This window comes from Hylobates moloch, unplaced genomic scaffold (genome assembly GCF_009828535.3).
Source record: "Hylobates moloch isolate HMO894 unplaced genomic scaffold, HMol_V3 SCAFFOLD_10, whole genome shotgun sequence".
In the NCBI taxonomy this organism is placed as follows: domain Eukaryota; kingdom Metazoa; phylum Chordata; class Mammalia; order Primates; family Hylobatidae; genus Hylobates; species Hylobates moloch.
This window is the reverse complement of record NW_026652285.1, coordinates 9,219,535-9,290,219: the sequence shown is the minus strand read 5'-3', so window position 1 is coordinate 9,290,219 and position 70,685 is coordinate 9,219,535. Positions and strand designations below refer to the sequence as shown.

The 70,685-nt window shown below is 47.3% G+C and overlaps 3 protein-coding genes across 7 annotated transcripts in view; 1 reads left to right on the top strand and 2 right to left on the bottom strand.

Moving 5' to 3' along the window:
* Nucleotides 1-19,121, top strand: part of MYO1D (myosin ID) — a 386,481-nt gene extending 367,360 nt beyond the window's left edge. For both annotated transcript variants that reach the window (XM_032162950.2, XM_058445327.1), the window contains exon 22: nt 16,876-19,121. In XM_032162950.2, the coding sequence (XP_032018841.1) occupies nt 16,876-17,032 (157 nt within the window). In that variant the 3' untranslated portion in view covers nt 17,033-19,121. The remainder of the gene's footprint in view (nt 1-16,875) is intronic.
* A 1,390-nt stretch (nt 19,122-20,511) lies between these two features.
* CDK5R1 (cyclin dependent kinase 5 regulatory subunit 1) lies at nt 20,512-24,763 on the bottom strand. Of its 2 annotated transcripts, none has more exons than XM_032162948.3 (2): nt 24,600-24,763; nt 20,512-24,298 (listed from the first exon to the last, which is right to left on the bottom strand). In XM_032162948.3, exon 2 carries the CDS (start codon nt 24,151-24,153, stop codon nt 23,230-23,232), a length of 924 nt encoding a protein of 307 aa, XP_032018839.1. In that variant the 5' UTR covers nt 24,154-24,298; nt 24,600-24,763; the 3' UTR covers nt 20,512-23,229. The 2 variants fall into 2 exon arrangements, with proteins under 2 accessions (XP_032018839.1, XP_032018840.1); XM_032162949.3 differs by having other exon boundaries at nt 20,512-24,294.
* Nucleotides 24,764-29,427: 4,664 nt separating this feature from the next.
* PSMD11 (proteasome 26S subunit, non-ATPase 11) lies at nt 29,428-68,450 on the bottom strand. 3 transcript variants are annotated; one of them, XM_058445456.1, is made up of 14 exons: nt 68,218-68,450; nt 65,775-65,876; nt 58,171-58,295; nt 48,389-48,460; nt 47,919-47,976; nt 42,967-43,161; nt 37,837-37,981; nt 36,967-37,027; nt 34,117-34,179; nt 32,340-32,465; nt 31,830-31,865; nt 31,519-31,570; nt 31,085-31,227; nt 29,428-30,473 (listed from the first exon to the last, which is right to left on the bottom strand). In XM_058445456.1, exons 1-13 carry the CDS (start codon nt 68,306-68,308, stop codon nt 31,085-31,087), a joined length of 1,269 nt encoding a protein of 422 aa, XP_058301439.1. In that variant the 5' UTR covers nt 68,309-68,450; the 3' UTR covers nt 29,428-30,473. The 3 variants fall into 3 exon arrangements, with proteins under 3 accessions (XP_058301439.1, XP_058301440.1, XP_032018838.1); XM_058445457.1 differs by having other exon boundaries at nt 29,428-30,405; XM_032162947.2 differs by having other exon boundaries at nt 29,428-30,963; nt 68,218-68,435.
* Nucleotides 68,451-70,685: the final 2,235 nt, after the last annotated feature.

Sequence of the window (70,685 nt, the reverse complement as noted above, 5' to 3'; positions counted from 1 at the left end):
TGGGTTCAAGTGATTCTCCTGCCTCAGCCTCCCAAGTAGCTGGGATTACAGGCATGCACCACCCCACCTGGCTAATTTTGTATTTTTAGTAGAGATGGGGTTTCACCATGTTGGTCCGTCTGGTCTCGAACACCTGACCTCAGGTGATCCACTCACCTCGGCCTCCCAAAGTTCTGAGATTACAGACATGAGCTGCCACACCCAGCCAGCTCTCTTTTTAATACATATGTCCCCAGTGTGTTTGTGTGTAGGTGCTAAGTGCTTTCAATGTTCGATTCTCAGGTGGCAGGGACTGGGATCCTGTTAACTCCTCTATCCAGTGACCCACAGCTACACACAAATACAAATTTAAGTGCTTCTTGATAATGGTGAGCTGAATAAGCAAATATATAATGGCGTTCCTGACAAACCACTAAAAATTGTCTGTTCAGAGGAAGGTGTGGGTGCTGGTGCATGTTCAGTCCAGTCTTATTTAGCACCTTCATTAATGATGTGAATAGAAAATAAACATTGGTGTTCACAGACGGTGCTAACTTTGGAAATGCTGTTAATGGAAGTGTCAAGAGAGGAGAACAGAAATATAAGCAGGAAATAGCAAAGATGTCCAAAAAAAAAAAAATAGCTCAATAGAGCAAAGGCGAAAACCTCTTTCAAATATGTAAAATAAAGCCCTACAGACATTAGAGCAAGAGCGTCAAGAGATGAGAAGTTAGCCGGGGGACCTGGACACGGTTGCTCTGGCCTGTAATCTCAGCACTTTGGGAGGCTAAACCAGCCTGGGCAAGACCAGGCTGGGCAACCTAGTGAGACCCCATCTCTACAGGAAATTTAAAAAATTAGCCAGGCATGGTAGCACACACCTGTAGTCCCAGCATCTCAGGTGGCTGAAGTGGAAGGATTGCTTGAGCTCGGGCGTTTGAGGCTGCAGTGAACTATGATCACGCCACTGCACTCCAGCCTGAGCAACAGAGCAGCAAGACCCTGTTTCCAAAAAAAAACACAGTGACCGAGAGAAGTTTAAGGAGAGTAGGGGAGGTAGAAGAAGGAAGAGACGTGAAGAGGAAGGGGAGGAAAGGACAGATGTCCTCTGATTGTTGATGTGGGAGGGTCTCAAGGCTCCAGGGCCCACTTCCCTCTTGAGGGTCAGATGCTGGCCCAGGCGTCCCACTGAGGTGGCCCCAGCCCTCTGCTCACAACTACTGTCTCATTTGTTTTGTGATGGGGCTTTGGTTTGGTTTGGTGGTATTCTGTTTCTTTTTTTATTATTATTATTCCCTCATATTTGAGGGAGCTGTGGGTATAGTTTTGTTCTTTAACTCTGGTTTTGAAAGGTTTCATTATGCCTGGCATAAAGTATTAATTTGGGCATTTTGGCAGGGTCAGAGGAATGCAGCCTTTAAAGAGTACAGATTCCAAATAGACAAAGCAAAATGGAGCTTCCTCAACACCTCCAAGTCTGATGTTGGTGGAGGGGAAGCAAAAGAGAGAACCGACGCAGGGGTCGCCAGGCCTCTCCCGGGAGCTCCATCAGGCCACCTCCAGTGCACGGAGGCCCTGCCTGGCCCACCTTGCCAGGGGAAGCCTGCTGAGACACAAAGCATAGGAAGCTTTTGGTTGACAAAAACAGAAACCAGGAGTCTCCATGGAGTACTCCTCAGGGACTGCAGCTGGAAAGTCAAGACAAAGATGTGCGCTGGAGAATAGTAAAAAATGCATACAAATTCTCCGAGCACCAGGAGAGTGCCTCTTTCTTTAGCAGCCTGGAATCATCTATGCCTGGAAACATCAATGTCTTCTGGCCAGACAAAGGCCAAGGAGTGAAAGGTGCTATGCCCAGCAAGAAAAGCATACAAGTGGTGAAAGTGCCTGTGCAGGGGGTCAGGGTCTGGGTCAGAATGTCCAAACCTCAGCATCGTTACAGCAGGTTCAGAGTGCCTTTTCCTCTGACTCAGAAGCGCCTGGTATTCAAGAATTCCATGCTGCACAGGCTATGCTCCACACAAGAGCTAAAACAGCATTTTAGTGTGGAAACTAAATGGAATGGAGGCGCAAATGCTGTTGAGGAGACAGTTGCCCTGGGCCAGGTCCCAGCCTCACCACTTTCCAGCTGCAAGAAGTTGCTTGAGCTTTCTACACTTCTGCACCCTCATCTATAAAGTGAGCAGAATGACAGTGCCCCATAATGACAGCTTTGATAAGGATTAAATGAAATTACATATGTAAAATGTTTAATACAGTGCCTAGTAAATTCTTAATAAATAAATGGATGACAGTGAATTTCAACCTTCTCCCCCCAATCTAAGACCCCTTTACAACTCTGCAGGCATGCTGCTGAGGAGCTCCAGGCCCAGATATTTCACTAGAAATATCTGCCCACACACTTTGGGAGGCCGAGGCGGGCGGATCATGAGGTCAGGAGGTCGAGACCATCCTGGCCAACATGGTGAAACCCCGTCTCTACTAAAAATACAAAAATTAGCTGAGTGTGGTGGCACATGCCTCCAGCTACTCAGGAGGCTGAGGCAGGGGAATTGCTTGAACCCGGGGGGTGGAGGTTGCAGTGAGCCAGAATCGATCACACCACTGCACTCCAGCCTGGTGACAGAGCAAGACTCTGTCTCAAAAAAAAAAAAAGAAAGAAATATCTGCCCACATTTCTGAAGCTATTACTGAGAAATCTGCATGGAGCCAGTGCAGTGTCTGCTCGTCTCCATTAAACCTCAGGACATAAAAATGACAACATGTTCATTGATACAATTCCCGGAGCTTCTCTAACCTTGCATATGTGCTTCCAAAGCCCATCAGTCCAAATGTTTTCCATCCTACCAAATGTTTTTATTTCACTGAGAACTTCATTAGCAGTGGGGAGGCAGCAGCTAATACAGGGATGTTTGGGTTTACAAAGCAAAGTAATGACTCACTTTGCAAGAGGGTTCTTCACTTCCCAAAGGCACCCCTTGAACAGTGAGTGTCCCTAATGCCTCTCCATGTGTTTTCATCACACTTGACACATAAACAACCCCTTACACAGAGCAGGATACCAGGCCGGGATATGTACCCCACCTGACCCTTTGTGTTCAACCCCAACCCACTGATGGCTCCTCCTCACTTGCCTCACTTCTCAACAACCCTGCTGTGAAGATGCGTGAGCACAGCTTCATGTCTCCCAGTTGAAGACATGTCTTGTGTTGACATTAGCCCCAGCTGCTTTCTTAATCATGTCATTTTGTAAAAATTCATTCTTTCTATAGACATTTATGGAACTCCTGTTTTGTATCAGACACTGCACGAGGAGCTGTTGATAGGGACATGAAAGTGCTCAGCTAATCACTGTGCTCAGAAGCACACAGCAAACAGGGACCACGGCTAATGATGTGCTATTTTAGGGGCAGGATGCATAAGGTTAAGACGTGGACTGTGGCAGGTTCAAATCCTGCCTCTACTCTATCACTTGGGCAGGCAGGTCCTTAGGTTCTTTGGGCCTTCTCATTTCCTCTTCTGAAAAGGAAATTCGCCTCGTGCTGTAGTAAGTCCATGAATTGATATCTGTAAGGCACTTAGTAAGCACCGTATACTGTTTTGACTATTTGTCTTAGTCTGCTCAGGCTGCCATCACAAGATACCGTAGACTGGCCAGGGGAGGTGGCTCACACCTGTAATCCTAGTACTTTGGGAGGCCAAGGCAGGTGGACCACTGGAGGTCATGAGTGCAAGAGCAGCCTGGCCAACATACCGAAATCCCGTCTCTAGTAAAAATACAAAAATTAGCCGGGCATGGTGGTGTGCGCCTGTTAATTCCAGCTACTCAGGAGGCTGAGGCAGGGGAATTGCTTGAACCAGGGAGGCGGAGGTTGCAGTGAGCAGAGATGGCGCCGTTGCCCTCTAGCCTGGGTGACAGAGCAAGACTCTGCCTCAAAAAAAAAGATACCATAGACTGGGTGGCTTGAACAACAGAAATGTATTTTCTCACAGTTCTGGAGACTAGAAGTCCCAGATAAAAGTCCAGCATGGAGCTGGGTGCAGCGGCTCACACCTGGAATCCCAGCACTTTGGGAGGCCAAGGCGGGCAGATTATGAGGTCAGGAGTTCGAGACCAGCCTGGCCAACATGATGACACCCCGTCTCTACTAAAAATACAAAAATTGCAATTGCCCGGGCATGGTGGTGTGTGCCTGTAATCCCAGCTACTCAGGAGGCTGAGGCAGGAGAATCACTTGAACCCAGGAGGCAGAGGATGCAGTGAGCCAAGATCGTGCCATTGCCCTCCAGCCTGGGCGACAGAGCAAGACTCCGTCTCAAAAAAAAAAAAAAAAAAAAGTCCAGCATGGTTGGGTTCTGGTGAGGGCTCTCTTCAAGGGTTGCAGACTGCCACCTTCTTTCTGAGTCCTCACATGGTGGGGAGAGAGAGAGCAAGCACCCTGGTTTCTCTTCTTTCTGTCAGATCAAGGCCCTGCTCCTATGACCTCGTTTAACCTTAATGACCTCTGTAAAGCCCAGATCTCACAATACTGTGGTGTCGAAGGCTAGGGCTTCCATATAAGGAATTGGACGGGACACAATTCAGTCCATAGTACTATTGTTATATTATTATTTTATTCTCCTTTTATTTGATTTCTAATTTTACTGCACCGTAGACACAGAAGATGGTTTCTATGTGATGCTAATTCATAGGTTGTTATTGAACTTTCTTCTGTGGTCTAGTATGTGTTCTGTGTGTACTTTAGAAGAATATGTGTTCTCTAATTGTTGAATGTAATGAATACACACACATACACCCAAGTTTTTTGGTTTTGGGGGAGTTTTTTTGAGATAGGGTCTCGCCCTGTCACCCAGATCGTTGTGCAGTGGCACAATCACAGCTCACTGCAGCCTCAACCCCCCAGGCTCAAACAGTCTTCCCGCCTCAGCCTCCCGAGTAGCTGGGACTGTAGGCGTCTGCCACCACACCTGGCTAGTTTCTTTTTTATTTTTGTAAAGACACTGTCTCACCCTGTTACCCAAGTGGGTCTTGAACTTATGGGCTCAAGCAGTCCGTATCTGCCTCAGCCTCCCAAATTGCTGGGATTATAGGAATGAGCTACCACACCCAGCCTATTTTTACTTTTACTATGATTGTGGACTTGTTATTTTATCTTTGTAAATCATATATATGAGAGCATCTTCTTGGTAAACTATTCCTTAATAAATAAACAAAACAATTATCTAATGAGCTTTTTTTTTTTATTTTCCTGAGACAGAGTCTCAGTCTGTTGCTCGGCCTGGAGTGCAGCGGCACAATCATAACCCATTACAGCCTCAAACTCCTGGGCTCAAGTGACCCTCCCACCTCACCCTCCCAAAGTGCTGGGATTACAGGCATGAGCCACCGCACCTGGTCTCTAATGAGCTTTTTCTCCAGCAATGCTTTTCACCAGCTTTCTTTTGATTAGTATTTGATTAATATATCATATTCCCTACCTAAACTGTCATCATGATTTAAACGGCATCTGTTACAAGTAGCATATAACTGCATTTTTAAATTAAATCTGAGAAATCCCTTTTACCCAGAGGTTTGCACATCTAGGTTTATTGTGCTCATTTATATATTTAAATGTATTTATTCCAATATTAGTTCGTGCCTTCTTGTTCCCGTGTTTCTTCTTTGCTACTTTTGCTCCCCTTTCCTGCCTTCTATCTGATGGATCAGATTTGTTTTATACCCTCCCTTCTACTGCTCTGAGAGTTGTACATCACAGTCTACTGTATCTGTTTCCCATTATTATTATTTTTTTGCATCTGTGCTTGCCTGAAGGGAGCCTCAAGTTCATCAGTCTCCCTACCCTCCTCCCAAATGAGACATGGACCTTTGAATGCTTTCCTGGGACCACCACCCCACCTTTCATGTTGCTGTTATCCAGGATTTTAGTTCAACAGTGTTTTAACCCCCCCAAATGAGTCATTTTTATTGTTTCGTATAGTGAATGTGTATTTGGGTTTGCTTATATGGTGACCTGTTTATTTGCTCCTCATTGTGCCTCATGCTCTGCTCTTTCCTTCTAGATTCAGTCTCTTTCCTAATGAGGTGTCCCGCAGCAATTCTTTACAAGACAGCCAAGATAGGTCAGCTCTCAGAGCGCTTGTTGTCTGAAAAAGTCTTTTCTTATTTAATTTTTTTTTTCTTAGAGATGGGGTCTCACTATGTTACCCACACTGGTCTCAAACTTCTGGCTTAAAGCAGTCCTCCCACCTTGGCCTCCCAAAGTGCTAGGATTACAGGCGTGAGCGACCTCGTCCAGCCTGTCTGAGAAAGACTTTGTTTTGCCCCCGCTCTCAGATGACAGTTTGGGGATAGAATTCTAGGTGGACCGTTTTTTTCCTTCAGCCCTTTGAAGAGTCTGTATTTTCATTATCTCCCTGCATTAGATGTTCTTTTGCAAGTAATGTGTCTTTTCTCTCTGGGTATTCTTAAGGTTTTCTCTTTGCCTTTGGTGAGCTGCAGTGGATTTGCTTTTCAAGAGGTCAAGAGAAAGGAAAGTGTGAGGTTTCTGTGTTTTACTGAAAATTTGTTTGTTGATTTGTTTTCCCACCCAGAGGTTCCTTGCCACTTTGCCAGGCTGGAAGGCAGACTTCTTCTGGTGTCCTGTTCACAGACAGGGCAGCCTGCGGAAGGCCCTGCCACATGCAGGACCTCGGTCCTCGTTCCCTTGCATGTGTACCTGGGTGTGACTCCTGTTCAGGCTGGAGCTCACTTCCCAGAGCTGAGCCCCAGCCTGACCTTCCTCCCATACTGGCTTCACACTCCCTCCTTTCTTCTGATATCTGGAGGTTTTCCTTTCTTTCCTGTCACTCCACTTGGATTTTAAATCTTCTGTCTGTGGAATTGTGTTCGGCACAGGAAGATGCTTGCAAGGGCGAGGCTCATCAGCCCTGTCCCTGCTGCTGGAAGCAGCACAGCAGAATCTCATGCTCGGGCTGAGATGGAGCAGAGGCCTGCAGACGAGCACCCAGCTCAGCTGGGGTTGGCACTGGTGGTGGAGGGTCCTCGAAAGCTCTGGGGATGATGGCAGAACTATTGGCAGGGGAGCTGCAGGGTCTTTTTGAGCCCTTAAAAGATCTCTCTGATGACTGTGTGGAGGACATCACACAGTCTGCCCCTGTGCTGGGGCAGACCCAAGGCAGAGAAGCCAGTCAGGGCTATGGCAGTAACCAGGAAGGAGAGAAAAGGGTCTGGGCCGAGGCCTCGGCAGGGGACACAGACAAAAAGTGCAATCAGTAGAACTCAGAGACTGTCAGCAGTGGAGAAGGAGCAGGAGCGGGGCTGCCTGCCAGCTCTCTGGCCTCAGTGACGGAGAAGACGACACCTCTCACTGCACAGGCTTGATGGGAGGAGGGAAGCACTCTGAGGGAGGGGGCCAAGAGGATGATCTCAGCATTGGCCGTGTGAAGACTCAGCTGTCGGCAGAGCATTCCGGGGATTTGTCTGGGAAGTGGCTGAAAAGACATGCATGGACCTCATGCTAAGAGAGGGGACACTGACTGGGTCATTGTCATTGAAACTACAGGCATGAGTGATGCCACTGTGAAATAATGCATAAAATGAAAGGAGCTGAAGATGAAGCAATATTTAAGGAGTGAGAAAGCAAAGCCAAAACAGCTCCTGCAGGAGTCCCACTTATTCTTGCGGTATCAGTCTGTGTGTCACCTCCTCTGGGAAGCCCACCCCAGCCACCCAGGTTCAGTGACCCTCCTCCATGCAGCAGGTGCTTCCTACAGAGCACTAGCATCCACGAGCTTGGGCCCGGGTCATCCTCACCGCATTTGTCCTCTGGACAGTGCCCCTTCCACCCTGGGCACTCCATGAGTCACTGCAAAGAGAACGTGGGCAGGGAAGGGAGGAATGGGTGTTGGCAGCATGAGGAGAGTGCCATGGGGGAGGGGCAGCCCAGGCTGGGAGGGTGGTGGCAGTCCTGTTGGGGACACAAGCAGGGTGAGTGTGGATCATGCTCCCGGGCCTGGGAGCCAGGTCAGTTCAGTGCTGTGGAGAGGCAGACAGCAGGCTTGGGTGAGGTCTCAGGGCATGCTGGCTGCTGACAACACCCAGATGTGACCCAGTTGGTTCATGACAAGAGAAAGGTTTTATTTTCCAAATACAAATGGTTTTGCCCCATTCCTCACCAGCTGCAGACCCAGAAAGGACTCAGTATGCCAGGAAGCACGACGCCACCACTCCTGGACTTGCCTGGTTGCTGAAATCATAGCCTCACCTTATAGGTGACTGTGGTAAAAGTGTCCATTCGACCCTGACAAAAACAGAAGCAGCATTTCCTAAAGCAAGATTTTGAAAGAGATTCCTTGTGTGGTTTGACATCAGCGGGGGGATTTACTTCTTGAAGGAACTGAAACGCAGAGTAAACAGCTGCAGTCATGAGCTCCTGATGCCCCAGTCAGTAGCTGTTGTCCTCAGTGTGAGCCAGAGAGCATGCATTTATGTCCTAGTGACATCCAGATGGAGGATGGCCTGTCTCTGTGACTCTAGAGTTTCTCATGAAGCACTTAATGCACTTACTATCACTTTGAAAAGCACCTGTCTGTGCTTGGTGCAAGGCTGTGTTCCTCCTACCACATCCTGTTACCAAACATGAGAGAACATTGCATTAGCCTCACAATATTCTCAGGCACTCCTTGCTGCACCCAGAAAAATATTCTCACCAAGTTACTGCACTGCACCCCACTTCCACTGCATTTTCCCTTGAAGTGCATTCGTTAGAACCTGGATCACCCCCACTCTCATAGGGAATGCCATTGAGAGGAAAAGTCACTCACTGATTTCCTCAAGTCCTGCCTGGCTTCTGTAGGGGCAGGGCAGGCCGGCGAATGAGAGTCTCCTAATCCCAGCTAAGCCAGGGCTGCCTGCAACCTCCCGGGACCCGCTTTCCTGGTTGGCTTTGACCTAAAACCCTGCACTGCCCAGCTGACCAGGGGCCTGGATGGGAGGGGATGTTTTCTGGGCTGATTCACCTTCTGGATAGGAGTGGCCCGTCCCACTTTGTGCAGGGCCTGCAAAGGCACAGGTAGTGCAGGGAACATGTTTGTTCATCCCATAGATCAAGTCTTGCATTTACTCACGGGTTTCTCTAAGAGCAGAAGACAAGAGCCTACATGAAGAATGAAGGAAAGTAATTCGATAAAGGCCATTTGCCTGCATTGATGGCTTGGAACAGATGAAACGAGATGAAAGTCCCCGAATTCCACAGTTTGCTGAGCCATTAAATCCTGTAACAGAAGATGGGGAGGGAAAAAAATATCCCTCCCCGATGCAGCCAGCCTCCCTCGGCAGCTGTCCTTTGGCTTGGCGCACCCTCAGAGGGAGACGCCCTGCCTCCATCTGTGCGATGTTTCCTTTTCTTCAAAAAATAAGGAAAGAATTGTGGCTCTAGTTGGGTTTCCAGAGTGTGGCGAAGTTCAAACAAGAAAGAAGTCACTGACCCCAGGCGTCCACTCCGTCTCCTGCCCAGGCCTTGCTCCGCTCTGTCTCCGGGATCAGCACAAGAAATCTCTTATTAGTCTTAAAATTATTTTGGCTAAACTTGAGATGAGGAGAGAAAACATGGTTTGAAGGCAAATTCTAATTTTTCATTTAGGTCAATCCACATTTTTTTAAAATTGTGGTAAAATACACATAACATAAAATATATCATTAGTCACATTTAGTACATTCACGATGTTGTACAACCATCACCTCTACCTAGTTCTGGAATATTTTCATCACCCCAAAAGGAGACCCCGTGCCCTCTAAGCAGTCCCTCCACACCCCCACTCCCTGCAGCCCTTGGCAACCACTAACTGGTTTCTGTCTCCGTGGCTTTGCCTCCTCTGGCTATTTCATATAAATGTAGTTATACGATATGTAGCCTGTTGTCTGCCACCTTTCACTTAGCATCATGTTTCAAGGTTCAAGGTTCGTCTTGTAACATGTGCTAATACTTTATTCCGTCTTATTGCTGAATAATATTTCATTGAATGGATGTACCACATTTTGTTTATTCATTCATCCACTGATGCACATTTGGGTTTATGTGGGAAAAATCTCTATCAAACTGTGTTTCCTCTGCTCCCACACCACCACCACAGTCATCGACACAGAAGAAGACTTATGTGACCAAAGGTATGGAGGTTTTCACCACACACCTGCCCGTGGTCACCAGCTGGGTGTCCTCCAATTCAGTTCCGACATCATCTACCTGGAGACGGTGTCAGATCCCACAGGTTGAGGGCTCAGACCAGCCCCCACACCACCCCCAGACACCAGTTGCAAGTCAAGGTCTCTGGAACTTCTGACCAACCAGCTTCCAGTTGGAGTTCCCAGGGTCTCCTCTTTGGGTTCGAGTAATTTGCTTACAGAACTCAGGGAAACAGTTCCTTACATTTACCAATTTATTAAGAAGGATATTCTAAAGGATGCAGATAAACAGCAGATAAAGAGATAGACGGGGCAAGGTGTGGAAGGGTCCCAAGAAGCAGAGGCTCGTCTGTCCTCGCGGACTGGGATGACTCCCGGTACGTGGTGGATTCTTCTTCACCTTCCCATCAGCCTCCATGTGTCCAGCTCTCCAGAAGCTCCAAACCCATCCTTCTTGAGTTTTTTACGGAGACTCCATTGGCTGTCCATGATTGAAGCATGGACAACTGTGTTGAAATGAGATTGGCCAAAAAGGGACTGATCTAAACCCACCAAGGCCTGTCCATTCAGATCCTTCCTGGCCTCTCTGTGCAGCATTCCTTCCTCCAAGATGTGGGGCAGGACCCCCTCGGGAATGAGGGTGTTAGGGCTCACCATCAGATTAGAGAACTGATTTGGGCAGGAGAAGGTCAGCGAGAGAGATTTTGTTTCCTGAGGCCTGCTTCTGAGGCCTAAAGCACCCCAGCGTTGTACCAAAAGACTAACAATGGTTATGGGAGTTACCAGCTAGGAACTGTGGATGACACCTCATCACCATCATCATCATCATCACCACATCACAGGGCTGTTGCTACCTTTTGTAAACATTCATGTATAAGCTTTTGTCTGTTCTCAGCTCTTTTGGGTATATGCCCAGGAGTGGAATCGCTGGGTGATGTGGCAGTTCAATGTTTAGCTTTCTGAGGAGCCGCCAACCTCAATCCACATTTTCTGGGTTACAGGCATGAGCCCCCCCCAGTCCCTCAACACATTTTCTGACTTGTTTCTGCTGATGGCATGTTTGATGGTGTCCACTGGCACCAGAAGGCTGGTTCTTCTTGCCCTCGTTGTTCGGTGGTGAACTCAACACACGTAGTCACTCAACCCCCTCTTCTGCCCAAAGGTCACAGCAGCACCATGCAAACAGGCTGGGAGTCAGGCAGGCCAGGGCTGCCCGGGGCTGTGCCAAGGAAAAAAGTAGTAACCCAGACAACTGTCACTTAAGGTGGCAAAACAGAGTATCTCTCTGCTAAGGAGGAGACCTCCTTCCCAGGTCTGGTTCACAGGTATCTGGCCACTTTCCGTTTAGAAGGAACTTCATGGACTGGGTGAGTCTCCATCCCAGGAGGATCTTGACCAGTTGTGCCCATTGTCTTCCTCATTCATGAGGCTGCAGTGAGTGTGCGAAGTTGAAGTGAGCAGATGAAGTTGTGTTACTGGGAGAGAGCCATTTACATAGCAGATGGACTGAGGCCTGCAGCCTTACGCGGCCCCAGCAGGTCCAGAACCTGTGGCCCGGCCAGTGTTGCCCATCAGCACCTGGGAGCATCCCCTGTGTGCAGGGCAGCACCACGTATGCAGCTGTGTAAGACGCCTCCCCTCCCCGCCAGGACCTTGCGTTCTGAAAGTGGAGACCAGTACATGTGGCGTGAATGCTCCATTAAACATGTAGGGTTGTTTATTTTTTTATTTTTCAGGCTGGAGTGTGGTGGCTCAATCTCTGCTCACTGCAGCCTCCGCTTCCCAGGCTCCAGCAATTCTTCCACCTCAGTCTCTCAAGTAGCTAGGACTACACGCCCATGCCACCACACCCAGCTACTTTTTAAATTTTTTTTTGTAGAGACAGTATTTCACCATGTTGCCCAGGCTGATCTCGAACCTCTGAGCTCAAGCAATCTGCTGGCCTCTGCCTCCCGAAGTGCTGGGATTACAGGTGTAAGCCACCATACTTGGCTTTTTATTTTTATTTATTTATTTATTTATTTTTATTTTTTTATTTTTGGAGACAGAGTCTTGCTCTGTCACCCAGGCTGGAGTGCAGTGGCATGATCTTGGCTCACTACAACCTCAGCCTCCCAGGTTCAAGCGATTCTCCTGCCTCAGCCTCCTGAGTAGCTGGGATTACAGGCGTGCACCACCACACCCAGCTAATTTTTGTATTTTTAGTAGAGACTGGGTTTCACCATGTTGGCCAGGCTGGTCTCAATCTCCTGACAATCATGATCCACCTGCCTCTGCCTCCCAAATTGCTGGGATTACAGGCGTGAGCAACTGCACCCGGCCGCCTTTTTAATTTTATTTTTAGAGACAGGGTCTCACTATGTTGCCCAGGCTGGTCTGGAACTGGGCTCAAGTGATCATCCTACCTCAGCCTCCAGAGTAGCTGGGACTACAGGTGTGCACCACCATGCTTGACACTTGTAGGATGTTTTTTGTGGCGTTTTGTTTTGTTTTGTTTTGTTTTGTTTTGTTTTGAGAGGGAGTCTCGCTCTGTTGCCCAGGCTGGAGTGCAGTGGCACTGCAATCTCCGACTCTCTGGTTCAAGCGATTCTCCTGCCTCAGCCTCCCTAGTAGCTGGAACTACAGGCACCCGCCACCACACCCGGCTAATTTTTGTATTTTCAATAGAGACGGGGTTTCACTATGTTGGTCAGGCTGGTCTCAAACTCCTGACCTCATGATCTGCCCGCCTCAGCCTCCCAAAGTGCTGGGATTACAGGTGTGAGCCATGCGCCCGGCCTGCTTGTGGGATTTAAACACAGAATCAGAATCCAAGCCCCTCTCCACAGGATGTAAAACATTTAGGAAGAGAATATTCAAAACAGAAACATTCATATGGTTTTGTGAGCTATGCTAAAATGTGTAAAGAACATAATCTGATTCAATAATAATAGCTCTCTTGAACCATCTCTTTTGGAGGTTCTTGACACTTAACTGAGAAAGCAGTGAAAATCCTTCTGTGAAGCAAGAAATTGGCACATGTTTTACACACAGTGCTTCACATCTTTCAAAGTGCCTCATGTGCGTCACTCCTCAGACCGTAAATTCCACGAGGGCAGGCGGCTTCCCAGGCTCTCAGGAAGACCCCGTGTCTGGCTCCCAGCTCGGGTGTCAGGTTTCCAGTGCCGACACAGTGCCTGGGGTGGAGTCAGTCCTTGTGGAGCACCTGGAGGGTAGATGGTTTGATGGTTGTAAAAGCCAGACAGAGGTTTAAGTGACTTGAACAAGGTCATGAAGCCAGGAAGTTTGGCAAGGCCAGGACAGAATGCAGACTCTCCCACCTGTAGGCCTGGCTCTTGTATTAAGACCTCAAAGGGATCAGGAGAGATCTCAGGTGGGCTTAGAAAACAAAGTCCTGGGAGGGGCAGTGTGGGGACCGCCACTAAATACCACCTTTTCTTTCCTAAAATGTCACTGATTCTTGTTCAGTTGGGGGATGTTCTGGGGAAGTGGGAATTAGATGTTCGCCTCAGATCAATATCCGTGGTCCAGGAGAGGGACAGGTCCCAAGAGGGGACGGAGACAGGCCCTGCCACCCTCAGCACTCAGGCGAGTCTCTGCACTGCCTCCTGTCTCCTGTGGCGCTGGGGCTCCTCCACCCAAAGAGAAGAGCTGGCAGGAACACTCCCTCCGCCAAGCCCCATGGGCTGGGCCCGTGGTGTGGAATGCTGGAAAGCCAGAATTGCCAACGGGAAGGAGAGGACCAACTGGCCGTCCCGGGTCAGTACCCACCACCGGGGAGGGGACTGAGCAGCTGTGGGGCTGGCACAGCAGAAGTAGGACAGGGAGAGGGAAAGGGGCCCACAGCTCATCCACATCCACAGCCCGGAAGGATCCAGTGTCCAACTTCTGCCTTCCTTCTTGCTATTCAAGAACCTTCATTTCAGCAGAGTGGTGGCCTTGGGTGGGGGAGAGGAGCTGGCCCGACAGTGGGAGCTCTGTTGACTCGTGCATGATTGGCTGGGACCTTCCAGAGCGTGGTCTGCTCTTCCCTCTGCTGGACACTCCCTGAGGACGGGCCTCCCCCAGGCAGCAAGTACTCCACGGGACCTACTGACAGGGACAACAGAGGGCAGGAGGAAAGGGTTTCAGCCCAGCCGTGTGGGAAGCAGCAATCTGGAGCAGTGGTTCTCTGCTGCAGGTGTCATCCCACAACTCCCTGAGAATGGTATCCTGGCTGCCGACTTATTTATTTATTTAGAGACAAGGTCTCACTCTGTTGCCCAGGCTGGAGTGCAGTGGCATCATCACAGCTCATCGCAGCCTTGAATTCCTGGGCTCGGGCGATCCTCCTGCCTCAGCCTCCCAGGGAACTAGGATCACAAGCACAGGCCACCACACCCGGCTCGTTGGTTTGTTTTTTATTTCTTGTAGAGAGGAGTGATGGGCTCCTGGGCTATAGGCTATGTTGCCCAGGCTGGTCTTGAACTGCTGGCCTCAATCGATCCTCCCTCCTCTGCCTCCCAGAGTATTGGGATTACAAGCATAAGCCACTGCACCTGTGCCATTTTATAGCAGTCATTTGCTGCTCCCCATTTTCCCACCAGCCTGAACCCCTGCATCAAGGCTGTAGAGCAGATCCTGGAGATACGCAGAGCCCAGAGGAGGCAGGGAGGGTGGAGGCAGGGGCCACCCTGCTGAGCGGGAGTCAGGAGAGCCCTGCACGGAGGAGCATGCCCCGATTGTCTGAATGCGAGAGGGTGAGGGTGAACTAATGGTTCCCATTTTCTGTCTCTTAGTCTTTTTGAGCTGACATGGAGTGTGGCCTGTTTAGAGCCCATTCCCTCAGACTCAGTCACCAGGTGATTCTGGAACCCACTGTGTACATGCAGTTCCTCAGGGAAGGGTGAGGGCAGAGCCTGGACTCCCTGCACAGGGAAGGGCACAGGCCCTCCAGGAGGGCGAGCAGGGGGAGGCCGCTGCCAGGGTCAGGAGGGAGGCTCCCAGAGGACAAGCGTCCAGTGAGAGGGACCCAACGCCATACCAGGTTGACAGAGGAGAGGCAGGGAGGCCACCCCAGCTCAGGGACCAGCCTGGTCCTGGAGGCATCTGGTCCAGCACGAGGGCTGCAGGGGCCCCACCTGGACCCCGCCGCCAAGGGCTGCACATGAGCCCTGCAGAGCAGCCCTGGTGCCCACAAGAGTGGAAGAGGGCCTGAGTCACGGCCTCTGCTGGGCTCTATTTTTATGTCCAAGTCTGGTTAAAAATAACTGTCTAAGCCAAGGTTTTAGCTGCAGCTGACAAGACATTAAGTATTAGATACGTAATGCCGACAAGTGACAACCGGGGTCTCCGTGAGAAAGCGGGGGGAGACAGCCATGAGGAGAGCCCCTGAGCAGCCCGCACTTACCTCTGAAACTTTGGGGCCTGCTGTGGGGCGTGCCCACCAGGTGTCCTCAGAAAGCGTGTGCTGGGCCGGGTGTTCTAGTGACACCCATGACTCTGGGCACGCTGACCCCGTGGAGCCACTGCACATCGGAGCCCTTTGAGCTGCCTCGGCCTCTGAGCAGTTGTGCCTCCTGGGCAGCCCGTGCTTAGAAAGTGCCTCACGTGCTCACGGCCTGGTGAAGGCGACTCCAGGCTGGGCAGAAGCTCAGCGCGTGCTGGCCTTGGCCCTGGCCTTCCCCTGGCTGTGTGGACACGACAGCTCGGCATTCACTGCCCAGCACTAAGTCCAGCAGAGCGTTCAACGCGGGACCAACCTGTCCACGCCCCAGACGCCATCCCGAGAGCAGTGAAAAATTCCCAGGGCTTTCGGCATACGGAGCAGAGCCAGCCGGTCCTGACTGGAGGCTTCCTCCTTTCTCCTCTACCCTCCCGGCTCAGAGCCGACAAGGCACAAGCTGAGGTACGGCGTGGGATTGTGCTGTCTTGTGTGAGCAAACATCCGGGTGCCAGCCTATTGCGACAAGTGTCTCTGCTTTTAAAACCAGCAACAGCTTATTAGCATGTTCAGCGCCGTGTGAGGAGCTGGAGGAAGGGCTCGGGCTCTGGCTCTGTCCAGCAGGAAGAGCACAGCTTCCGCCTCTGCACCCGACCTGGAGCCCGGCCGCCGGGCTGAAGCCGCCTTCATGTGCTCCCAGGCCAGCGGGGCTTCCTGCTGCACAGGGTTCCCTGCAACCCCCAGTGGGGCGCCGGCTGCACTGTTCTGCGGCCACCAGGGTGGCAACCAGCCAAACGGCCCAGCTCCAGATGAGAGCAGCCTCTGGCTTGGGGAAACCCGAGTCAGGCCCACTTCCACCAGCCGGGCTGTGACAGGCAGGGACCAGCCAGGAGCAGGAGACACCTTTCTCTCTCACCGGGGCGTGTGGCACAGGTCTCCCGCAGGATGGATTAGTGTCAGAGTCAGAACCCCAGCCCTGGTACACCGAAGGCCCCGGGGGCTTGGTCCTCAGCCCCAGCCAGAGACCTGGTGGCGTCTGTTCAACCACATGGCCCTCCACTGTCCAGTCCCATGCGCTGGTATGGGAGACAAGGGCCCTGCCATGGTGCCGAGGCTCTGGTTGGAGGCCCAGCCAGTGCCACACTCGCGTTGCCTCGGCCTCTCTGGGGCCCTTCAGGCATCCTCCGGGCACTTGTGGAGGAAGCAGGCCGCGCCGGAGCCAGTGGTGGCCGGGGAGGTGCCCTGTTCTCATGCCGCCTGCTAACTGCCCATCTGGTGTTTTGGGTTCCTGCAGTGAGAAGCGCCACCTTCAAGTGAACGTCACCAACCCAGTACAGTGCAGCCTGCACGGGAAGAAGTGCACCGTCTCCGTGGAGACGCGGCTCAACCAGCCCCAGCCCGACTTCACCAAGAACCGCTCCGGCTTCATCCTCAGCGTGCCCGGGAACTGACGCCCCACGGAGGCCTGGCCCGGAGCCCGGCCACACTCTGAGTCCTGGGTCCCAGTCCAGCTGCTGCCTCCCAACCCATGCCTGCTAGAAACCTGCTGCGAGGGCCCCTCCCGGAGGAGCCCCGCCCCTGTGAGGTTTCCTTCCTGGCTTTCTGCGTTTGGTATCATCTTCCTCTGTCCTGACTGTCCACGGTCCCTGTTCAGTAAACCAAAGACACTGGTGCCCCGCCCAGACCCCTGGGCTGACCATCCAGACCAATCTCACCCCAGAGGCAACTGGATGGTGCCTTTAGTTGGTGCGGATGCCCCTTGGCCAGGTCAAGTCAGAGCACCCGGGCAGGTGTCCTCCCTGCTGCTGACCCTGCAGAGGGAAGGGGTGGGGATGCAGGACCCCCGCTCTCCGGGAGCCCCATAGCCACCTCTCTTGCCCAAGGTGAGCCAGCCCTGGGGACCCAGCTCAGGGAGGCTGTGCTCAGAGTTCGGCAGACCCACCCCAACCCAACTCCCAGCCGCCAGCCAAAGCCACCGGGTGAGCAGAGCCATCCGCAGGGCCAGCCCCTCAGCCAGGAGCCAGTGGCAGGAGCGGAACAGCCCATCCAGCAGAGTGAGTCCATCCTTCCCAGGTTCCCCCCTGGGAGACTCCCTTTGCCACCAAGGCCCCCACCAGGGCCTCTGACCACCACTCTGGAGAGGACAGCGTGGCATGCTCCAAGGATCATCTTACTTAACTCGCAGCCTGTGGCCGTGGTCCTCTTATAGATACTTTCACCATTTGCAGGGTTGCTAATCAGATACCTGCTGTCACCACACTTGGATCAGGAACCCTAATGAGAATGGGGAGCTGCCAGGGTGAGGGCAGCCCTCAGGGTCGGCCGCTTTCCCTCTGGACCACCTCCTGCTGCGTTTCCTACTCAGAGAAACAGCAAGGGCGGGGTCAAGGCATGGGATGATGGGAAGCGGGGCAGCAGCACAGTGTGGGGTCCTGGCACTGCAGGCCAGGCCAGGACGCCCACCCTGCCCCCTACACGGCCCCTTAGGGCCTGCGCCCGTGAACCTGGTGCCAGGGAGCACTGCCAGCTTGCCAGTTTCTGCCCAGCAAAAGCACGTATGCTTCAGGGGCCTTCTGAGACCACTCTCCCCGCTGAGCCCCAGCTGCTGAGAAGGCCTTGAGGGAAGTAGAAGCTCGGAGCAAATGCCCCATGTGGTGAGAGGATGAGGGGAGCCCACGCCTCAGGTGGAGTGGGCAGGGGTGCAAGAGAGGGACGTACTAAAGCTTCTTCCCGTCCTGCCACAGACACTGCCCCACCATGCTCCCGCCTTCCCACCCTGACCCAGCAGAACGCACCAAGTGCCTGTGTGCGGCCTCCTGTGCCTCACCCAGGGCCTGACCCCAGAGTGGTCCCAACAACCCGGTCTCATGCCCACTCCCCATCCCTGCTTCCCAAAAATTGCACTGTGTGCAGTTTGCAACAAAGAATCCCGCTGGCATCCTGTCCTTGGGAACCCTTTCTCATTCTCCAAGCCTGGTCAGCTGCCTGCATAGGCAGAGGTGCCCTCAGCCCAGGTTAGCAACACTCATAGTTTTGCCAATTACCAGTAGACACTAGTGGAACCATCTAACTGGAACTTCCTCTCTCCTTCCACTTATTTCCTCAAACTTGTTGCTTTACACTAGACACATGCAAATGTATGTTTTAAACACACCAAAACAGATCACGCCAAATGAGTTGCCTGTCAAAGGCTGGAGGGCAGCAGGAGGTCCTGGGTTTGGGTTCCTTCCTCCCAGCCTTTGGATGGTGCCTTGGGCCCCTTAGCCCCAGCGCCGGGGCCTCCCAGCTGAGGCCACAGGACAAGCACTTTTTTATGATGTACTAAAAGAAGCCACAGTATGTGGCAACTGCAAAAGGATCAGGAATTTAGGGTATGATCTCTGTCACGCGTCCCGGGCGCTGAGGGGAAAGGAAGCGGGCACAGGGATTGATTGTAGACAATGAGGGGGTTCTCTTGATGTAATGAAATGCAATTTTATGGTTTGGTGCGAAAACTCTTATTTTCCAGTAAATTAACTTTATTTCTAAAGCATATTTTGATTTGCCATCAAGAGCAATAAAGCATTAAATCTTATTTTTAAAGGTGTTCTGCTTATCTGTCACTGAAAACTTTGTGAAATTTTCGCTTATATAAAGTCAACCATTATCTGAGAGGATAGAAGGGAGAATTAAGCACAAGTAATGTAAAATGGAGGATGATTTCTTTTGAACAAAAAGTGAGCAAGAAGCAAGCTGTGGACAGGAGGTGTGAGGAGGGAAGGAGGCCGTGGGGTTGAGTCCCAGCACTTTCTCCTACCATCTTGAGGCCTGTACGCTGGCAGCTGGAAGCGCACTGCTTAGTGCCAGGGAACATGTTTACTGCAATAGAAGCACGTATGTAGAAAGGAAAGGCTCAGAGACCTACAGCAGCAGACTGGGGACAGGCCAGGCCAGCGGAGTGAAAGGGGCTGGGAGGAAGTGCGGGGGCGGCGGGGAGAGTGAGAGGAAGCGGCAGCTCCTGCTGGGGAAGGGAGCAAGAACCTGGGGAGGGAGCAACAGGGCACGGCCAGCACCCGAGGGTCCTGCAGCCAGGGTGCTTCCGGTCACTGGTCATTGGCAGAAAAGAACACGCAGCGGTGGCTTTTGTAACTCAGACGAAGGGAGTTGCTTTGCGGAAAGGAAGTGGCCTTGATCACAAGGCTGACAGCTCCCAAGCTACAACTTGAGGACAAGAAAGACTTTCCTAGTACTCAGGGGCAGCTTCAGACCGCAGGGTGCAGGGCCTGGGGAGAGCCACGTCCAGCGTCCCCATAACCCTCTTCCTGAGGCCGACGCTGGTGGCACGTGCAGGCCTCAGGCTGGCAGTCAGGACAGGCACAGATAGATAGAGCTGGTAGGAACCCCACCCTTGCCGCAATTATGGGCTGGAGTGGCTGCTTCCCTGGGAGCCACAGGGCTGGATTTCTCCCTCCTGAAACCCACGTGGAGCTAAACCCGCAGGGTTGGCCCATGTGAAAGCCAGCCCACCCCTGCTGGCCTGGGAGACCCCAGGGGAAGGGAGCACAGAGCAGAGCCAAGCCCAAGAATACGTGGCAGCAGCAGCTTCAGAGCCACACCTCGACACAGGGAGTCTAGGGCCCAGAGCCCCTGCAGGACCCACCCAGCCAGACCTCACCAGGCCATGCTTGGGCCTAACCCTCCTTGGCCGGAGGTTCCAGTCACCCAGCTCTGCCACGGGAGCCTTTGGGAAACAGCTGCCGCCACCTCAGCCGACACTAAACCAAAGCTGACTTAACCTGTGCTTCCTTCTTAATCACCTTAGTGTGTTAAGCCCTCACCCCCAACAACTCTGTCCTCCCTTCCCCCATAACACAAATCCAATTATGTTCTGAGTGCATGAATCATTTATTAAAGGGGGCCCCAGCCTGCCCACAAAAAGAGGTCTCTGTAATGGATGGTCAGTGCATTTTATTGAATCAGCACAGTACAAAAATAAATAAAAATAAGGGAAGGGGAATTAAATTACAGCCAAACTGAGCTTCATGACTTTGTCAGATTATAAACCACACATACTCACAAACACACTACACATACATACAAAATGAGACAAATATAAATTAATATTAACAATACCCACAGTTTGGTCAAAGAATAGCTACAGAAGAAATTGCACTAAAAAACCAACATACATCACACGTGTGTAATTAGCAGTTTCAAATATACAGCTATGAATAATTGAGTGAAAAAAAATGGCACATTTTCTTTTCATTGCAAGTTTAACTGTTGGAACAAAACTAAGTTCTAATAACTGCATGGAAAGAATATATCAACCCTCCAGGTTTACAAGAAAAAGAGAAAAACCAAATCCTGAACTATTATTCCTGTGGCTTGTTCTGTGCATGGGTGTAATTTTCACAGCCATCTGTTCTAAGATTATTTTTCTTAAGACACAAAATGCTCCTGGTTTGCATGCACAATATCACTGTAAAAGCAACAATTAAAGAATAAAGGTTTTTTTGTAGGGTTTTTTTTTATTGTTGATCTAAAAGTAGTCTTCATAGCAGCATGGCAAATGGGTTCTTTGCTTGCACACTCAAGTATACCAGTTGTTCCTTTACACAATACTGATGACCAGTGCAAGGGAAGAGAACACGACAGGCTTCACACTGAGGGAACTAGAGAGTTCTTCCCTTAGTCCCCACCACCTTCCGAAATGTCCACCTCCTCCAAAGAATAAAAAAATAAATACGGAGAAAGAGAAGGAAACAGACACGCAACTGGAATCCTGTGGATGCAATGTAACCGCACAGTTCGCAGCCAGGTTCCGCCAGCTGAAGGTGATACACACATGCGCCCTCCTCCTGAGACTTGGCACTGACCCTCCCTCTTCCACGCCACCAGGGGCCTCCCACCTCCGGTCGCACGCGGCAGCAGGATCTGAAGACAGGCTGTGTGGAAACCCAGCAGAGAGGAGGTGCTGTGTGAAGTCTGTGCCAGCAGCCGCAGGCTCCTTCCACCGCTGCATGGATTATCTGACAGTCCCAGGAACGGCTCTGCTGGGCCTCAGGTGCAGCAAGGCAGATTCTCTCCGGCCGGGCAGGCTCTCTTCCCCACCTCTGGGAATGCCTCCAGCCACCAGGTTCTGCCTCAGGACTCTTAAATTGGGACTTCAATTTCACAGCTTTCTTTTTGTGTAAATTTCAGTAGTGCATGTGCTGAAATCGGTAGCCACCTCGAACTTAATCCTATGTAAAGTGACCCTCTGCCTCCCCACCCCAGGTCCCCATTCCAGCACTCCCCAGGGTACTGGGCCTGGAAGACAGAATCCTCTGTAGCGTCTTCACATTGGTCTTTGTTCTCCACAGCCGAGTGATGGGCCATAGAGGAAGGCTTGCTCCCTCTCCCAAGTCCCAAGCCACCAATATGGAAGAATTAGAAAGAAAATCAATAAAGTACACATTTGTGTTTTTACAGCCAGTAGGGTAAAGGTGGAAACCAAAACCAGCAGCTGCAAATGATCAGTTGTAGAAATCAGCAGCTTCCAGAGCAATCAGGAGTCTCACTCCCCACCCCCATCTTGTAATTGTCTCCAAGATCCGGCTGTCTCACTGGTCCTTGCTGCGCAAGGCTTCCTCTTTAGAAGAAACTCAACTGTTTAGAAACAGCTTTAAATTAACAAGGGTGGGGGTGGGGTCACCACATCGCCTTCCCCTCAGCTCTGCAGGACAAATGTCATGTGCACCAGCAAGAGGCCTTAGCCCTTAGGTGGGCACTGGCTTGGTCTCAAGGTATGGCATCCCTCACCTTGCCCAGAAGGCAGGCGTTGCTAATGGGCACCTGCAGCTGTCCTGGCATTTGCCACAGGGTGACTGCACTGCATTATTCAAAAGAAAAACTCACCCAGGAAAGTTGCCCCCAGCTTCGCCCCACCTCTTTAGCTGGGACCCAAAATGAGAGAAATTAATGAGTCAAACCAGCTCATTGGCCAATACCACCAACTTGGCTGGGAGCAGCAGGCAAGGGGGTAGGGGGGCGAGTTCCATTTCTCCACTAAAGGAAAGCCCTTCTTCCTAAAAAAAGAAAACAGCAAATCAGGGCGGTGTGTGGTCAAACGACCAGACACAATCTTTCCACTAGACCCGCTCAGCTTCACCTCGCCTAGACTGAAGATGTCCCGGGGTGGCGGGGATCTTGCCTCACGACCCCACTGGCAGCTCAGTTAGGGTGGCTGGCTCCAGGAGCCTCTGGGAGAGTGAATAACTCCACACAGGAGCCAGAAAAGGGCCTCCAACCAGAAACCCCAATTCCTCCCTGGGCCAGGCAGCCAGAGGCCCCTCTCTAGCTCCATACAGGGTGCAGCCGGCAGCCTTGCCTACCCTGGACCCAGCAAGGGCACAGGCGGCAGGGGCAGGTCAGTCCTTTGAGTCCCCCACAGTGGGAGGTCAGTGGCCTGGGTGGCTCTGAATACATCTTCCAGGTTTTGCGCAAGGCTCTTGAGTTCAAAAGTGCCCAGAGTTCTTGGCAGGGCTAAAAAAAACCCCAGGGAGAGACTGTGGGAAAGGTGAGGCCCTTGGTGGCTTTGCTAGACACATACTGTACACAAAACTGATTTAATAATAAATTTTTAAAAATGCATTGAATTCTTGAGCCATGACGCAGGCTACAGTGCTCACCGATCCAGGCCTAGGAGGAGCCGCTTCTTGTCCTCCTGGCCGCTCTCGTTCTTCAGGTCGGAGAAGACCTGTGTGAAGTAGTGTGGGTCGGCATTTATCTGCAGCATCTTTGAGCTCATGAGGTTGATGACAGACAGGCAACGGTCCCAAAAGGCCTCCTTGCAGCTCTCCACCAGGAAGGGCTTGAGCGGGTAGGAGATCTCGTTGCCCATGTAGGAGTAGGAGAGGTACAGGCATGTCAGCAGGACGGCCTGGAGCTCGTGATCCGAGCCCACCTCGGAAGAGATAACATCCCTGCAGAGCATGTAGAGGAAGACCACGTTGGCCGGCGTGATGAAGCCCTGGTCCTGCCAGCCCTGCAGAAGCAGCGAGCGGTCCACGCTGCGCAGCCAGAGCACGGGGTCCGTGGGGGACAGGTGCTTCAGGCGGTAGCACCGGCGGCACAGAAACTCACCCAGGCAGCGAAGCAGCTCACTGGTGGATGCCTGGACGATGACCCGTTTGGGCGTCCCTGCGGAGGTGACGGCAGGGTGAGGGGCTTTCTTGACCGAGGAGGAGCCCCCGGTCTGGGAGCCCGAGAGCTGGCTGGCCGGGGGTGCAGGCGGCTGGGCCGGTGGGGGCTGGGCGAATGTGGACAGGTTGGCGCACGACAGCGACTTCTTCAGGTTCTCATTGTTGAGGTGCGTGATGTTGTTCTGGTAGCTGCTGTTGGGCTGCACCTTCTTTGAGTTCTTCTTCTTGGCCGACACGGCCACGATTCTCTTCCAAGGCAGCACGGAGATGATGGAGTGGCGCTTCAGGTTCTTGTCCTTGGCGTTCTTGCTATTCTGTACGGCCGTATAGTGGCCCACGGTGGCCGCGCCATCCTCAAACAGCGTGGCCTTCCGGTAGCTGGGAGACAGGGACAGCACCGTGCCCATGGTGCTGCTGCGCGCCGGGCGGGGGCTCGCGCCCCTGCGCGCCCAGCCTGCCGGCCGGAGGGATAAAACCACTCACCGAGCCTGCGGCGGCCCCGGGAAGGAGGCGGGGACGCTCCCAGGAAGCGTGCTGCCCCCTTGGATCTGCCTGGAAAACAAGATGGTTCTTAGCGCCAGGCTGGGCTCCGCGCCGCGCCCCTCCGCCCCGCGCCTCGGCGGACCCCGCCGCCCCAGTCCCGGGCCCTACCCGTGCCCCCGCGACGCAGCCTCGCCGCCTCCACTGCAGCACCCCCGCCCGCCGCCGCTGCGGTCCCCAGGCGCAGCCGGGAGGGGCCCGGGCGCCGACGGAGGCGGCCGAGGACCCCCGCCTCGACACCCCGCACGGGCGCGACCCCGGTGCCCGGTCCCCGCTCCCCAGGGCCAAGGACGGCCGCCCAGCGCAGCCTTACCCGGCAGGCGGCAGCTCCTGCGCTCCGCGCCCTCTGCAATGCGCGCCGCGGCTCCGCCGCCGCGGTCCCGGCGCTCGGCGGCGCTCGGGGGCGCTCGGCGGGGATCGGCTGGGCTCGCGCTCGGCGGCGGCGGCTAGGGAGCTTCTGTCCAAGGTTCTGCAGGCACCGCGGCCCCGCCCCCCGCTCGGCCGCCCGCACTTTCGCCGTCGCCGCCGCCGCCGCCGCTGCCGCGCTCCCGCTCCCGCTCCGGGCGCGCGCCTCAGTGCCCTCCCTCGCGGGGCGCGCGCGCCGTCCACGCTCCGGCCTGGTCTCGCCGGGGAGTCGCGGCCGTTGTGTCCTCAGCTCGAGCCGCGCACGGTGCGGGTAGGACGCGGCAACGAGCGGGAGGCACCTCTACGCGCCGGGCCCCATCTAGGAGCCGGACTCCGCGGCGGCGGCGGGACACGCGGCGTCGGCCCGCCCCGCCCCTCGGGGCCGCCCCTCCCGCACAGCTCGCCGCCTGCTCCGCGCCGCCGCCCAACAGCAGCCCGGCCGCCTGAGAGTCCCGGGCGCCCGCGCAACCCGACTCTGCCGACGCGGGGCGGGCGCCGAGCAGGGCGGAGCCGAGGGCCGAACCCCGCCTGCGTCCCGCCCAGACACGTGCTGCCTTTGTTCCCGCCGCGGCGCCCGCAGCTGCCGGCCGCGGGGGGCACACTCGGCCAAGTCCCTACCCTGGCAGCGCGCGGCCCGCCCTCTCCGAGGCTGCCGCCCGGGCCTGGTGAGGAGCCCTCCGCCGGGGCCAGGTTCCGGAGCTCCCTCCTTCCACCTGACATCCCCGTCCCTGTGGAAAGCAGCCAGGGAGCGCGGGGAAGAAGGCCCTGGGCGGGGAGAGGCGACGCCTTTATTGAGGCATCCCGAGTGCCACGCGCACCTCGAGTGGACAGTCCAATCGGTTCTGGCCACCTATCCGGGGCCTCCGTTCCCTCATCCTGGGTAGATGCCCGCGGCGAAGTGGGCCTCAGAAATCCAAGCCAGAGAAGCGTGGCCCGTAGCCAAGCCTGAGCCCGTCACAAATATGACCTCTAAATTCCCACTCGCCCTCTTATTTGTCACATTAAAGCTGAAGTAACTGCCCCTCCAGCCAGCTTTCTGACCGTCTTAAACGTTTTCAATTCTAAGTATGTATAATTTGAGAATTTGATGCTAGCGAAATTGAGTAAAATTCTGTTTCTGAAAGCTGTTCCTGTCAGATGTGAATCCAGATCCTTCACAAAGGCCGTTTTACCTTGTTTCTGGAGATTGAGTCAAAACTGACCACAAACCTGGGGAACAGGAAACTTAAGCCCTGTCTTAATCCAGATTATCTCTGGACCTAAAGATGAGGGAGTGGCTCTCCAGAGGAGAGGATGACACCCAATTACCTGACCACTCCAGCCGATTAGGCTTTCACCCCGCGCCAGCCCTGTCAACTGTCCTAGGGGGAAAAGAAAGGGAATCTGGCATCATTCAAAATGGTGCAATCAAGGCAGAAAGTGCTGGATTTTGTTTATGTGCCACTCAGAGATTTCTGTCAATGGGAATTCCAGGCTTTAGGAACCTTGGGGAGCAGGCATACGGTGGAAAATGCATTGCTCTGTACCCAGAGAGCTACTTTGTCCACAGCCCTTCAGAACATCCACAGCAGCTGTTATGGGAACTCAGAAGAGGAAGGCAGGCCCCCAGCTCAGTGCGCCCCTCCCTGTGAATGTTCCTCAGTGTACAAGCCTACCTGCTCTTCAAATGGAGCTGTCCTCAACCCTCCTGCATCTAACAGTAAGAAGCCAGAAGAGGCCGGACGCAGTGGCTCACGCCTGTAATCTCAGCATTTTGGGAGGCCGAGGCGGGCGGATCACCTGAGGTCAGGAGTTCGAGACCAGCCTGGCCAACATGGTGAAACCCAGTCTCTACTAAAAATTCAAAAAAAATTAGCCAGGCGTGGTGGCGGGCACCTGTAATCCCAGCTACTCAGGAGACTGAGGCAGGAGAATTCGCTTGAACCTGGGAGATGGAGGTTGCAGTGGGCCAAGATCGCGCCATTGCACTCCAGCCTGGGCAACAAGAGCGAAACTCCAGCTCAAAAAAAAAAAAAAAAAAGCCAGAAGAAACGATCTCCTTCGAGACCCTGACCAAGTGTCCCTCTTCCTTCTCAAAGGAAAGCCGAACCCCAGCCTCTTTTCCTCAGCCCCTACTTGGAGCCTCTAGCTCCTGAGTTGGCTCTGTGCCCCCCTTCAGATTCTAGTGTTGAGCCAAGGTTAAATGTTTTCCACTTCCCAAAATATGTCCAAATTTTGAAGCCTATAATCCACCCCAGCCAGGCATGATGGCCACACCGTGTCCAGCAGTTTCAGAGGCCAAGGCGGGTGGATCACCTGAGGTCAGGAGTTTTGAGACCAGCCTGGCCAACATGGCAAAACCCGTCTCTACTAAAACACAATTAGCTGGGCGTGGTGGCGGGTGCCTATAATCCTAGCTACTCAGGAGGCTGAGGCAGGAGAATCGCTTGAACCTGGGAGGCAGAGGTTGCAGTGAGCTGAGATTGTGCCACTGCATTCCAGCCTGGGTGACAGTGAGACTTTGGCTAACAAAAAGAAAAATCCACCCCCTAGAAAAACGTGGGCCCACTCTGTTACCTTTAACTCTCAATCTCAATTCTAGCTATTCCAATTCACGCGGAATCGGACCAAGCTCACCCCAGTACCCTGCTTCCCACACCGCAGCAGCATGCCTCTGCATGGGCCTTTTCAAGCCAGGCCACAGCCTGTGTCCTCTCACTTTTGTCCAGCCAACCTTTCCCTAGCACCTTCAAACAGAGCTGTCGGCAGAACACCAGCCTCCTCACACTTGTCCAAAGCAAAGTCACAGTTGCAGCACAGCAGGAATGGGATGGCACTGGCAGCCCACTTGCTGCTGTGACTGAGGGAGGGGGTCTCCAGGAGCTGCTATCCACCCAGGCCATGCCTGTTATACTGGTTTTCAGACACCACACAGCTCTTCTTTTCACTCAACCCACCACCACCTCCCCACCCCCAGTTCCTATCACTGCTCCAACTGGAAGCAAGGAAGAAAGAGCAGTCAACTGCCAGAAACGGCAGAATCAAGGACCCAGAAGGCAGACCCAGTTGAATGAGGCAGGGCTGTTTTCTTCCTAGCTGCCTTCATCATAGAACTGCAGGGAAGATTTCCAAATCCCACCCCCATCAATCAGCCCACTTAGCCTATTGCCTATCTCTAGCTGCCTGAAGGGCCAGCCTGCTTGTTAGCTTCCCTGCTGGGCTGGGCTGCCCGTGGACTGCTGGAGAGTCCACTCTTCCTGCATGCCCCACTTCCCATAGCATCCCAAGGGAGGGAGGCCAAGGCAGGGGTCAGCTACAGCTTCCAGGAAGGGTTCCAAATAGAACAGGCCTGAGCCCTTACTCCTGAGGACGTCGGCTTTGTTCTTTCAGGGATCACAGAGCAGCATCTAGTGGCCCTTCTGGGCAGCACAGATTACATAACTAGCACACACCAGGGGACCAGAGCCTCTGCTCCCAACTCCAGTAGAGTCTCATTAACACACAAGAAAGTCCTGGCACCATGAAGGCTGGAGCCCAGAAGGGAGGTGAGGGAGCCAGGCCCAGGCCAGCCCACTGGCCAACTGACCTTCCCAGCTGTGCCTGGACTCAGGTCATGAGAGGCCTGGGAGAGGAGGCAGTGGCACAACTGCTGGTCCTGGAGGTCTAGAGCTGCACTGTCCAGATAGAAGCCACACAGGTAACTTTATATTTTCTAGCAGCCACATTACACAAGGAAAAGGGAAACAGGTGAATTTTAATAATATATTTTATTTAACCCAATACCCAAAATATTTCAACACATGTATAAAAAAGCTATTGACATATTTTACACTCCTTTTGTTATCATACTAAGCCTTCGAAGTCTGGTTTGTGTTTACACTTGCAGTGTATCACAGCTCGAACCAGCCACATTGCAAGGGCCTGACAGCTGCACATGGCTAGCGGCTACATACTGGACAGCACGGGTCTAGAGGGCATCATCTGACCAAGACCCACAAAGGGAACCGAGAAAAGGGCTACTGCCTGAGCTCCTCAGGACTGCCCTAAGTTTGAGAAACCGTCTCCCCTCTGCTCCAAAACTAGATCTCTTTGGAGTACTTTTTAAAGTCCTTTATAGAAGCAAAACTCTTTCTGCAAGAGAAATACAGAGACACAATACTAAAACTGACAATGGCTGAACTGCTCAGACTGAAAAGGATTTAGCAGGTCCCCCAGTGGTCCCAGAGCCCCTCCCAGGGTGTGAGGCAATATGAAAATCACTGCCTTTGAAGATTCCAAAAGGAAACGAAATCACAACTGAATGTCAGGACTCTCCAGACACCTGCACATCTGTGACTTATTAAGCTTCACATCACAATCACCTGCCAAGGAAGCAGCATCCTCACTGAGTAGAAGAGAAAGTAGGCTCAGAGGATCTACCACCCAAACTTACATGTGCTCACTGGACCATGCTGCCCTGGAAAAAGACACCTGAACTCACTTCCAACTTCAGAACTCACACACCAACTTTCTTGCCCCCAAAGCCCTCCAAATTTGGACCCCAAATTTACCTTAAGGACTCCCATTACACAAATGAGATAACAGCTTTGGCCAGATGAGAGCTAGACTAGTGTGGGGCTACACAGAGCTGTCTGGGCTTGCTTGGAAGCCCTCCAGCACTCAAGAAAAGACACCTTTTGAAAAAAAAAATTATTTTTATTGGAACTCATCTGAACATCAGATATACCTGGTGTTGGTTAGCAAGAACCGTTTGTACATTTGATACTGATGGTGCCAAAACCAAAACAGTGACTGGACATGATGGGGAGAGATGTTGAGAACAAAAACCTGATTTTGGAGAGGAAAATAAAAGCCAGTCAATTCAGTGAGGATGCAAAACCTGGTACAACAAAATCCTTTTACAAAATATAAATTTATTATGAAAACCTGGAAGAATAATCCAAGGAAGGTAAAGAGAAAAGGAGGCCAGCAGAAGAAGGCAGGAAGGAGAGGAAAAGAGAAAAAGACAAAGAGGAGATGAGAGAAGAAAATACAGCACAACAGAAGTGCAGAAGCTCACCTACCCAAATGGCTTTAAAGCCTCACTTTAATGTGTCAGAAAACAAAGCATGCTGACACACAGTGCTCTACTGCCCATCCACTTGAGTTCTAAGAGGTAAATTAAGAAGCTCCCTGGGAAGGGGACATGAGGTTGCTCAAAAACCCAACAAAGAAAATTAAAAAAAAAAAAGAGAGAGAGAGAAACCACACCCCACAGTCTCATTTCCGATGTTCATTGTTTAAAAAAGGAATAAATCCATCTGAAAGCAGGAGAGGAGGAGTGGGAGAGGGAGAGAAGCTCATGGATTTCACAGACAGCCTGACTCCCCTGGAGGAGAGAGGAGGAAGGCAGAGAGACATGATGGTCTCCTGGTTGAGAGGGGAAAGAGAAGGGAGAGAGAGGAAAGAAGAGAGGAGAGGAATGCAGGAGAGGAGAAGAGGGGCAATTAAAACACTGATGACTAATCTAGTTTACTGTGTAAAAAAAAAAAAAAGCCACATGCACAGCAGGCCCCTTGGGGGCTAAGGGCCCACACTGCTCCCCGTGTGGCCGTGGTAGACACTAGCTCCTGGCCTCATCCCCATTCCTTCACAGGTCAGAGCGGAGCTATGCAGGCGCTGCTGCTGCTGCTGCTGTTGTTGCTGCAGTGGTGGTGGTGGTGGTGGTGGTGGCGGCGGCAGGACCTTCGGCTACGCTGCTGGAGCCAATGTGGGGAGGGAAGGACGGACAGGCCATATGGCAGGGGAAAGAACACCAAAATGCCTCATTTCAAATAAAAAAGAAAACAGCAGTCTATACACAGTTGTTTGTTTTGGTTCAGTACAAACAGAATAAAAAGTCATTGCTTTTGATGGTTAGCAAACACCCAATTCTGAGGAGGAGGAGAGGTGACACCCAGCAGGTGGATTAGGACCCCCAGTGGTTGGCGGGGTGCCTGGCTTTGCGGCCCTCTCCCAGGAGGCAGAGAGCACAGCTTTAGGTAGTGTAAGCCTTTTTCCTTTTATTTAGAATAATCTTTTTTTTTTCTTTTTCTTTTTTTTTTAAGCAATTTCCCCACTCCCAAGTTGGGCCAGTAAAGATTACATGAAAACTGGCACACCTATTGGCTGGAATACAGATGCACCAAATGAGGATTTAAAAACTTTCCGAGCGAAAAGTAGAACAAAAAGAAAAAAGAATCTCCTAGCATTTTCCCCCAAGGTTTCACTCTCCCGCCACACACACTCTCCAAAGGACCGCTACAGATCCAACTCTGCAAGAGAAGACAGAGCAGTGTCAATCAGGAAGCCATGAGGACACCAGGAGGAGGTTTTCAGTCTCGACACGCAGAAGACAGAGCTGCCCAGCCCTGGGGTCCTGAAGCCAGCACTCACCTATGTCAGTTTCTTGGCTTTGTTGTAGAGGGAATCCACTACTTTACTCATGTTCTGAATTGTTTCCAGAGCAGCTTCATAAGTTTTATCTACTGGGGGTTCATCGAAAATAATCAGGACACCCTCCCCCTGGTCCAAAATCCCTGCAAGAAACACAAGGGCAACCCAGGTAAAAGATGAGGTTAGACACAAAAGCGTTTGTGAAGCAGCCCACTCCCTAGTTGACTCACTGTCTCCAGAAAAGAAGGGAAATAGAATTCATCTCCCTATTCCATGTACACATGCTTATTACACATTCTCATCACAGGGAAGAGGCGCCAGGACCCCAGGGTGAACCATCGGGGGAAACAAATAGAACATCTTCTTTGAAAATAAATTTCTTCAGCCATCTCATCACCACCACCAGCCCCCTTGCCTGTGTGACTGTTACTCACCATGAAATTTCTTGTCAAGAATCATCTGTGATAATTTCCTTTCCACGTCGGCCTAAAATCAAAGCACATGATTAAAGGGACCAGTATCCACTAGTCAGAGATCACCCTGACACAAAAGCTTTATTGGAGGGGTCTTAGGCCAAATGGACTGAAAACAAAATAGCAACAATGCAACTCCTACTCTAGCCCACACTGCCCATTCCCCGCTGAGAAGCTGGGGAGCTTTCCAATGAGGCCAATCAGGTGCATGTGCCACCCCTCCTCACCACCCCTTCCCATTCCTCCCTGCAGATGGCCTTAAGACTCCTTACCTTGGAGAGTTTGATGAGACTAGATATGTGTTCAATCTAAAAGGAAAGGCAGAGAGACACCAACACTGAAAGTTTTACTTTTGCCTCCAATAAGAGAAGGGAGGGAACAGGGGGAGAACTGCTGTATTTCTCAAAATTCTAATGTAAGACCCTCCTTGGCCGTGCTTAAGTCTCTTGTGCTCTGCCCATCTGCCTGCCCTTCACTGCTACACACAATAAACAGACTCTTATCCCACACACCCAATACAGAAAACAGGTACAACACATGCAGTGACTAAAAGCGAGGAGGAAACTGCTCAGAACACGTGCAGGGGCAACCCACATGCCTCTACCCACAGCATCTCTCTCCTCGATTTTTGTTCATTTTATCAACAGAGGCCCAAGCTCTTGGTGGCCTCTTGCCCACCAGGCACGCCCCTAGAAATGAGTTCCCATTCTGGACAGGTGTGGAAGCAAGGTGGCTACAGTGAGAATGCCTGGCCAGAAATGGAGTCCCCAGAGGGTTCTCACCTGTACTCTGGAAAAAGGCTCAATGACTCGGATCAGATTCTGTTCCAGTAAGTTATCATACAACTTGGCCAAGTGTGTGCTGATGATTGGGTCATCCCGGAGCTCTGCCCGGTAATCTGTCAGAGCCTGCCAAAGGAACCAGTCAATTGGCACAGAGAATCACTTTAAAGTCATGCTACTCTTGCTTCCTAGGTAGTCTGCTGGCCCTTATAAAACTACATGGTTGAATGAAGTTAGGGGAGATTTGGGGAGATGCATGATACAAAGCAGAAAAGGAATGTCAAGAACTGAAAGGGAAGTTTGGCTTGGTGGCATGCGCCTGGAGTCCCAGTTACTCGGGAGGCTGATGTGGGAGGACTGCTGGAGCCCAAGAGTTCAAGTCTGGCCTGGGCAACACAGAGAGCCTCCATCTCTAAAAATAAATTTTTAAAAATGCTATTTTATGGTAGTCTCTAAGAGAAAAAAAAATACAAAATAGAACAACAAGGTGGAGTCACCCTAGGGACCATCTTTCTGTCTGCAGGCTTCAGGTCAACAGCTCAAACCATGTAAGCCTCAAGAGCAACTCAGCTCATGAACCAAATTAGCTACACAAGCATTTCTCAGCATGTATTCTACAGAATAAATAGGGTCTCCATGGGGCGGGGGGGGAAGAATATTGAGGTTAAAAGAATAGGAAATGCTGAATTCCACAACTAGCTCTTGGGAGTTTTATGAGGACCATCAGCATAACATGGCTCTGCAATTATTAAGCAAAATTAGGTGTTTTAATTATTATTGGCCCTAGTATTTTGTTTAGCCCTAGTATTTCCCAAATATCTAATCACAGAATCCTTTTTCCAAGGAACTATTTGGAATAAAAGTGTCCCATCAAACATCTCAGACATTGGGATAAAATGATCTGGACCGAGTATTCGTGTGTGTGATTTACTGGACCATCAGTAATGGTCTCAACATCCCAGCCTCATGTCAGCTGTGCTACAAGGTATTAAGGGAAGCAGGCAAATCATGCCAAGTAAGAGGCAACAGGAATTGGCAAGAACCTTCCAGGAAGATGGTGAATCTTAGGGACAGTCAAAGCCACATGGTCTAGTCTCCATCCACACTAAGTTTTTCTTTCTGGATCTAGGTTTTGTTTTTATTAAGTTGGTCATTATACTCAGAATAAGAGGAGAGAGGTTCAGAAAAGAATATATAATTCTCACCCTAATGCCCAGACAGGCTTTTTTCCCTTTTCAAAACTCCCAAACAATGAGCAAAAGGCACCAGGGTTAAAGAAAGCCTAGATCATCACCCTGAGGACGTCTCTTTGGGTCGACTTCCCTTCTGTCCACAGAGGAGAAGCAGACCTGGCATTTCTGGAGATGAAGGAATGCCTACAACTGTGTCATATGGAACAAGCACTAGGCCTAGAGTCAAACTCTGACCCTATGCTATGTGACTTTGAGTGTCCTCCTGAGTCCCAGTTCCCTTAATCATAAAATGCAGATAATAAATAGGTGTGTTGTGAAAAATCAGAGTGAAAAAAGGACAGAAAGAACTTTTGAAATAGAAAGGTAATATGTGTAAATAATATATATTTTATATTAACTCAGTAAGTTTCATTGTACAAAAGTGCTTAACTATTTCCTGGTTTTAATACTGTCCGAGGTGAAGGATACATGGAATCATTTGCAACTTCTTTTGAAATTATAATTATTTTTAAAAGTGTGTTTTGAAGTACTTAAACATCCCTCTCTTCCACTCACATTCCATACCAACCCAATATCATGCTCACCTTTTCAAAATCTGCCAGTGATCTGTTCTTGCTAGCCTGAGCCACGCATTTTAATGCTTCTGTCTGAGAATGAAGAGACAAATCATGAAAGTGATTTATTCTGCACACTAACATTTACCCAAGTCTCATAAGCAGTATGCTGTGTCCACACAACTTCTGCTATAAGGAAGAACCCGCCCCACCATCGTTCTTCTTCAGACGCCTGGGAAGAAGAGCCCCAAGTACTGAATACCACTATATGCCAACCTGTTTCCCTTTGAAACCTGAAATGACTTAAGAATACTAGGAAACAGAAATTTTCCAAACAGACCGACCCTAATACAGCATTCTCTAGAGATGACAAGCTAAAAGAAAAAATGACAAGAGAACTGTGATTTCTTCCCCCTTCCTCCAAGGCTCATTATCGCCACATCCACCCAAACTCTCCTTCTTGCCCTTAGACCCTATTATATCTGTGCTTTATCAAGATTCATTCTGCTAGGTTTTTATTATATCTGCTAGGTTTTTATTATATCTGCTAGGTTTTTATTATATCTGTGCTTTATCAAGATTCATTCTGCAAGGCACTGAACAAGGTCTGCCTCACTAAGGCTGAGGCATCAAGGCCAGTCACGGTGGCTCACACCTGTAATCCCACCACTTTGGGAGGCCAAGGTGGGTGGATCACTTGAGGTCAGGAGTTCAAAACCAGCCTGGCCAACATGGTGAAACCCCCTTCTCTACTTAGCCGACGTAGTGGTGGATGCCTGTAATCCCAGCTACTTGGGAGGCTGAGGCAGGAGAATCGCTAGAACCCAGGAGGCAGAGGTTGCAGTGAGCCAAGATCACGCCACTGCACTGCAGCTGGGTGATAGAAAAGCAATCCGTCTCAAAAAAAAAAAAAAAAAAAAAGGTTGCGGCATTAACATATTACACCAAATGTTAAGACCCCACAGAGTGATGAAGGTATAATCAATAGTTGAGAACAACTTCTAACATGGTTAAAAAAGGAAAAAAGGCACCTGACCAAGCTATCAAGTCTCCACTCAGCAAAAAATCTGCAACACTCATCTTTCTGGGAGATTTGCCTATCTCCTGCTTAAAAGCTAACATCAAGGCACAAGAGACTAAGAGAAGCTGCTCTTTTATCAGCCTACATACTTATATAAGAACAGTGTGTCTTATACAGTAGACTAAATGGTACAAGGCTAATCATTAGTGTGTTTGTCTCCAGCATTTGTCCTATAGACAGAAAAAAGTGTCAAAATGAGAAAAGCCTGGAACTTAGAGCCAATGACCCTAATTCAAAGTCTAGCTCCACCATTGATTAGCTACCTGACCTTGCCCTGAACACTTGATGTCCCTGAGCCTGTCTCAACTCTAGTTATAGTGAGAGTAGTGCATCTTTCTTCTTCTTATTATTTTTTAAGACAGAGTCTCACTCTGTTACCCAGGTTAGAGTACAGTGGCGCTATCTTGGCTTCCGGCGCAACTTCCACTCCCAGTTTGAAGTGATTCTCCTGCCTCAGCCTCCTGAGTAGCCGGGATTACAGCCACCAGTGCACTACCATGCTCGGCTAATTTTTGTATTTTTAATAGAGCTGGGATTTTGCCATATTGGCCAGGCTGCTCTCAAACTGCTGACCTCAAGTGATCCGCCCGCCTCAGCCTCCCAAAGTGCTGGGATTACAGGCATGAGCCACCATGTCCAGCCCCTAATTGGCTTTTTATCAGCAAAAGTTTCAGGTCAGCTCCTGGTTTTGACCTCAAGAGTACTGGTTATTACGATACTGGAAGATGCATGGCTGGATGCAGTGGCTCACACCTACAATCCCAGCACTTTTGGAGGTTGAGGTGGGCAGATCAGTTGAGGTCAGGAGTTTGGGACAGCTTGGCCAAGATGGCAAAACCCTGTCTTTACTACAAAAAATTAGCCGGGCATAGTGTCAGATGCCTGTAATCCCAGCTAGTCGGGAGGCTGAGACAGGAGAATCACTTCAAACTGGGAGGAGGAGGTTGCAGTGAGCCGAGATACGCCACTGCACTCCAGCCTGGATGAAAGAATGAGACTCCAACTCAAAAAAAAAAAAAAAAAAAAAAAAGCCAATTAGGGCCACTTGTAGAGAGGGAAGAAATCATCTATGTGGCCACTCCTCCAGAGATACAGTGAGATTATACAGACAGCCAATCAGTCTGTGTTTAGAGACAACTGCAGTTGAAATCCAGAAAGATTACACTTACTTTACTAGTGATAAGCAAAATACAAAGAGGAGAGAGTCTAGACATCATCTTTGCATAGGTCCTAACTGTCTGCTCTCAGAAGTCACACTCATACCTACTTGGGCATTAAGGTAACAAAAAAAAGGGCCTCTTTTTGCACCACACCCAAAATTCAAAGCACCAGTAGAAAGGTACTGATCTGAGAAGCACAAAAGTAAATCTCAAAACCTAGTTTCTGCACCAAGCAATCAGACCTCTCTGAAGCACATATGCACCAGACCTTACCAGGCTCCTAACCTGGAGAATTTAAGATTTCATACCCTGCATATGTTAAATTCACAAGTCAGATGCATGGTAGATAAATCTTCTGGTCAAAGCGAAATGCAAACTAACTCACTGCAAATGCTACAGTTCAGTTCCCTAAGTCCCTCAAACAACATGATGTCCATAACAGCAGCAAACGCTGACTTTACAGGCCAAGAATTTAACAGTCTAGGCAACACACTGAATGGGCTTAAGGGAAGGAAGTGAGTGGAGGAAAAGGAAGAGAGTAGTATGAAGACCTGAAGAGTGTTGGTCTCATCAAACGTCGTGACTCTGAAAACATGCTGGTCTCAGAGTGAGCAGAACTGCAGTCAAGGGAGTCCCTACCTGCCTCCCTGCATACCGAAGTGCAAGCTTCCCGCTCACCAAAGCCTGGACATCTTCTGGGCTAGAAAAAAAGACATACTTGGTCAATTGCTACAGATGTTATGCTTCTAAAGGTAGGTTTGGGCAAATTTCTTTTTAACAGAATTCCATTGTAATAAAGACTCTGCCCGCACAGATAATCAGCCCAACCCCTAAACCCATATGTCCATCACATTGCAAAAGCTAGGTTTTCTCCACTCTGGGCCACAGCTCAGCCTGAAGAGTAGAAAAACTCCAATGTTAGAAAGCTGAACTAAACCTACCAAAAGCAATAGACCCAACAAGCAGAACTATAAGTTTAAGTCAAATCCCAGTGTAACAGGTATTATTAAAACATAGCCCTTATGTAATCCAAAGAGAGTTCTTAGTCAACACTTCATTTATTCCCAAAAGAACTGAATAATTCTGTAGACTTCTTTATAAGTAGGTCTGTCATACTTTTGTTGTCCACTTTTTCAAACCTCTCCTTAACCCTTCCTTCCTCATTCTGGGTGGCTCAGTTGGCTGTTACTGGCTGATCTGTAAGCTATTTCCTGACCCTCTGTCCTGTGCTCTGCACTATAAGGACAGAATATTTAAAGGATGAGGAGAATTCTCCAAGGGGAGCTGGGAAGGGGATTTCTAAAATGTCTCCCTGATTCTGAAAGACTAGCAAGCGAAAGTTTTTTGGACCACTTTTAATCCTCCTGCTCTACCTTAGCCAGCACTAGAGGCCGCAGCTGCTGCTGTTTCTGTAACTGGCCAAACTCCCTGCTCAGGCCATCTCTGCCATGGCAAACAGACTTGTTGAAGGATCTGAGTTCTTGTAGTCCAGAGTTAAGGTGCACCTACGTGTTGAGCATGATTTTGCACAGCAACATGTACTTCAGAGATGTGATGGCCTTGGGGCTGTCGATGGAGTCATAACCCTCAAATGCCTCATAGAAGTACGAGTACGCAGTTTTCCAGTCCTTCTCTTCTGCTGCATGGATAATACCTGGGCATTGAAAAGAAAGGAATAAGAACATATAAAATAATAGAGCCATAAAAGATCAGAGCTGAGAGGCACCTTAGACATCTACCCAACTGGGCACGGTGGCTCACATCTGTAATCCCACACTTTGGGAGGCTGAGATGTGAGGATCACATGAGCCCAGGAGTTCAAGATGGGCCTGAGTAACATAGTAAGACCCCATCTCTTAAAAAAAAAAAAAAAAAAAAAAGGCTGGGCACGGTTTCAGCTCACGCCTATGATCTCAGCACTTTGGGAGGATGAGGCAGGCATATCACCTGAGGTCAGGAGCTCAAGATCAGACTGATCAACATGGGGGAAATCCCATCTCTACTAAAATTACAAAAAAAATTAGCCGGGTGTGGTAGCGTGTGCCTGTAATCCCTGCTACTCGGGAGGCTGAGGAAGGAGAATCACTTGAACCCAGGAGGCGGAGGTTGCGGTGAGCCGAGATTGCGCCAAGCCGAGATTGCGCCACTGCACTCCAGCCTGGGCAACAAGGGCAAACTTCCGTCTCCAAAAAAAAAAAAAAAAAAAAAAAAAAAGCCAGGTGCAGGGGTTCACTCCTGTAATCTCAGCACTTTTGAGAGGCTGAGGCAGGAGGATAGCTTGAGCCCAAGAGTTTGAGCCTAAGTAAGAGTTAGACCTTATCTCTTTATTTTTTTTTTTGAGCCGAGTCTTGCTCTGTCACCGAGGCTGGAGTGCAGTGGCGCAATCTCAGCTCACGGCAACTTCCGCCTCCTGGGTTCAAGCAATTCTCCTGCCTCAGCCTCCCAAGTAGCTGGGATTACAGGCACCCACTGCCACGCCTGGCTAATTTTTTGTATTTTTAGTAGAGACAGGTTTCACCGTATGTTCACCAGGCTAGTCTTGAACTCCTGACCTCAAGTGATCCACCCGCCTTGGCTTCCCAAAGTGCTGGGATTACAGGTGTGAGCCACCACACCCGGCCAACCTTGTCTCTTAAAAAAAAAGAAAGAAAAAGGCCGGGCGCGGTGGCTCATGCCTGTAATCCCAGCACTTTGGGAAGCAGAAGCAGGAGGATCATCTGAGGTCAGGATTTCAAGACTAGCCTGGCCAACATGGTAAAAACCTGTCTCTACTAAAAATACAAAACCAGCCAGGCGTGGTGGTGGGTGCCTGTAATCCCAGCTACTCAGGAGGCTGAGGCAGAAGAATCTCTTGAACCCAGGAGGTGGAGGTTGCAGTGAGCCGAGATCATGCTACAGCACTCCAACTTGGGCGACAGAGTGAGACTCTGTCTTAAAAAAAAAAAAAAAAGAGGCCAGGCGCAGTGGCTCACGTCTGTAAACTCTCACATCTATAATCCCAGCACTTTGGGAGGCCAAGGCAGCCAGATCACTTGAGGGTCAGGAGATTGAGATCAGCTTGGCCAACAAGGCAAAACCTCATCTCTACTAAAAATACAAAAATTAGCCGGGCTTCGTGGTACATGCCTGTAATCCCAGCTACTCAGGTGGCTGAGGCAGGAGAATTACTTGAATCTGGGAGGTGGAGGTTGCAGTGAGCCGAGATCATGTCACTGCACTCCAGCCTAGGCAACAGAGCGAGACACTGTCTCAAAAAAAAAAAAGAAAAGAAAAAAAAAAAAACTCTACCTCAACTCCATCAACCTACTGATGAGGTCAGGAAAGGATAAAGAACCTGCTCTGCCAGGCACAGTGCCTCACATCTGTAATCTCAACACTTTGGGAGGCCAAGGCAGGTGGATCACCTGAACCTAGGAGCTCAAGACCAGCCTAGGCAACATGGTGAAACCCCATCTCTAAAAAAAATTAGCCAGGCGTGGTGGCACATGCCTGTAGCCCCAGCTACTTACTCGTGAGACTGAGGCAGGAGGATCACCTGAGCCTGGGAGGCTGATGATAGCGATGGGAGCTGTGATAGCAAAAATGCACTGCAGCATGGGTGAAAAAGTGAGACCGTCTCAAAAAAAAAAAAAAACAAACAAAACAAAAAACCTGCCTAAAGTGACCATAGTCAGCAATGTGAGAGCTGAGATTAGAAGATGAGAATCCACGTCTCTGACCTTCCAGCTCAATGTCATATTGCCAATATAAGTTCCCAAAGGAGTTAGAGACCCAACTTAAAAGGGATCTGAAAAACACATGTACCATCTTTCTTCCATGCTCCTCACCACCATTCCAGTCCTGCTATCTTTTGGAGCCACAGGAAAAGGCCATGTTTACCCTCCATGACATCACATTCACAGGTCAGGGAGTTGATCTAAACATCTCTAGACTGCCTGAATGACCTGCTTTAATAATATTCACTACTTTAAGATAGCTTTTCTAAGCCTGATAGTTTTATATTTATGCAACTGTCATGGGGCAGGGGAGAGGGAATCCAACATCTTATATTTTCATTTCAAATATTTATCATTTATGGATGTGCTTTTGCCTAAATGCACTCAGTGTACAGCTCTCACATAATGCCAAATCCATGAACTTAATTATACATGGCTAAGCAGTATTTCTTCAGACTGATATACCATAGTTGACCTAACCAATCCTCTATTGCTTAGAAGTTGAGTTGCTCCCAATGAACTTAACTTTGATTGAACCTGCTACTACTGCCAACCTATGCTATCACTTGGGATAACATAAAAATTAGTTCTTTCCAAGCCTCGGAGGCATCTAAACCCTAAAATTCTCTATTTGTGTATATTAGCTCTAACTCTGCCCCAGCCCTTTAAGAAGTTACAGACCTCAGCCCCATCCATTTGTTTACCACAACTGCTTCCCAACATCTTTCACATCGAGATACATGTAGAAAGTATTTAGCACACTAGAGTCAAAGGATGACGCTGCTGATACATGATCCAAAGAACTCAATACCAGGAGGAACCTTCTGACTTCACCATTTATTGAGTGATGTGTCCTTTCAGCCTACCCAAAAAACCTCCCACTTTGGGTTTGTGGGAATCAGATCCTTTTTCTACTACTGTTAAGTATAGAGGCCTCATGGAATATCTGCTCTTCTCTGTAGCTAAGGAAAGCCCCTTCAACAACCCAACAAACCATTAATGCTGCTGAACTAAATGAGACACATCTCCATTTTTCCACATCTCCCAGTAAAGAGAGAGAATAGGCCAGACCCAAAAATATGTATGGTTAAAAAACAAATAAATAAAATAAGGCCCAAGAACTGGTATACTGTTTTGCCAAACACATTAGTTAATAGGGGCCATATCAGCACTCTGAGTATCATGGCTGGCACATGAGGTTTAGTGTTAAAAACAAAACAGGCCAGGCACAATGGCTCACGCCTATAATCCTAGCACTTTGGGAGGCAGAGGTGGGCGGCCAGCCTGGCCAACATGGTGAAACCCCATCTCTACTAAAATACAAAACTTAGCTGGGCATGATGGCAGGTGCCTGTAATCCCAGCTACTCGGGAGGCTGAGACAGGAGAATCACTTGAACCCAGGAGACAGTGGATGCAGTGAGCCAAGAGTGCACCACTGCACTCCAGCCTGGGTGGCTGAACAAGACCCCATCTCAAAAAAAAAAAAAAAAAAAAAAAAAAAAAAACAGAAACAAAGGCTCATGCCTATAATCCCAGCACTTTGAGAGGCCAAGGTGGGAAAATTGCTTGAGCCCAGGAGTTTAAGACCAGTCTAGGCAACATGGCAAAACCCTATCTCTACAAAAAGTTAGCTTGGTGTGGTGTCACACTCCTGTAGTCCCAGCTACTCAGGTGACTGAGATGGGAGGATCACTTGAGCCTGGGAAGTTGAGGCTGTGGTGAGCTGTGATTGCACCACTGTGCTCCAACCTGGGCAACAGGGCGAGACCCTGTCTCAAAAAAAAAAAAAGGTAAAAACAAAACAAAAAACTAGACTGTCACTCATTCAACACAAACATTAATGAGGCTCTATCATGTGCTAATTTATTACCATTTTACAGATGAGCTAAACATAAATTAAGTAACTTGCCCAAAGTCACATACTAGAAAGCAGCAGAACAAAATGTCAACCTAGAAAAGCCTGATCCTAGATCACTACATCCCTTACAGACAAGTCAAGTAGGCATTATCTTTTACAGATGAGAGGTAACACAAGCACTTAAACTAGTCTTCTGCCTCCAATTCCAACATTCCTTCAATAATGACGCCTCCAGTAAAAAAAACTGAATACAAAAGAAAGTATTCCACCTGCCAATCCACAGCTTCCTAGCCTCACATTCACACACTCCATTGGAAAACTACATACCACACTCAGCTGAAATTGGGTTATCATTCCTCAATCCTGATTTGAGGCCCTTTGGAAAAGTCAACTTTATAAAGATCTCCAAGAGTCAACAGACTTGGGGTAGGCCAGTCCCAAAGGAAAATGCTACCATTCTGAGTAAGTGGCTAAGAGTTAAAGGAGTCTTCTACGTGCGACCTCTCTTAAGTTTGGTTCTAATAGTCAGACTGCCTGGTCAAGCACAGATAGGTATGTTCTTAATACATTTTAGGCAGTTAACAGGAGGGGAGCAGCTAGTTAGAAAGGTAGCTTTCTAACTGGTTCTCTGAAGAAGCTAGAGCCAAATCAGCCAATTTTATTCTCCAGCCCCAACCCCCATTCCTTCCACCTATGAAATAAGATGAGCTTCAGCCGGGCGTGGTGGCTCACGCTTGTAATCCCAGCACTTTGGGAGGCCGAGGCGGGCGGATCACGAGGTTAGGAGATCGAGACCACGGTGAAACCCCGTCTCTACTAAAAATACAAAAAAAAAAATTAGCCGGGCGTGGTGGCGGGCGCCTGTAGTCCCAGCTACTCAGAGAGGCTGAGGCAGGAGAATGGCGTGAACCCGGGAGGCGGAGCTTGCAGTGAGCCGAGATTGCGCCACTGCACTCCAGCCTGGGCGACAGAGCGAGACTCCGTCTCAAAAAAAAAAAAAAAAAAAAAAAGAAATAAGATGAGCTTTAAGAAAACACATCCCAGGAATAGCTACGTCTGTTACCCGACTGCATGTCCAAGGTGGCCTGCAATTTAGGGGGGCAGTAGATGGCATTTGCTGTGGTTCGAGCAGAGGTTAAGGCAGCTCGGGCTTTCGGCAGGTTGCTCAGGGCATGGTATGTTTTGCTTTCTAAAAGCTGTACTTCCACCAAAAGAGCTTTGTCGTCCATCTTTTTCAACTCCCGCAGCAGCTGAGAACCTGAAAAAGGAAAAGACATATTCTCCTTTACTAGCCATCAGCTTAATACCTAATAACAGCTCACTCTCCCACCCTCATAACACTCAGGATTTAAAAAAAAAAAAAAAAAAATTCCTGAACTCAAAAAAGGTTACCTCTAGACACCATCCAATAATTAAATTTTCCACTAATGTGCTATCTTCCAAGAAAAAAACACATCTCTTTTTAAGTTTTCTGCTTCCTAAGGACAATATTAGAGCCAAGAGTCCTATGAGCTTACTCCTAAGATTTAAATACAGTGGGAATCTCTACCTATAAAATGCTAAATCTAGTTATCCAGTTCAGAAAGACACAATCTCGCTCTCTTCTTGTCTAGCAATCACAAGGCTATATAAGAAACACTGGGGCACTAGGTTGATGAAGGAAGTAAAGAGTTCTGGATATACCAATGTTCTCCAAATACACCTTCTTCCCTGACTCCCCCATCTCAAACTAGAATATCAAATTCAAACAGACTTACACCGTATACATAAATTGACTCAAAATGGATCAAAGACCTAAATTTAAGAGTGAAATCTATAAAACTTCTAGAAGAAAACAGAAATAAATCCTGTGGCTTTGGATTTGGCAATGGTTTATTAGATGTAACACCAAAAGCATAAGCAACAACAAAAAACAGGTAACAGAACTTCATCAAAATTAAAATGTACTTCAAAGGACATCATCAGAGGAAAAAAACGACCACAGAACAAAGGAAAAAAAATTGCAAATCACGTATCTGGTAAAGGACTTGTATACAGAATAAAAAATAAACCTAAATGCCCATCAACGGCAGACTGAATAAAGAAAATGTGGTACATATACACCATAGAATACTATGCAGCCATAAAAAAGAACGAGATCACGTCCTCTGCAGGAACATGAATGGAGCTGGAGGCTATTATCCTTAGCAAACTAAAATAGGAAGAGAAAACCAAATACCGCATGTTCTCACTTGTAAGTGGGAGCTAAATGATGAAAATACCTGAACACAGAGGGGAACACCACACACTAAGGCCTATCGGAGGGTGGGAGGAGGAAGAGGATCAAGAAAAATAACTAATGGGTACTAGGCTTAACACCTGGGCACCAAAAAATCTGAACAACAAACTGCATGACACAAGTTTACCTATGTAACAAACCTGCACATGTACCCCGACATTAAAATAAACTTAAAAAAAAAGAAAAGAACTTCAGAATAAAAAATAAAAACAAGAGCTGGGTGTGGGCACACGCCTATAGTCCTAGCTACTCAGGAGACTGAGGCAGGAGGATTGCTGGAGCCCAGGATTTCCAGGCTGCAGTGAGCTATGATTGCACCACTGTACTCCATCCAGGCTGGGTGACAGAGTGAGACCCTGTTTCTAAAAAATAAAAACACAAATAAACCAATTAAAAAATAAGCAAAGGATCTGGAATATTTATCCGAAGACATACATATAAAGGATGCAGGGCGCAGTGGCTCAAGCCTGTAATCCCAGCACTTTGGGAGGCCAAGGCGGGCGTATCACCTGAGGTTAGGAGTTCGACACCAGCCTGGCTACATGGTGAAACCCGTCTCTACTAAAAATATAAAAATTAGCTGGACATGGTGGTGCACGCCTATAATCTCAGCTACTCGGGAGGCTGAGGCAGGAGAATCACTTGAACCCGGGAGGTGGAGGTTGCAGTGAGCCGAGATCGTGCCACCGCACTCCAGCCTGGGAGACAGAGCAAGATTGTCTCAAGAAAAAAAAAAAAAAAAAGGCCGGGGGTGGTGGCTCATGCCTGTAATCCTAGAACTTTGGGAGGCCACGGCGGGCAGATCACTAGGTCAAGAGTTCGAGACCAGGCTGGCCAACATGGTGAAAACCCGTCTCTACTAAGAATACAAAAATTAGCCAGGCATGGTGGTGCGTGCCCATAATCCCAGGTACTTGGGAGGCTGAGGCAGGAGAATCGCGTGAACCCAGGAGGTGGAGGTTGCAGTGAGCCAAGATCACGCCACTGCACTCCAGCCTGGGTGACAAAGAAAGACTGTCTCAAAAAAAACAAAAAAAAAACAAGACATACAAAGGAGCAAAAAGCACATGAAAATATGCTCAGTATTGGCCAGGCGCGGTGGCTCACGCTTGTAATCCCAGCACTTTGGGAGGCCGAGGTGGGCGGATCACGAGGTCAGGAGATCGAGACCACGGTGAAACTCTGTCTCTACTAAAAAAATACAAAAAATTAGCCGGGCGTGGTGGCGGGCGCCTGTAGTCCCAGCTACTCGGAGAGGCTGAGACAGGAGAATGGCGTGAACCCAGGAGGCGGAGCTTGCAGTGGGCCGAGATCGCGCCACTGCACTCCAGCCTGGGCGACACAGCGAGACTCCGTCTCAAAAAAAAAAAAAGAAAATATGCTCAGTATCATCAGTCATTAGGGAGATGCAAAACAAAAACATAATGAAATACTATTTAGGATGGCTAAAATTAAAAAATAAGTGTTCGTAAGGATATGGAAAAACTGGAACCCTCATACAACATTAAAGAGAACGTAAAATGGTGCAGCCACTTTGGAAAACAGCTTACTTAGCAGCTCCTTAAACAGCTAATCAGTTACCATATGACACAGTAATTCCACTTCTAGGTATATACCCAGAAGAACATGTCCACATAAAACCTGTTCATAGCAGTATTCTTAAGAGCTAAAATGTGGAAACAACACAAGTGTCCATCAACTGATGAATGGATAAACACATGTGATATATCCTTACAATGGACTATTATTCAGCAATAAAAATGAAGTACTGACACATGCTACCACATAAACCCCGAAAACATAATGCTACGTGAAAGAAGACAATCACAAAGAAACAAATATTGTATCATTTCATTTTTAAGAAATACCCAGACAAATCTACAAAGAGACAAATAGCTTAGTAATTGCCCAGGGCTGCTAATGGATAGGAAGTTTCTTTCTGGGGTGATAAAAATGTTCTGAGACCAGGCACAGTGGCTCACACCTATAATCCCAGTACTTTGGGAGGCCAAGGCAGGCAGATCATTTGAGGTCAGGAGTTCGAGACCAGCCTGACCAACATGGTGAAACCCCATCTCTACTAAAAGATACAAAAATTAGCCAGGCATGGTGACAGGTGCCTGTAATCTCTGCTATTTGGGAGGCTAAGGCAGGAGAATCGCTTGAACACAGGAGGCGGAGGTTGCAGTGAGCCAATATCGCACCACTGCACTCCAGCCTGGATGACAGAGCGAGACTCCATCTCAAAGAAGAAAAAAAAGTTCTGATATTTTTTTCTTTTTTTGGAGACAGAGTCTCACTCTGTTGCCCAGGCTGGAGTACAGTGGCATAATCTTGGCTCACTGCAACCTCCGCCTCCCGGGTTCAAATGATTCTTCTGCCTCAGCCTCACAAGTAGCTAGGATTACAGGTGCACACCACCACGTCCTGCAAATTTTTTGTATTTTTAGTAGAGACAGGGTTTCACCATGTTGCCCAGGCTGGTCTCGAACTCCTGAGCTCAGGCAATCGGCCTGCCTTGGCCTCCCAAAGTGCTAGGATTACAGGCACGAGCCACCACGCCCAGCCGAAAACGTTCTGAAATTAAGTAGTGGTGATGGTTGTACAACTTAGTGAATATACTAAAAACCACTGAATTATATACTTTAAAAGTGAATTTTATGGTAAGTGAACCGTATCTTATTAAAGTTATTTTTTAAATGCTACTATTTGAACCACATGAAATTGCCACTTTTGCAGTCCACAAATTGAATATTGGAAACTCTTCAACCTACTAGATCATAAGAGCCATGTTCTTTTGTTCGGAAAAAATAGTCCAGATCTACCCACTCATAAAAAGCAAGCAGTGGCCGGACACGGTGGCTCATGCCTGTAATCCTAGCACTTTGGGAGGCCAAGGCAGGCAGATCACTTGAGGTCAGTAGTTTGAGACCAGCATGGCCAACATAGCAAAACCCCATCTCTACTAAAAATACAAAAATTAGCCAGGCACATGCCTGTAGTCCCAGCTACTCAGGAGGCTAAAGCAGGAGAATCGCTTGAACCTGAGAGGCAGAGGTTGCAGCGAGCTGAGGTCACGCTGCTGCACTCCAGCCTGGGCAACAGAGTGAGACTCTGTCTCAAAAAAAAAAATAATAATAATAATAATAATAGATGATAGATAGATAGATAGATAGATAGATAGATAGATAGATAGATAGATAGATAGATTAAAAAAAAAAAAAAAAAAAGCAGGGAAGATTTCAAGGTGTTTAAAGGCCACACAGGAAAAAGGCTTCAGTTAGCCACGCCAGCTTCCAAATATATTTGTACCCAATTAATTTCTTGATTTTTAAAATAGATTTTAAGTATGCAAGCAGATATAGTAAATAGGACAGCAAGCCAAACATTTGCATTTAAAAACCAAAATCTGAAATTTAACAGAGTACTATATGCAAAATATAGATACACATTTTTTTAAATTTCAGTTATTAAAATGGAATTGATTTTACTGCTCTAAATTCAAGTAAACTTAGAGCTACCCATTTGTCCTCTAAATTTGACAGATTAACTCTAGCTAGTTTTTTAAACTTTCAAATGACATTTTCCCATGACAAATGCAGAACTATAAGCTACCTTAAATCCTTCTTAGAAGTGGGTAGAATATAAATTATTAACAGGTAATTAGTAAGAGTAGCCAGGTGGTTTAGAATACATTCATTTAGCTAGCTGAGATGACTTATTACCAGCTTACTTACCCAAATGCAATGCTTCCTGGTACCTCTTGGTATCAAAGTACAAAGACACCAGTCTTGCCTAGGAAAGAGAAAAGGCATTGACTGAAGGGGGGAAAAAAAAAAAAAGCCACAGAAATAAATCAAAGATTGACAGTCACAGAACTGTTACTGTTAAATATGCAATTTCTGATGATAGCATCAAATTCAGCATAAGAGATGATCTAGCCAATGTATTGTCTCCTATTATAGCCAGCAAATGACTGTTAACTTTACCATGTTGTTGCTTATTACTCTGAGCCAAGTAGCAAATCTGTCTCAAAACTTCAATCAGAGCAATTCTCATAAGTGGGGCTACTATGAATAATTTTTCGGTATCTAGGTAATTACAAAGTTGCTGAAGATACTTTTGATAAGGATGGTACTGCTTACATTCACCCTCTGTCTCATGCTTAGAGACCTGAAATGTGTACTAATGTAAATGTAAAACCTACCTCCAAAGCTTGGCGTAAGAAAGTTCTTTTCTCTGACTTGGCCCATTCGATGCACTCTAAACACAGCTCGACCTGCAATAAGGAGAGACAGTACATGCAACAGTATGCCCTCAAATTCTTCCCACAAACCATGCTTTGGAGAACAGCTTAAATTCCCTCCTTACATATTATCCATGTTGCTCTATTTAGTGTCTGATCCACAGTATCTCAATGTGTAATAGTTATATCAAAATGGAGCATCAACTTGGCTTTTTACACATAAAATATCTTTGTGCTTAGATTATGTTTTTTAGGAAAAGAGCTCTATCTTCAAGACTCCTACCTACCGTGGAGAGACCAAGAACTTCCAAACAACATGTATAGCCCTGGAATGTAGGTTTCTATGACAGATTAGGAATTTTTAAAGCACAGATTTCTCCCTGGTTAGAAATAGTAATGGTAATGTATAATACACAGGCAATAAAGGGGAGAAATTCTCATCCTAAGCACTAATGCCTCATTCCTAGCAGTTGCTTTTAAGACTCAAAAGGTCCAACTGGCCTTTTCCCTTTCAGATTCTAAGCAGTGCAACTAATCAATTCATCATCACTCTTAAAGCAAACAGGTACAGTAACTTAGCTTGTATTAAAGGGGATAAAAGCTGGTCTGAAGGTAGTGAGTAATCTCGATTGTTCACAGTCAGTTACAGATTGAGCTCCCAATCTATTCTTTCCCTGCTTCTCACTACTGCACTTTGACTAGTCTTAAAAAAAATTTTTTAATAAAAAAAAAAAGAAATTAGAATTAGCCTAACAAGTAAAAGCGCTTTTAAGCTTTATTTAAAGGCACTCTGAACCCCTACTCCTATCTGCCACCTAAGTAGTGAGGTAAGGTGCAAAGTAACTGACTTAAAGCAGCACTCAATGCTAGACAGTCTAGCACACCATCAGGTATCCCTGACATGCTAGCTTTGACAAAGTAAATATTAAGTACTGCAGATCTTCTATCACTTTGGTTACTGCAAGTTTTATATTAAGATTGCTAACTAGGGCATAAGAGCAAAAGAAATGAAATGAGAAACTGAGCTCTCCAGAGAACTAATTGCTAATACAACAGGTTTTTATATAAATCCAAAGTTCTCCTAAGAAATGCTGGCCAGGCGCAGTGGCTCATGCCTGTAATCCCAGCAATTTGGGAGGCCAAGGCAGGTGGATCACCTGTGGTCGGGAGTTCAAGACCAGCCTGACCAACATGGAGAAATCCTATCTCTACTAAAAATAGAAAAAATTAGCCAGGCATGGTGGCTCATGCTTGTAATCCCAGCTACTCGGGAGGCTGAGGTAGGAGAATCCCTTGAACCTGGGAGGTGGAGGTTGCAGTGAGCTGAGATTGCACCATTGCACTCCAGCCTGGGGCAACAAGAGTGAAACTCCGTCTCAAAAAAAAAAAAAAAAGAAAAGAAATGCTATAAGAAGGAAAAACTACAGGGACATAATCCAAATTGACAGGATCTTCTACTTTTAGATCCTAAATTCCAGCTCTGTAAATAAATTAACAGATAACATTACACAGTATTCAGAGGATTCACCAGGAAGAGAACCAACAAAACCTTTACAACTCCTCACTGGAGCCCCCTAGTGGCTACCTAATCTCCAACTCTAAACTCAACTGACCTCATAAAAATTCTCTAAAAATAAGACAGAACCAAAAACTAAAATAAAAGCAAGCTTTATCACAATTGCAGAGTTTTGAGTTATATTCTGAAAAGCTAAATTCAAAGTAAGATTTCTAATATAAATGGAACTGAAAATATTTCTCTGAATAGTCTTAGCAAAGGAAATATAAGTGTTTGGTTCTATGTGACTTGAAAGGGTAAGAAATGCCCCCCCACCCCGTTTTACCCAGGGAGTTTTTCCAAAGGACACAAAAATGAATACCTGGGACTTAGAAATATTCCTCTGTAAGTTATATTTCAATAAATCATTTACCACACTCTTCTACCAAAAAAAAGAATGCCTGGGCTGTTGATTCATTAGTCTAGAATAGAGCTTGGTCACTTAAAGTATATCTCTAATTAAGAAACAATGAATTATACTCCTGCAATTCACCTGCCTCCATTTCCCTGATAGTCCAGATACTAAGTGATTCACCTAAGGTGAACTGACGGGTAACATTAGAGGATTTGCCAGTAAGAGAACCAGCAAAACCTTTGTAACTCCTCAATGGAGCCCCCTGGTGGCTACCTAATCTCCAACTCTAAACTCAACTGACCGCATAAAAATTCTCTAAAAATAAGACAGAACGAAAAACTAAAATAAAAGCAAGCTATATCACAATTGTATAAGAGGAATTCACCTAAGGACTACTAATCGGTTAATATCTGGACTATCACATACATCTGCTGCTGGCACCAGAACTTGTGCCTAACTCCAGCACTCTATCTTAACCCAGCCTTAAGTTAAGGTCATCACAGATGTTTCTCCTACAGCAAGGATTTTTTTTCTTACACGAACTGGATATCTTTTTTCTTTTTTTCTTTTCTTTCTTTTTTTTTTTTTGAGACGGAGTCTCGCTCTTGATGCCCAGGTTGGAGTGCAATGGAGCAATCTCAGGTCACTGCAACCTCCACCTCCTGGGTTCAAGCACTTCTCCTGCCTCAGCCTCCTGAGTAGCTGGGATTGCAGGCGCCTGCCACCATGCTCAGCTAGCTTTTGTATTTTTAGTACAGAGGTTTCCTAAAACGTGCTATTGTGGGTCGGGCACGGTGGCTCATGCCTGTAATCCCAGCACTTTGGGAGGCCAAAGCGGGAGGATCACGAGGTCAGGGGTTCGAGACCAATCTGGCCAACATAGTGAAACCCCATCTCTACTAAAAATACAAAAAATTAGCTGGGTGTGCTGGTGTGCAACTGTAATCCCAGCTACTCAGGAGGCTGAGGCAGGAGAATCACCGGAACCTGGGAGGCAGAAGTTGCAGTGAGCCGAGATCATGCCATTGCACTCCAGCCCGGGCGACGGTGCACGACTTCGTCTCAAAAAAAAAAAAAAAAAAAAAGAGAAAGTGCTATTGTGTTTCAGTTGGGTAGACTATACCAGAAAAGTTGCCCATAGGCTACTCCCCAGAGATCCCTGGAAGGAAAGTTGAGTTCACGATTTGGCAAGAGTCTGGTTCAGTCTTCCTTCCCTCCTCTTCACCTTACTTTTCCACTCCCCAGCCCTTGCCAACCAACCCATCCTCACTCTCTCACTCCCAGACTCACATGCCCTCACTTTCTAGGCTCCAAACCTTGCATTTAAATGAACAGATCATAACCTGAATCATACCAACTTTGGGAATAGCAAGCTGAAGATGGTTCTATAGATATATGTCTTTTTTTTTTAAGACAGTGTCTCACCCAGGCTGGAGTGCAGTGGCACGATCTCTGCTCACTGCAAGCTCCGCCTCCCAGGTTCACGCCATTCTCCTGCCTCAGCCTCCCCAGTAGCTGGGACTACAGGCGCCCGCCACCACGCCCAGCTAATTTTTTGTATTTTTAGTAGAGACGAGGTTTCACCGTGTTAGCCAAGATAGTCTCGATCTCCTGACCTCACAATCCACCCACTCGGCCTCCCAAAGTGCTGGGACCACAGGCGTGAGCCACCGCGCCCAGCCAGATATATCTGTCTTATAGTTAGTCCTCAAATATAAAAAACCAAGGGAAATCCCCTCCCTCATACTCTCAGTACCAAACTCCTTAACACAAAACTCTAGCTGTCTTAACAGTATTCGAAAACGTCTTATTTAAACCAGGCACGGTGACTCACATCCATAATCCAGGCACTTTGGCAGGCTGAGGCAAGCAGATCACTTGAGGCCAGGAGTTTGAGACCAGCCTGGGCAACATAGCAAGACCCTATCTCTACAAAAAATTGTTTTAATTAACCAGGTGTAGTGGTATACATCTGCAGTCCCAGCAACTTGGGAGGCTGAGGCAAGAGGACTGCTTGAGCCCAGGTGTTCAAGGTTACAGTGAACTACAATCGCACCCCAATGTGGGCCACAGACCAAGACCCCCATTTCAAATAAATAAAATAAATAAAACTTCCCATTTTGCCTCAGGCCTCAATACTACCATGATAGCCATCCACCTATGACTTGTTTGTCTATTCTTTCCCAACATCCAATCAAAAAATTTTAAAAGAACTAAGAACAAGGCCGGGTGTGGTGGCTCACACCTATAATCCTGGCACTTTGGGAGGCCAACACAGGCAGATCACCTGAGGTCAGAAGTTCAAGACCACCCTGGCCAACATGGCAAAGGCCCATCTCTACTAAAAATATAAAAATGAGCTAGGTGTGGTGGCGTGCACCTGTAATCCCAGCTACTCAGGAGGCTAAGGCAGGAGAATCACTTGAACCCAGGAGGCAGAAGTTGCAGTGAGCCAAGATCACACCACCACACTCCAGCCTGGAAGACAGAGCTAGACTCTATCTCAAAAAGAAAAAAGAACTAAGAATAAAAATTATATCCTATTTCCCCAAGTCAGAGACCTTGAGTTACCTAAACGAATGTAATAACAACACCCCATGCTTACATTTCAATTCAATAAACTCAGATCTTAATTCAACAAAGTATTTCCTGCCTGGGCATGGTGTCTCACATCTGTAATCCCAGCACTTTGGGAGGCCGAGTCCAGAGGATCACTTGAACCCAGAAGTTTGAGACCAGCCTGAGCAACATAGCAAAATCCCGTCTCTACTAAAAATACAAACAAACAAAAAAAATTAGCCAGGCGTCATGGTGTGTACCTGTAGTCCCAGTTATTTGGGAGGCTGAGGTGGGAGAATCACCTGAGCCCAGGAAGTTGAGGCTGCAGTGAGCTGTGAGCATACCACCGCACATCTACCATAGGGAAGGCACAGGCACAGTCCATACATTCCTTCAACAAATAGGTATGCAGCTTCTTCAAGCCAAAGTACCATTAAGAGTATACAAGTAAAATATATATATATATAATATATATATATATATATATATATTTTCTCACTCTTCTTACTCTTGCCCAGGTTGGAGTGCAGTGGCACGATTTCGGCTCACTGGAACCTCTACCTCCTGGATTCAAGCGATTCTTGTGCCTCAGCCACCTGAGTACCTGGGATTACAGGCATGCACCACCACACCTGGCTAATTTTGTAAAAAATAAATATTTTTAAAAAGGAAACAAAGGGTGATCAAGGAAAGTCTCTGAGGAGGTAAGATGTGAGCAAAGACTTGAAACAGTGTAAAGGAAAAAAAACCCTATTAAGATCAAGCGGCCAGGCGCGGTGGCTCACGCTTGTAATCCCAGCACTTTGGGAGGCCGAGGCGGGCGGATCACGAGGTCAGGAGATCGAGACCACGCTGAAACCCCGTCTCTACTAAAAATACAAAAAATTAGCCGGGCGTGGTGGCGGGCGCCTGTAGTCCCAGCTACTCGGAGAGGCTGAGGCAGGAGAATGGCGTGAACCCGGGGGGTGGAGCTTGCAGTGAGCCGAGATTGCGCCACTGCACTCCAGCCTGGGCGACAGAGCGAGACTCCGTCTCCCAAAAAAAAAAAAAAGATCAAGCTGACAGCAATCCATATGTATATAAATGTCCCAACCCCAGACAGTTTGAAGCATAAGGCAATAAGGCCAGTAATTACAGCTGTAAAGAAAGTAAAAGGAGACTAGTATAGTGGATGTGGTCAGAGGTAGCCATGGCTAAGGAATCTGAACTATACTGGGAATGAGGAAGGCTCTGTGGTACTGCAAGGCACATAGTGCTTCACCTGAGTGAGATTGTATTACAGTAAAGGAGGTAAGGCAAGTGTAAAGCAACTGTCACACAAGGCAGAATACTCAGAAATAGAGCATGTACAAAATATAATGTGAGTCACTGAAAGAGTTAAAACCACATTAAAGTCAGGAAGGAAAGAGTCCAGAGGAGGTAGAACTTGAGATAAGACTATGAAAGAGAAAGGTACAGCATGAGGGTCATACAGGCTTGTTCAGCAAACAGCCAGGGATCCAACATGGCTGACATGTTTGATATGCTTAGTAGAGTCCTGGGAGATTAGACTACTGCAGTAGGTTGCAGTAGGTTGTATTATAGAAAACCATTAATTATCTAATTCTGCAGGCAATGGAAAGCCACTGAAGGTTTGAGTTGTGGGAGAAGACGGAGAGGAATAAAATTATCAGAGGGCTATTTGGTAAGGTATCTCTGACAATGAGGGAATGAGGCTTTTGCAGTAGTCCAAGTAAAAAATAATTAAGAACCAAACTAGATGGTAGTTGTAAAGAGTGAACACGGCTGGGCGCAGTAGCTCACGCCTATAATCCCAGTACTTTCGGAGGCCGAGGCCGGTGGATCACAAGGTCAGGAGTTCGAGACCAGCCTAGCCAACATGGTGAAACTCCGTCTCTACTAAAAATACAAAAATTAGCCAGGTGCGGTGGCAGGCACCTGTAATCCCAGCTACTCAGGAGGCTAGGAGAATTGTTTGAACCCAGGAGGCGGAGGTTACAGTGAGTCAAGATTGCAACACTGCACTCCAGCCTGGGTGACAGAGCAAGACTCCATCTTGGAAAAAAAAAAAAAAAAAGAGAGAAAACAAATACAAAAGAGGTGGAGAAAAAGACAATGAAGAAAGCTGAATTGACAAAATTTAACAAATGGCTGGATGTTGAGGTTGCCCATATTGAGTTTGAGGTGCAGGTGAGACAGTCTGGATGATTCACAATTTGCTCCAAAACAAGCAAATAATCTATAATCCACAAAAATTACCAAAAGAAGTCCTACTTAGTGGAATAAGACTCTGGTTCATGATAAAAGCAAAGCTGCTAACCATCAAAAAAATCAGCCTTAGCCAGGCGTAGTGCTGCACGCCTGTAATCCCAGGACTTGGAAGGGCAAGGCAGGCAGATCATTTGAGCCTAGGAGTTCAAGACCAGCCTGGGCAACATGGCAAAACCTCATCTCTACAAAAATACAAAAATTAGCTGAGTGTGGTGGTGCATGCCTGTAGTTCCAGCTACTCAGGAGGCTGAGGCAAGAGGATCACTTGACTCCAGGAGGTTGAGGCTACAGTGAGCCAAGATTGTGCCACTGCACTCCAGCCTGGGCAGCAGAGCAAGGCTTCGTCTCAAAAAACGAAAACAAAAACAGGCTTTACTAAAAACTAAAATGACACTGATGATAAAATGATACAATGCCTAAAAGTGTTTCCTTTCACCCTAAGGAAAGGAAGAAGGGTCTTTAGTTTATATAAATGTAATGTGCAATGAACAATGACAACATATAACCACAGTTAAGGGAGAGCCTAACCAGTCAGGGAGCCATATAACAAAGCCCAGGAAATCCTACTAGCAAACTATAGCAGAGCACTAAAATATGACTTGAATGGATTTCCACAAAGGAATAGGAGAAATGATCATTAAACAAATGCAGGTCAGGCGCAGTGGTTCACGCCTGTAATCCCAGCACTTTGGGAAGCCGAGGAGGGTGGATCACCTAAGGTCAGGAGTTCAAGACCAGCCTGACCAACATAGCGAAACCCCCGTCTCTACTAAAAATACAAAATGAGGGCTGGACACGGTGGCTCACACCTGTAATCTCAGCATTTTGGGAGGCCGAGGTGGGCGGATCACGAGGTCAGGAGATCAAGACCATACTAACACTGTGAAACCCTGTCTCTACTAAAAAATTACAAAAAATTAGCCAGGCATGGTGGCGGGTGCCTGTAGTCCCAGCTACTGGGGAGGCTGACGCAGGAGAATGGCATGAATCCAGGAGGTAGAGCTTGCAGTGAGCTGAGATCGTGCCACTGCACTCCAGCCTGGGCGACAGAGCGAGACTCCGTCTCAAAAAAAAAAAAAAAAAAATTAGCCAGGCATGGTGATGCGTGCTTGTAGTCCCAGCTACTCAGAAGGCTGAGACAGGAGAATCCCTTGAACCTGGGAGGCGGAGGTTGCAGTGAGCCGAGATCGCGCCATTGCACTCCAGCCTGGGCAACAAGAGTGAAACTCCGTCACCGATAAAAAAACAAATGCTGTTCTATCTGCTGAGTGAGCTCTAGGTTATGGGGACGGATAATTTCAGAAACTTCAGTGTGCAAAAAGGAGCAGCTTCCATAATTAACTTTTCTGCCCAAAAATTTCCAAGTAACATTTATCAGTCAGTTTCAAATTAACATTTACCAATCAGTCTATTTTAAGGTACTCTATTTCAAACAAAGGATGGGTACCACTTTCATGAGGTTTTTTTTTTTTTTTTTTTTTGAGACAGAGTCTCACTCTGTTGCACAGGCTAGAGTGCAGTGGCACAATCTCAGCTCACTGCAAGCTCCGCCTCCTGGGTTCACGCCATTCTCCTGCCTCAATCCCCCAGGTAGCTGGGACTACAGGCGCCCGCCACCACACCTGACTAATTTTTTTGTATTTTTAGTAGAAACGGGGTTTCGCCATGTTAGCCAGGATGGTCTCGATCTCCTGACCTCATGACCCGCCTGCCTCGGCCTCCCAAAGTGCTGGGATTACAGGCGTGAGCCACCGTGCCCAGCCTCATGAGTTTTTTAAAGTATAATTTTTAAAAAAAGTTAGATAAGACTAATACCCTAAATAACTTTTAATTTTTTCATTAAAATAACTGACACTTTAATTCAAAATAGCCATCTTTTTATATACTATCATCAGACAGTTTTGCCAGAGACATAAATCTGAAGACTGCTCTACAAATGAATTTTCTACAAATAAAGTTAGTATATAGTGTTTAAATCAGGATTCAAAGAATCATTAAAGCCAGATTTTACAAAAGGTATGATTCTAAAGTAGGATCCATGTGTCCTAGGTTTCTGAAATTCCCATTTATTCAATATGCTACTATGGCCTTTCATACCTTTCACGCCCACAGAGGCTACAGCAAACAATCAGACATATAACCAACTAGCAATTCTGCTCTTACATTATCTGACATTTTATATTTGTTTATTGCCTGCCTTCCCCATTAAAAAATAATCCTCATGACAACAGTGACTGTGTTTTTACAACTGTATCCCCAATACCTAAAACAGTGCCTAACACGTAGCAGGCACTCAATGAGTACTGATCAATATATCCATAAGAAAAACAACAACTATGTTCTTCCTACAAACAGATTCAAGCAATGACAATATACCCTGCTTGAATCTGCCACTTTTTACAGAATGATGTTTAATTTTGGTATGTGTCTCTTCCTGAATTGCAGTAAATACAGTTATCTTTGAGAAGGTTGGAAAAGATTCAGTGATGACAGAGAAGCACTCTTTAATAGAGCTCAGGGTCTAGTCTGAACTTGTGGGACACGTACAGGAACACCAGAGTCACTTCTGCACAATGAGACACAAACGGATGGATGCTCACCCCTCAATAAAGGCATATATGCAGTACAAAACATGCTAAGAAGGAATACCACAAGACTTAATTAGTGCTCAGAAGGAGCTTTGTGACACAAGATGAAAGGTACCACAGACACAGAAAACATTACAAAGGTGTGGCAATACAATACCTCAAAGACAAGAATCAGTTTGTGACCCTGATGTAATGAGGATTCCAGGGACCACTGACAATCTCCACTTACAAAGCAAAGCATGGAACAGACCCAAAGTATCAAATGCCCTGTAACAAAGAGAAACTGACATGATAAGTCCTGCGCTGTCCTCCCAGCTTTCCCTTCCACATTAGTACTAAAGTGCAGGCAGGCATTTCTTTCATGGAAACAAACTTTTCTCCATATTGTCTACTTTCTGTCATTAATATCACTTACCTCCTGCCCTGTAGCTGCTTCCATATCAAGAAACAGATCAAGAAGAGATCGAACCAGGCGAGCTGCTTTAGCCTTGCTGATGGAATTCAAGAAGGGCCGTACATACTTCAGGAGTCCTCCAAGCTCTGTATGAAAGGCAATTCAAAAAGAGAAGTAAACATCAACATTTGAGACAAAATACCCACTTAAGAAACTGACCCAACGTCATAAAAATCAGTACTTACATCACTAGAATCAGTCTAAGTGAAACTTACTAGGAGTTTAAAGCATTCCTAGCACATAGCAGAATAGCAAAAACAAGTTAATATCATATACCAAATTTGCATTCTGTTCCCTACTCAGCCACTGGATTACTATGAAGTTCCAGGAAAAGCTCATGTCTCTGCTTCATTTATCCATCTTAATGAAAGATAAACAGCCAAGTATTCATAATCTCAAAAAGCAGTTTTCTAGAACATGAAATACGCTGTGCCCCTGCCACCTTCACAAAATTACTTCCTCACAACCAATAAATATGATCAGGTTATAGAAGTAATTTTTTTCTAATTCCCAAGTCTGCTTCAGCTGTTCCCCTTAGACAGAGATTTTCTACTCCAGATTCCTTTTTCCTGTCTTTCTGCAGTGCTCCCCAGTTTAGCCTTTCTGCATTATCACTTCCCTGGCACTCTTCTGCATAAACTTTTGACATAGAAGAGTGTTTTGCCCTTAAAGTGCTGCTATATCTCTTTTAAATTCCTCATTAATCTTCAAAACCTAAGTCTTAAACTATGACCAAAAAAGGGATCCATCATAGAGCTTTTCTCCCACTATATAGAAGAGGGCAGTATATGAACTCTAAAGAAACATCTTTCGAAACAATAAACTAGAGATATGCTTGTCAAATAGTAAAAATTACAGAATGTTTCAACTAAACAACTAAGGACGTATTTTTGGAATGTAGGTTAAAATTACTTTAGTGCCACTGCCTCTTTAATATTCTCCAATTGCAGACTCACCCTCCTGAGAACTCTAATTCAGGGCAAGCAAACTTCACCCTCCAGAGAATGCTAATTCAAGGCCCTGAAATCCTCATCTGCCTGAATAGTCAGAGAATGCATGGGACTGTGTTCGGTACTTAAGAACTTGATATAGAGTAGAAAAGTTCATCTTTTTCCTTCACTCCCCAGTAATGACCTTTGATTCCCAATGTTTAAAACTTTTTGCCATTCTGCCACCTCATTCATCTCTGCACAACAAGACTACAGTATATACTCCTGCTTTCAAGAGGCACTAATGCCATAATCCCATCTGAAATGTCTTGCCATCTTCTCAGCCTATATAAATCTTACATATCCTTTTAGGTCCATCTGAAGTCCTATTGAGTTTTCCATGTAACTCCAGTCTACAGTGATTCTCCCCCTCAAAATCCTTTTGAATTTATTTCAATTATATTATGTAATGATAGCTTTTTAAAAGTAGTCTGAAGCAATGTCCCTTCTCCCACAGAACTTCCTCCTGTGCCTGAACAATTCTGAATGATTTCTAGTCACAGAAATGTTCACAAAGCAGCCTATTCCAATGTTGGCCAAAACAAATTATTCCTTTTTGAAACACAAAACACAAATCTATACCTTCTTTCACATGGCTTTAAATACTTAAAGATAATTCTCATTTACATTTCCCTAATTTTACCTTTATCCAAGCTTAACATCTTTGGCTATTTCAACTGTTCCTCCAAAGTCCTTGTTTCTAGGTAACTTAGTTGCTCTCCTCTGAACAAACTCTACTTTGTAAAGGTACTACTTGTGGTATTTTGTGGTACCCAGAAATGAAAACAATTGCTCCAGGTAGGGTCTGACAGTAGACCAGGAGGCAATTTAATTCTCTTGATCTGGCCATGATATGTAACACAAGATAGCATGTTTTGCTTTTTCTAACACCTCTCTTTGTTCAGACTGAGCCCATTAAAGTCCTTTTTAATAGACTACTGTCGAAACAGGTAATTCCCCCAACTTCCTCTGTTTTGAAAAATACTTTAAGTATATAACTTAATCCTTATCACAACTGAATTTAATCTTCCTGACTTTGGCAATAACTGTGAATTTTAATTCTGTCTTCTAACTGTACTGAGTCATCTACAAAAATAAGCATCCCTTCTGAAATGGCTTTAACCATGATTCCAGATGCTGACCAGAAAAACAAGTACAGATCCTCATGACACAATGCCTGAAGACTTCCCTTCAGGTTGACAAATGATCCATTTATTAACATGTTTTGGATACAGTTATTCAGCCCATTGTAAATTCATAACCTATACCTGTGATATTAATATTATGGCAAATGTTCAACTACCCTGCTTACATCAGATATGTAGTCTATATCATTCCTCTAATCCAGAAGCTGGCAAACTTTTTCTGTGAAGAGCCAGATAGTAAATTTTTTTGGCTTTGCAGTTTATTTGGTCTTAGTAGCAGATCCTGAACTCAGCCAGTCACACACAATGCGGAAACAAATGGGCGTGGCTTTGTTACAATAAAACTTTATTTAAAAAAACAGGTGGCATGCAGACCCCTGAAAATCTATGGGTCTGATAAAGCTAACCAAAAAGAGAACTAGGCTGGGTGCAGTGGTTCACACCTATAATCCTAGCACTTTGGAAGGCCAAGACGGGCAGATTGCTTGAGCCCAGGAGTTTAAGACCAGCCTGGGCAACAACATGGCAAAACCCCCTCTCTACAAAAATTAGCCAGGCATGGTGGTGAAGGCCTATAGTCCCAGTTACTTGGGGGGCTGAGGCAAGAGCACTGCTTGAGCCCAGGAGGTCGAGGCTGCAGTGAGCCAAGATTGTGCCGCTGCACTCCAGCTTAGGTGACAAAGTGAGACTCTGTCTCAAAAAAACAAAACAGAACAAACAGAGAGAACTAAGGTGAATCTGAATAATCTGTTCGCAATAAATCCACTGTTTTTTAAGAGATTACTATCTCCTTATCAAATAATCTGTCCCAGAACTCTACCACTGATGACCATGTATAGTGTCTACTCTTTATTTTTAATTTCTTTATTTCAATGTGCAGCACACAGTGAATACATCTATTCTTTGCATTACCCTCTTGAAAGGCAGGATAACATTTGCCTCAGTTTCCTTATACCTCTCCATGATTTTTCTCAGAATAACATATGGCTCTATAGTTATATCTGCTAGAACTATTTTTTTGATAATAAAAGAAACTGTTAGAGCCTAGAGACCTGAACTTATTTACAGAGACTATCTGCTCTGTCTTCTCTCACCTACGATTAATTATCTCTTTCTGCTGTTATTTCTATCTTTTGCAGTTTGAAAATCATTTTCCTTCCTAGAAAAGGCAGAAGTGAAACATGAGCTAAGCAGTCTGCTTTTCTCTCTAACACCTGCTAGCATTACAATATTTTCTCTAAGCACTGAGTGTTATTCTTCTTACCCCAAGAGAGAAGCAAATGATCTCTTAGTTGTCCCCCTGCATTTCTTTTTTTTTTTTTTTTTTTTTGAGAAAGAGCCTCACTCAGTCACCCAGGCTGTAGTACAATGGCACAATCGTGGCTCACTGCAGCCTTGACTTCCCAGGCTCAAGTGATCCTCCTGCCTCTGTTTCCCAAGTACCTGGGACACAGGAACGCACCACCACACCCAGTCAATTTTTTGTAGATATGGGGTCTCCTTATGTTACCCATGCTGCTTTTTAAAAAAAAATTTTTTAACAGAGATAGGGTCTTCGCTATGTGGTCCAAACTGGTCCACATAACTCCTGGCTTCAAGCAATCCTCCCACCTCAGCTTCCCAAAGTCCTGGGATTACAGGTGTGAGCCACTGTGCCCAGCTGCCATTTTTCAGACTCAGTTCATCATCTGTTTTAGTCTACTACTGTTTTATATTCATTCTTGTTTGTATTTCCTGTTTCTTTCCATTTTCATACATACTAAGTTAATTTTTTTTTAAGTCCCATAAAATCATACTGACTTCCTCCTATTCTTACTGGGATTATTTGCAATTATATGACCAGATTTTCCTTGTCAGAACCTCACATTACTTGGCTGGGCACGGTGGCTCACACCCGGAATCCCAGCACTTTGGGAGGCTGAGGCGGGTGGATCACCTGAGGTCAGGAGTCCAAGACCAGCCTGGCCAACATGGTGAAACCTCGTCTCTACTAAAAGAAAAAAAAAAAAAATTAGCCTAGCATGGTGGCTCATGCCTGTAGTCCCAGCTACTTGGGGAGGCTGAGGCACGAGAATCGCTTGAACCCAGGAGGCAGAAGTTGCAGTGAGCCAAGATCACACCACTGCACTCCAGCCTGGGCAACAGAGTGAGACTCGGTCTCAAAAAAAAGGCCGGGCACAGTGGCTCATGCCTATAATCACAACACTTTGGAAGGCCGAGGTAGGTGGATCATTTGAGGTCAGGAGCCTGAGATCAGCCTGGACAACATGATGAAACTCCACCTCTACTAAAAATACAAAAATTAACCGGGGGTGGTGGTGGGCGACTGTAGTTCCAGCTACTTGGGAGCCTGAGGCAGGACCTCACAGAACTCAACAGATTCCTTTTAAAAGTTTTAGGCTATGAAATCCTGAGCCTAGGCATCATGTCTGATGATGCTCAACACTACTAACACTACTTGCAATCACAATTACACATCAGACATTGTTTTATTTGCTAATCCCCAAGTGATTTTTGTTGGCCAGGGATCCTATCTTAAATTTTTGAGTAGAATACTTAGCACAATGCTATGCATTTATTAAATGCATAAAAAACAAAACTGAACATTAATGGAACAGACATATTTTCTGTTCTCAGGGAGCAAACAATACAAACCTATCTATCATTAATAGCAAAGACAGCTAAATATATGTAGGCCTCAACACTTCCTTAGAGTTCCCATTGTGTATACTTATACTCATCAAACTTTCTTAGAAAACAATAAATAACATGGAAATGTTTTTGAAAGTTCTTATAATTCATCTATTAAATTCCAATCGGTTTAGCAGTACACTTCTAAACTTCTCAGGTCACAAGGCAGGAAGGGCAAGAAATAAGGGGAGAATACATATAAAATAGGAATTTCAAGCAAAACAGTAACATTTTTGGATTAAAATTAACTGAAGTGTTGACTATATACCACACACTGTTCTTAATTCATGCCACTGGAGGAAAGTACAAATTTGGATATTTCAACAACAAAAAAATCTTTTTTTGAGACAGGGTCTTGCTCTGTCACCCAGGCTAAAGCATAGCAGTGTGACCATAGCTCACTAGAGCCTCAACCTCCTTGGCTCAAGCAATCCTCCCACCTCAGCCTCCAGAGTAGCTGGGACTACAGGCACATAACACCACACCCAGCTAATTTTTCTATTTTTTGTAGAGACGGGGTCTCACTATGTTGCCAGAGCTGGTCTCAAATTCCTGGGCTCAAGGGATCCTCCTACCTCAGCCTACCAAAGTGCTGGGATTACAGGCATGAGACACCACGCCTGGCTAACAACAAAAAAAATTTTAACATCACTTCAGTTGGCTTTATAATTCAGAAAAATTACCTTATTATATTTTGCATGGAGTAATTATCAAAACTGTTTTGGAACCCCCCAAGCTCAAATTAACTGACAGACAAGTGGAATCCTTATGTATGTTAAAAAGGAGGGAAGTCAGCCTAAGATAAAAAGACACCACCCACCAATGATAATTCATTTAAGTAGACAGTTATAGGAAAGCAGTAACCATGATGTCATGTGGCTATACGGGCTCTGAAGTAAGACTACATGACTTCAAATCCTAGGTCTACCAGTTATTAGTTGAATGAGCTTTGGTAAGTTATTTAACTTTTCTGTGCTCAGTATCCTCATGTGTAAAATGGTAACAGTACCTACTTCAAGTTGTTTCGAGGATTCAATTAAGTTAAACCATGTATGTGTTTAAAAGAGTAACCACTTGGCCAGGTGCGGTGGCTCACACCTGTAATCCCATCATTTTGGGAGGCCGAGGCAGGTAGATCACCTGAGGTCAGGAGTTCAAGACTAGCCTGACCAACATGGTGAAACCTTGCCTCTACTAAAAAAAAAATACAAAATTAGCCGGGCATAGTGGCACATGCTGGCAATCCCAGCTACTCGGGAGGCTGAGGTAAGAGAATCGCTTGAACCTGGGAGGCAGAGGTTGCAGTGAGCCGAGATCGCACCATTTGCACTCCAGCCTGGGTAACAAGAGCAAAACTCTGTCTCAAAAAAAAAAACAAACAAACAAAAAAAAATTTAAAAAAAAAAAAAAAGAGTTCATAGCACTCAAAAACCATTATGGATGGTTCTTTTTATAGCTACTTAATGATGTTTTAGGTAAGATATAAGTCCCATGTAAACACATCCTCACAATTTCATACATCTTTATTCAGCTCTATAGACTGAGCCTAATAATTAATAAGTTAGTTACCTTTAATTGAAAAAAATCACTGGCAGGGAACAATGGCTCATGCCTGGAATCCCAGCACTTTGGGAGGCCGAGGTGGGTGGATCATGAGGTCAGGAGTTCAAGACCAGCCTGATCAACACGGTGAAACCCCATCTCTATTAAAAATACAAAAATTAGCCAGGCTTGGTGGCACGTGCCTGTAATTCCAGCTATTCCAGAGGCTGAGGCAGGAGAATCGCTTGAACCCAGGAGGCGGAGGTTGCAGTGAGCCAAGATCGCGCCACTGCACTCCAGCCCGGGTGACCGGGTGACACAGCGAGACCCCATCTCAAAAAAAAAAAAAAAAAAAAAGAAAAGAAAAAAGAAAAAAATCTTTAGTTCTCAAGTTCAAGAAGTTGTGCTAACTAACCCCCATCATTCTCTTGAACAACCAACATAATTTTAGGGAAAATAATTCATGAGGTCACTTACCAGATCTTAATCCAGTCTAATCAGATGAGCTCTAAATTCACTTTAAACTTGACAAAAATCACCCATTTAAGTTTAAACAGACTTCTCTCTAAATACTACTACCACTTTACTGGTAAAAGGTCCTTCCTGATCAAAAGGACTCCCTTCTCATTCCAAGGACACACCCATCATCAGAATATTATGTCAAATCTAATCAGTCAATGGTTCAATTACAACTGGAATGTTTGAGCAATGATGTGCACAAAGTCCCAGGTACGAATGGAAAAGTCTTCGGAAGGCTCCATTTAATGTCTTAATCATTCTCATTCTGAATCTATCAGAAAAAAATGACAGTGAGTCACCTGGATACAAAATCCTTTGTCATTTTTAAATCAGGCGCTTAAAGTTGTTATCTATCTTAAATACATCAGAGTTGCTCAGTGAAATTATTGAAAACTGTTGCTGCCTCTATGTAAGGGAATACAGTGAGAATTCAAAAACCAGAAACAAATCAGAAATCACTATATCCCAACAAAAATAAGATTGTCTCTCATTTGCAAAACTAAACTACCATGAAAGAAGTGAGTTTAAAGTCCACTTAATTGCCTGCTAAAAAACTGAAGCTCAACAAGTTGCCAAGAAAATAAAGCTGAATTCAGTTTGCGGATCAGTCCCATGATTCTTCAACAAAAGACAGGAATTTCACTGAGCATTTCAGGTACAATCCATGTGTAGCACTTACCTGCAGCTTGTCCAGTCTTTGCCAGGAGAGATCCCAGTTCCAGGATGCTCTGCTCTTTGACTTGCACTGCCTCTTCATCGTTTTCCTGAATGTCACGCTTCACTGGGAGAGGAAAATGCAAACCCTCTTAAAATTCTGACCAAAAAATGAAGACTGAGGGAAATTTCACCCTCATAAGATCCATTACAAACTCAAACATATTTACCAAAAGACAAATTCTAGAGTTTAAAAAAAAATAACTCTAAGCCAGAAAAAAAAAAGATCATATATACGTAGAATATACTCCATGTAAATCACACAAAAAAAGGATTCTTCTCTTTGATTTTAAATGTGCCTTTTCATTCTACCCAGCAGAATTTTGCTTACTTACATACACTAAGTTTCTGTTGTGGTAACATGGTTAAAGCAAAATTAAAACAAAACAAATCCTTCATACTTATGGTGCCAAGATCTGTGCCAGTCACTATTTTATGTGAAGATATTAAACATGCCTGTGCGTTTATGCCACAAACTAAAATCAATTGACCAAGTTACTGATGCCTATAAGTCAAAAGCCTTTCAATAAACTTTAGGTCTGTGCAAAGCCTCAGCTGATGGGTGTGTTAGGGATAAGCAGGTCTATAAAGCCATTCAAGAAAAACAACTCTATCAAAGCCCCAGATCCTGCACAGCTACACTTAGGAGAGACTGCTGCTTTTTAATGCATTGAGGTCTGTTAAAATAACTTTGTGCTATCTGTCCTATTTTCAACAGTTAATAACTATTTTAACATTCAAACATGGAATAGCCTCTCCAAGTTTGTAGTGATTATCACTAGTTACTACTACTCTTACAAAGCATCATGACTTGACAAAAACCAAGATTTTGATACTCCATGATGGAGTCCAGAAAAAGTAAGGCCGTCAACCATCATGACTCAAGCTTGCTCTAACAGTGAAGCTTTCAGGGAACTCTCCCCTAGAATAGTGGGCCAACAGGAAATACTCTAATTGTAATATTTAACGTAATTTCTACTTTATGAAAGACAAAATATTAGGTACTAGGCACCGACAATTAAAATTCATGCTCCTCACATTAGTTCTAAATAATAGTGTGTACTCAAAATAAAATACCCATGTAACGGTGATTGAGATGACTCTGGTTTCGTAGAAGTAACTGACCTAAGATCAGAACTTTTAAAATGAAACACCTTTTACCAATATCATTCAAAGATACATCTTGATGCCCACTTCCTCTCCTTCTCTAGTATCCCCAATGATAAAGTATCAAGATCTTGTCAATGTCCTTTCTCTGTGCAGGTCTGGAATACCAAAATTCAACACACTAAGTCAAACGCCAACATCTTGCAAGTCCCACATACAGGTGCATTCTCATACTACTTGTTGAGCCAATTCAAATCTTCCCAAATTACACTAAAAAGATTCCATTACATGTGCAGTGAAGAGCTGGTCCAAGCCCTAATTGAATCCTTTATGAGTGAACATTAAAGTCTTCCTCTGTCATTATAAATTTCTGTTCACACTTGAATCCCAACAGAAAGCTGCCGGAAGCGACCGGCTGGGGTTCCCATTTCAGTTTTCCTGTTGTGTGCAAGTGTAAGACCATCGTATTAGTGTTAAGAAATTTTAATTTTTCCGGCAACATGCAGCCGACCCGTTCCAAAGAATTCCCTGAACTCCGCGGCTGACAACTAACTCCCTTAACTCACTTCCAACCCCTACAGGGAGTCTGGAAAGATTAGTCACCTCCTCTAGCCAGGCGGTCCCGCTCCAACGCCTCACTCTTACACCCTACACAGGGCAGATGAGCGTCTCGGCCACCTCCCCAAACCAAATGCCAATCTGAGGTGTGTGTCACCCCTGAATTTCCCACATTCTGAAAGAGACCCTCCTCTTAGTGGAGCTTTCTGCCGTGGGGCTGAGGAGTAGCAGCTCCCAGCGTCCCGTGGAAGGAAACTCCCAGAGAAGAGCAAGCGCTCGCGCTCCCACCCGGAGCAGGCTGTGCTGATTACAACGGCGGGAAATGCCTGTCCTGAGCTGGTTTCGCCAAGGCCTTTCAAGTAGAGACTCTAGGACCAGTCCGTGACAAGCACGCCGGCCGGCACTGCTCCGGGTCCCAGACCAGCTCCTGCGGGCCAGAGCCGGGGACACGGCTAGGGAGGGGTGGGGGCCCGGCTCGGCCCACTCTCCCACCCTACGCTGAGCCCCCCGTGAGTCAGCAGCAGGCGAGGGGACCCGGGGATTGCCTCAAGCCGTCCCACAAGAGTGAGACCTGGGGGGCTCTGGGGAGCTCCGAGCGGCCTGCGCCCCCGGCCCGGCCCCCCTCACACACACAGTGAGTCAGCAGCACCAGAGCCGGCTAGCCCGGCCCCTCTCCGCTGCCGCCGACCGACATAAGCCGAGCTGGGCCGGCAGGGCCGGGGAGGCGGCGCGGCGACCTTTACCGATGGAGTGGAGGATGTCGATGGAGGCCTCCCGGTCGGTGCTGAGTAGAGACTGGGCTCTCTGGAACTCCACCACCGCCGCCGCCGCCATCTTACCGCTCTCACACCGTCCCCGGCCGCGGCCGCCGACGCCGGAAACACACACCCGGAAAGCCCGCCCTCGCGTCCCTCCGCCTGTAGCTCCCGCGGCTCCGTTCCCAGAGCACTCCGGGAGTTGTAGTCTCTCCGCCGGGCGCGGGCTGAGGGGTGGGGAGAGCGGGACCGCCTCGCAGGTGGGCTGCAAGCTCCCCAGCGCCTCCTAGCGGGCGGCCGGCGAGGAAAAGAGGCGGTGCCCTGCAGTGGGAGCTCAAGATCTGTCCCCGCCCACCCCAAAAGAGGCTTCTTGATTCCGGCCCCGCTCGCGCACCCCTGAGAGGGGTTCCTGAGTACCGGGCTAGGTATTGAGTCAAAGCTGTGTGGCTTTCTTTGCGGCTTCCACGATTTAACCATTCATTCAGGACGATAAGTGACCTTATAAAGTGCTCGCTATGTGGCAAAGAATAGCACCATTCGAATGCGTTCCAGTGTCTGACGCCTGTGCGCCGCACACACGCTTTCCAGGCTTGACTCCCGCAGAACGCTGGCCGGCAGGTGGGCAAACCTGCCAGGACCGGAGAAAACTGTCCTCACGCGCCCATTTAACCTTGGGACAGTGCTGGACGTGATGAAGTGAAACATCACCTTTGCTCTATTCACGCCACAAATACCTCTTGGGAATCCACAGAAGCCTCACCCAGCTCCCCAGCTCAAAAAAAAAAAAAAAGGAAGGAAAGAAGGGATGGAGGGAATGGAGGGAGGGACGGACGTAGGGAGGGAAGGAAAAAATTGAATTATTCTTCCCAATATCTTCAGCCCCTTCAACTAAAGTCACAGATATCAGTGAAGACGTCGTGTGGGCGGAAAAATGACATTCTATGAGACCACTTAGGGTTAAACTTAAGAAAGGGTGCTAAAAGGATACAAAGACAATTCAGTATTAAGGAAGACCTTTCTCTAGGTGATGACGATCCAAAAATGGAATGTGCTGTCCCATAAAAGGACGCATAAAGGGGACTAACATTGCACACCCTCCTCTGTAAGTGGATTAGGCCATTTATATTCCTCTATCTCCTTTTATTCTCCCAACAATGTTCTGTAAAGAAGATATTTACTCCCCTTTAATACGTGAGGAAACAAAGGGTTTGAGTTATTTGGTGAAGTTCAAATCGTGATTGGGAGAGCTGAGAGCTGCCGGTTAGGGAATGCCTTCCTAATTCCTGGGTGTGTTCACGTGAAAAGTAGATGACATCTCATCAGGTTGTTGTAAACAGGATTCATGACTTTGATGGAGAGTTGGATTAAATGGCTTCTAGCAAGGCACGGTGGCTCACGCCTGTAATCCCAGCACTTTGGGAGGGCGAGGTGGGCAGATCGCTTGAGCCCAGGAGTTCAAGATCAGCCTGGGCAACATAGACCCCGACTCTACTAAAAATACAAAAATTATCCGGGTGTGGTAGTGCACCCCTGTAGTCTCAGCTACTTGGGAGGCTGAGGTGGGAGGCTTTAGAAGAAATCATAGGAGAGGATAGAGTGCTGGCCTCACTACAAAGAGGGGGTACTATAAAACAGTGGACCCCAACATTTTTGGCACCAGGGACCAGTTTTGTGGAAGACAATTTTTCCACGGATGTGAGGAGGGGGGATGGTTTCGAGATGAAACTGTTCCACCTCAGATCATCAGGCATTAGATTCTCATAAGGAGCAGGCAACCTAAATCCCTGGCATGCTCAGTTCACAATAGGGTTTGCCTCCTATGAGAATATAATGCTGCAGCTGATCTGACAGGGGGCAGAGCTCAGGCAGTAATGCTGGCTCCCCAACAGCTCACCTCCTGCTGTGCGGCCTGGTTCCTAACAGGCCACTGACCAGTAATGGTCCTTGGCCCAGGGTTGGGGACCCCCACTGTAAAAGACTAGGAGTGTCTGCCACATCTTTCTCCCAAGCTAGTGAGTCTTGCTGACTGTGGAAACTCATGAGCCCATCCCTGTGTGATCATCATGGTGAAAGTTTTGAGATGAACTAGACACATCTCTTGAGGAGTTTGGCATGTGTGCACATTCACGAAGATGGGCACCCACTTCTAGCCTACAGAATTCTGAATTAGGGAAGCTGGCTGGCACACTGTACAATAGGAGAGGGAGAAAAGGCAACAATAGGGTAGCTTCCACTCCCTGTGTTTGACATGGCAAGGTTCTTATGAGCCAAGAGGATGCTGAAAAGGTAGATCATCCGGGACCTTCTTAAAGGAACCTATTCAGTAGGGCCGTATGCTAGTGTAAGCAGACCCAGAAATAAGATGCTGGAAGTGTGGACTTCAGGAGGCAGTCACTGATGGGAGTCTTGAGATCCACAGGTAGATCCTCCAAAGAACACAAGAACACATAAATGCT

Excerpts from the sequence above, each read along its gene's own strand:
- CDK5R1 (XM_032162948.3), bottom strand. The coding sequence starts at position 24,153 with ATGGGCACGGTGCTGTCCCTGTCTCCCAGCTACCGGAAGGCCACGCTG.
- PSMD11 (XM_058445456.1), bottom strand. The coding sequence starts at position 68,308 with ATGGCGGCGGCGGCGGTGGTGGAGTTCCAGAGAGCCCAGTCTCTACTC. Across the intron at positions 65,877-68,217 it reads CGACATCCTCCACTCCATCG|TGAAGCGTGACATTCAGGAA; the intron begins GTAAAGGTCGCC and ends TTCCTCTCCCAG. Across the intron at positions 31,571-31,829 it reads GTCTCATCAAACTCTCCAAG|GCCGACGTGGAAAGGAAATT; the intron begins GTAAGGAGTCTT and ends CTTTGATTTTAG.